The sequence below is a fragment of the Catharus ustulatus genome, chromosome 2 (genome assembly GCF_009819885.2).
Source record: "Catharus ustulatus isolate bCatUst1 chromosome 2, bCatUst1.pri.v2, whole genome shotgun sequence".
Taxonomy (NCBI): domain Eukaryota; kingdom Metazoa; phylum Chordata; class Aves; order Passeriformes; family Turdidae; genus Catharus; species Catharus ustulatus.
In genome coordinates, this window is record NC_046222.1 from 12,120,192 (window position 1) to 12,192,280 (window position 72,089).

A 72,089-nucleotide genomic window follows, 5' to 3' on the forward strand; every position below is an offset into this window, starting at 1 on the left:
GGTCTATGATCAGCAAATGAAACTGAAATGCTCTCAAAGCCCTATAGAAAATAGCACTCTGCTGAAGAATTGATGCAATGGAGTAGAAGGTTAATATAAATAATATAAATGATGACTAAGGCATGTGCTTTCAGCAGGGTGAAAAGCTGCATTTCACAGTTAGCTATGCAACTGGATCTGTCTCTCTGATAACAACATGAAGAATATCACAGCTAAATTGGCAAAGCCTGAGCTGACCTTTACCATGAAGTAATTCCCCCATGATGACTTTTTTGGCAGGGCCTGCTCAGGTCTTGTTGAGGGTGACAAACCTTGGGGACAAACCTTTCAGCTGTGCTTGTTTTGACAGGACACGGAGTAATGGTTTTAAACTACACCAGGCTCTAGTTAGATTAGACATCAGAAAGAAATCTTTTACAATGATAGTGATGAGGCACTGGAATAGATTGCCCAGGAAGAGAGTAGGTGCACCATCCCTGGAAACATTCAGTACCAGGTTGGATGGGGCCCTGAGCAGCCTGGTCAAGTCAAGGTGTCCCTGCCCATGGCAGGAGGCTGGAATGAGATGAGCTTTAATGTCCCTTCTAACCCAAACCACTCTGTTATTCCATGACACTGAACCAGGTGCCTCACTGTCACTGCTGGATCCTTTAAAGCTCTTTGGCCAGATGGAACAATCAATATACTTGTGACTGATATTTGCAGACAATCAGATATGTGGAAATTATCTGCTTTTAGAAGAATATTTTTGCAATCTGACTTTTCCTCTGTGGGAAACCCCAGTTGCTAAACAACGTGCAGTACAAAACCAGAGCTAGTAAAGAGATCATATTGATCATGATGTGGAACCAAACACTAAAACGTTGAATTTAAACATTAAGCACTTAATTTTGATCAATGTAGTTAATTAACATATTTGTTGTGATTGTTGAATAGGATAGCACAGAAATAAGGGAATGGGTGAAAGCATCTGGCTGCTAGTTTTTTATTTGTGGCAGTGAAAGACACCATTACATTACTGGGAGCAGTAACTGCTCTGTTTTTCCTGCTGGATCAATGTCTTTCTTTGACCCACACACCAAAGCTGGAAGGCTGTGTTATTTTAACACATACAAAAACAAGCACAAGCCAAGGACCTTGGCCATTGTCACACTGAAGGAAAACAATGGCAATTGTTCACAAGGAACAGGCTGGGCTTGTCTCTGTGGCTGAGCCCAAAGCCCTGTGGCTGCTCTGCTGTGGGTCACTGTCACCCTGCAGAAAAACACGTCCTTGGGACAGGCTGTTCTTCACCCCCAGCCCCTCCCTGGAAGCCCAGGGCCAGGTGGTGGGAGGCAGCACAAGGACAAGGCCAGCTCAGCCCTGCTCCTCTGGGAGCACAGGCTGCAGGGAGGCAGTCCTGTGCCTGCTGGCAGAGACCCAGCTATTGGGGATACCTCAAACACAGAGATGCAGCTTCCTTTGGGAGGAATGGGAATGATGCTGTTTCCTCCCACTCATCCTGGTCCCCACATCTCTGGTGAAATCTCAGCACTGTCAGCTGCAGAAGGAGCTGATGCTGACAGAGACTCAGTGAAAGCCTTGATGCTGACTGCCCCCTCCAAGGGCAGGATCCTGTTAGTTACTACTGTGACAAATCTCATCATCTTTTTTTAAAAAGCTTCCTGTTCCTTTGCCTCTAGGTATAAAGCACTATCACCTTTCTTTCAAAAACCAACCTCCTTTCCTTCTCAGGAGCTGATTATGAAGAGAAAATACAATTTCTGAGAATTGACCAGTTTGGATGAAACCGCTGTAAGGCAAACCTTTAGAAGTACACGCAGTAATAAAAAAATAAGTGCTCATTTGTAGCTGGGAAAAGCATTTACAAGAGGATTTCAGGCTAATGAAGATGAGTTTGGTCTGCCTGCTGGTTACTGGTGTAGGTGAGTGCATCTTTCCCATGACTGTATTAAGCACGTTTTAAAGGCTTTGCCTCACCTTGCTTTCCTTACCCTCAGGCACTGGAAGGCCACAATTGAAGGACCAGCTATCCTTAAATACAGTCACCCGTACAAAGGCCTTGTTGATTTTTAATTACACAAAGAACTTAAAGTAATGGCACTTCAAACAAACCTCTAGTCAGAAAGGAGCACAAGTGATTTTCAAAAGGGTACCCTACATAAACATCTATTCAGGATCTCCTTTTAAAGCCAACGTTCTCCAAGATGTTATTGTAGTTAGCAGCACTTTAAAGCCATCTGGGGAGAGAAGTCCATAATTGTTTGTTTCAATTCACAGTTCTAAACAGAATAATTTGCAGTCTATGATCTTTTCACTTTGAAGGCTGGCTGCCTTGGATTATGAATTCTAATTACTTTACCTACTGGAAGCCACAAAACCACTTCTTCTCCTGCCCCAATCCCTTAAACTGACTTCCAACAGCATATTTTTTTTAGAAGATTAGCAAAAGTCATTGAAAATATGAAAATCCTGACACTATGTTTTGATAATTTCATCTTGCTTTAGGGGGATTAAAGAAGTCCTGTCATTTAAAGATGATATTTGGCTTCACAGAATATTTATTTTTTTCTTCTTTATCAGGAAGAAAAAATATTTTAAAGATGAACTAATGGATGTGTTCTTCTGAGGACCTTGGAGCAAACTGGCATTATTAAATAAGAAGTTAGGCTACTCTTGGCTAAAAACTCATGTCTTTAGCCATGCTGCTTCACTTATGTGATATAGCAATCCATGCTACCATGTCAGTAACATATACACATATATATGCATATGTTATATACAGAGATATTTTTAATCCCTAACAGAAATCTATGTGCTTGAGTGACCACAGAACCAACACACTGGATTGAAAGTATCCAGAATACACAGAAAGGCACAGTAAATTTTCAGATAAGAGGCAGCAAAACCCAAGTTCTCATTATAGACAGATGTGAATGAATCTCATCAGTTTTGTATGGCCACAGACACCTCATGTGACCTAGACTGCAAAGGCCACTTCTATCCCATAGCCCATTTCTGCTTCATCTCAGCATTGCACACTTGTGAAATAAGGATGGATATGATGAAGAACATCCTAAAGTTGTTGTTCACATATGAGTTGCTCCAGGACCAGTCCCTGTAGCCTTTTGTTACTGCAGAAGGTTTTGCTCAGAGCATCTTGATGTAGAGTCAGTATAGCATCTCAGTGAATAAGGTATTTGCATTCACTTCTTTGTTGTTGTGAATAAAACTAAATGCTGCAATGAGGGGTTTTTTAAATGCTAGCCTAACGCCCAGACTACATCTTAAAGACCTGAAAAAGGCACTGTTTGATTCCTGAGTTACTGAGGTAGATGGAGAGGACAGGACAGAACTATATAAGCCTTCCCTTGTTAGCCATTAGGTGATTATTAATAATCATGCAAATTATCATAATTGCTAAGTCATATCTTCCTAAAAATAACATAATTTTAACATTTTCTCAGTATGCAGTAGGGACTTTTTCAGCCAGCTCTGGGCTTGACATCTGACTTCTTCCCAATTTTCTACCTTTTCATGTCCATGCTTTACTCTTGTATCCTTGAGCTACCAAAAAATTGCTCTGTGAACAATTTATTCAGCCTGCAATTTTTCCTCCCTTTGTCACAGTGCTTTCTCTCACGGCAGCATCTTTTCTGAGCTGGGGTCAGACATCTGTGCCTGGCACTGAGGAAGGTGAGGGGGTGAGTGAGGGAGGAGCTGGGGGGTTACCAAGGGTGTTGGAGGGGAAGAAAGTAAATTCTCTGTACTGAGAAGTGAACCTTGATTTCACTGTTGTTCATGCCAACAGAAGAACAAGGGCATTTGTCAGGTTTTTCATGGTGACTCAGGACTGCAGAGGACAGCAAACAGGGAAAAATGCTCCTGCAGGCAGGAGGGAGGTGTCTGATGTGGCTACCTTAGGAAAGGCCTTTGGAGAAGAATCAACTGCGTAACTGCAACCAGCAAATTAATTTGTTCTCTGTAATTGAGAAAAAAGTTCTTTAAATAAACATTCAAGCAGATGGTAGATAAACAAGTGATTGAAAGACATTGCTGCATGTTAAGGACTTTATGGCAAGGGGAACCCCATGGGATACAAATAAAATGGAGGTGAAAAACCCAGTAAAGCTCTGCCTTTCATTTCACCACAGGACCTGCCATTGACTTGTGATATTACTATACTATAGTAATTCAGCAATAGTAATTCAGCAGCATCTTTGGTTTTTTTGACCACTCTACTGCAGAATTTAATCTACTTTGGGAGCTATGGCCACTGGCATTCCTACTTCCCTTTATTCCAACACACTGTCTTAACATACCATCCTTATGAAATCATTTTTTTAGAACTTGAAGCCAAGCAATGCTAACACATTTAATATTGCAAAACAAAAGTGAACAGAAGGCTGTTCCACACAATACAATAAAAAAGGACTTTTTTAAAAAAGCAGGCTTCCTTGCAGGCTTTATGAATTTAAACCCTGGCTTTCTTTAGCCAGAAGCATTGTGATTTTGAGATGTTTTAGAACCACAGCTATTGTGTGGAAGTTTCCTTAAGATAAAACCCAACCAACATTAATAGCCTCAATGCTATTTCTACAGATACAGCTTCCCTAGTGTAGTTGCAGTTACACTTCATCAATTTTATATGCAGTAAAAACCAGAAACAACATTTTATTCTTTCTTAGAACCAAAAATCCTGGGGAAAAAAAGCATAAAATAAGCAATCTGCTAATCTGAAAAAAAGAAAGTACTTTTAGATTACTTTTTCCTCAAAATTAACTCCAGTATTTAAATATGTATATCTAGATCTTGGTGCTGCAAAACAAATGTAAATGCCCCTGTAATCCATTACATGTCTGCCACATGGAATTAGCATTTTCCATTTTGACAGAAACAGTTGCATTACCTAGACAGTGTTATCATAGAATCCTAGAAAGATTTGGGTTGGAGGGGACCTCAAAGATCATCTTGTTCCAACCCCCTGCCATGGCCAGGAACAACTTCACTATCCCAGGGTGCTCCCAATCCTATCCAGCCTGGCCTTGAACACTCCCAGGGATGGGACAACCTGTGCCAGTGCCTCACCACACTCACAGTAAAGAATTTTTTCCTAACATCTAATCTAAACCTACTCTCTTATGTAGCAGAAATATAAATTCCCTACCAACCAACCAAAAAAATCTATTTTTTTCCAAGGGTTTGAATAATCAAAAAACAGCAATAAACCCCAAGTTCCCTCCCCACTTTCTGGACATGGCTTGCTGGCATGGAAACCTGCCAGCAGAATAGACCTGCCCAACATGAATTCCCAAATTTTTTTTCTAATGGAGTTACAAAGTTGCTCCTAAAAACAAAGATTCTGCATGAAAATAATAGATTAAGGTCTTAAATGGATCGAACTGTGGTGTGCTCTATCACATGTGTCTCATTTTGATCAAGATGCCTCCCTGTGAATTTAATTATTACTTAACCCAGCCCACATGCAGCTGTGTTCTCACTGCTGGGGTCTTCAGGCACTGCAATATAGATAAAGTCACAAAAGGTTTTTAAAATCCATTTCAGCGAATGTTTTATTTGTAATATATTCCTTTGTTAAAAGAATTAAGTTTTTACTCTTTATCACTAGCAATTGCAAAGAAACCTAAAACAGACAACTCCCAAACTGTAGGAATTCTACCTGTTTTCAGAGAGTATTATTTAATAGCCTTCTGTTAAGTGCCAGTCCTTACTATCATTTTAAGAAGCAGTATCTTGTAATGCAAATGAAAACTAGCAAACTTTTATCTATTAGAGTCTGAGATTGGATTTTATTTGACCATTAGAATCACAGTCACATAATGGACTCAGTTGGAAGGGACCTTAGAGATCATCTTGTTCCAGCTCCCTGCTGTGGGCAGGGACACCTTACACTGGACCAGGTTGCTCAGAGCCCCATCCAACCTGGCCTTGAACAATTCCAGGGATGGGGCTGCTACAGCTTCTCTGGGAAACCTGTGCCAGGGCCTCACCACTTTGACGAGGAAGAATTTCCTCCTCATACGCAATCTACTTTCTACCAGTGTGAAGCCATTCCCCCTTGTCCTGTCACTCCATGTCTGTAAATAGTCACTCTCCACCTTCCCTGCAGGCTCCCTTCAGGTGCTGGAAGGTTACAATTAGGTCACCCCAGAGTCTCCTGTTTTCCAGGATGAACAACCCCAATTCTCCCAGCCCTTCTTCACAGAAGTGCTCCATCCCTCTGATCATCTTGTTCTCCTCTCTCCAACAGGTCGGTTTGATAGGTGCTCATAGCCTCAAATACTACTTTTGCACATCCAAGCCTTCTCCCCTTGGCCTTTTTAGAGACTGTTCACTACTTACTCTCAAAATACATCCATCTCTGAACTGAATACCCTAAGATTCAACGTTTCATCTACAGAAGCAACTCAAATTTAATGCGAGATCTACATAAACAGCTCACATTTAACTCAATATTTGCTTCCACTTTCCAGTGGAAGTCAGGAACGTGATGAGGTAAGAAATCCTCCATGTATGTATGCACGGTTTATCGCCATGTCTGTCCTCTTGAACTCCTCTGGGCTGCAGAGATGTGCTGCAGCAAATGCAGTTCAGAGCTGACAGATGTTGGGGTACATGTTGACCTCCTCTGGAACTTGGACCTGAGAAGAAAAGCTATGTAGTTAATTTTTCAGCACATGTGCCAGGTGTACACTTTCCTTTCCCCTGTCACAACCTGAGGCAGCACAAAAATATTGCTTCTCCATGGCTTATGTGTCCCCCAAGTCAGCACTCCTAAGTATAATTCCCCTCAAAAACAAAAAACAAACAAACCCAAACCTTGCCTGGATCAATAACCAATCTAATGTAACAAAAATAAAATGCTTCCAATCATACTAAGGACTTCAAAGTGTAGATGTTCTGCAATTCCCACAAAAGCAAACAGTAGAAGTGTTAAGTATAACTTAATCCCCCTCACTAGCCAGTTGAACTGAAAATGACCCTCATCAGTCTGCTCAGACACCTGGGGAATGCTGAATGCTGCCTCCCTGAGACTGCACGATGGGCACCTTCACAGGCAGAAGTGACAGAATCCCACAGTGGCTCAGGTGGGTCATCCAACCTCCCTGCTCGAGCAGGGTCATCCCAGAGCACATGGCACAGGATTATGCCCAGATGGTTCTGGAATATCCCAGTGAGGGAGACCCCACACCCTCTCTGGGTGATCTGTTCCAGTGCTGGTCACTGCACAGTGAAGAAGTTCTTCCTCATGTTCAGGTGGAACTTCCTGTGCATCAGTTCCTGCCCTTTGCCTCTTGTCCCATTGCTGGGCCCCCCTGAGCAGAGCCTGGGCCGTGCTCTGACCCCTCCCTGCAGGCACTGACAGACACTGATGAGGTTCCCTCTCAGGCATCTCCTCTTGAGGCTGAACAGCCCCAGCTCCCTCAGCCTTTCCTCATAAGAGAGATGCTCCATCCCTTCATCATCCCTGTCACCCTCCACTGGACTCACTCCAGGTCCCTCCTGTCCTGAGGATCCCAGGACTGGACACTCCAGATGTGCCTCACAGGGCTGAGCAGAGGGCAGGATCCCTGACCTGCTGGCAATGCTATTCCCAATGCACCCCTGGATCCCTGGATCTGGCCTCCCTGGCCAGAAGGGCACTGCTGGCTCAGGGATAGTCTGTTCTCCAGCAGACTCTCAGGTCCTTCTCAGGGACACTTCTCTCACCTGACCCTTACCTTGGTACTCAATCAACAAGGTTTACCAACAGACTTGCACATGGAGATTAATCCATCTTCTGACAACTAGAATCAGAGATTTTCTAGTGTCCACTTACTTATAGGCCCACTTGCATACACAAGCAATGATGGTAGACTTTTTCCCCGCCTGAATCACAAAATACTCAGACAAAGTCAAGTCCTTACTCCTGCATTTGTGGAGGGGCTTTGGAACAGCTGGAGGATATGGAAGAAAACAACAAAAATAATAAAACCACAAATAAAACCAACATGTCCTATGACACTCAGTTATCACTATACATAGGTCAATCAATAAACCTACTCTGAACTTTGGCTTATTTCTCACCATGAGTTTAAAATCAAACCTAAACCTTCATGCCTTCAGCTCAGCTATAGAAGTCACTCCATTTTCACTTAAAGTGCTAAAAGCACAAAGACTTTAAACTTTTTTTTAATGTGTGTGTCTGTATCTTCCACTCATCCCATCCTTCCCCAGATTTTTTCAGTGCAACTCAGCAACTTTCAGCTACTCAAACGCAGCCCTGCAGCATTTTTGGCAGACAATTAAGATTTCTTGTCATGGTAGACTGATATAAGTTTAAAAAATGCAAAGGCTGTTCTGATTTATAATGTATCATTACTATTTGCATTTCAGAATTCAAATACTTTATCAGTCTGATCCAGCTTTATAAAGAAATCATAACAAGGCACTGTAGTATTACAAATTTATTGAGTTTCGTCAAAGTAATTTTTCAGCATTGAAAATTTCACACATATAAAACAACTTCAACTTCTATGCATTAAAACCAAAGTATGGGTTCTTTTCTTAATTTAAAGCAAATGCTGTGCTTTTTTAAAACATCTCATGAACCAAATTCGTCAGTTATAAAGCTGATAAAAATAAGTGATACACCACTAGAGTTTTTTCTTTGACATGTGAAATTCATCTCTTTGGGAAACAATGCTTTTAAAAATTGTATCATGAAAGATACAGACCTGAAAAAGGATAAACAATCATACACAAGGCATAAACATTACACAGAGTAATTCAGACATTTTATAAAGAGATCTGGAAAAGTACCTAAAATAGTGATATTTATTTAGTATAAAACTTCAATAATAAAATATTGCTCATAATAAATAAGAAAACATGAGTTTCATTAATACTGTTCTCCCCTTAAAGCTCTCTTGGATGTAACAGGATCCGATCTGATCAAAAGTCAAATGTTTATTTTGTCCTCTGTATGAAGAAGGCAGGTTTACAGGCTTCAGGTCATTCTTTGCTAGAAACAATTTCATTATAAACAAAACACAGAATTGATTTCAAGGCTCATGCGTAGTTATGGGAAAAAAATAATAATCCCCAAATGTGAATAAACCTTATTACAGTAGATTTTAATACCCAAAATATTTGCCCTTTTTGTTAAGCCCAAAGTGGAATAATGAATACAAAGAGAAAGCTGCCCAAGTTTTCTCAAAAGTTTCTAAATATGGGTGCAGCTGTAATTGACGGTTATCAACGCTGTTAGGGACAGTTCTGGGGGGATGGAAGTTGTCTCCCTCTATATGGGGACGTTGGATTTCATCCCTGCTCTTCCCATCTGCAGACAGGGCAGTTTGGAGCAGTTCTTCAGCAGCTGCTCGATGGCGATGTGGCGCACGTTGAGCTCCGAGGCCAGGGAGTCCTTCTCCTGCACCTGCTGTGTCAGCTCCTCAAACACATCTGCAACAACAGCAGGGGAAGGGAAGCAGTGACAAACAGCACTGGGGAAAAGGCAGGGATCTTTAAATGGGACCGTGCAGAGGAACACTGCTTTTCCTGCTTCCAGCACAGCTTTGTATGCAGTGCAAACTGAGCAGCATCACTTTGTTTCCAATTATAGACAACCTGAGCCAAGGTGGATCAGTTCAGACCTCAAAACAAAGCTGACTCTGGCCTGTACCAGCAATGGCGTGGCAGCAGGACAGGGCAGAGATCATCCCCCTGTGCTGGGCACTGGTGAGGCCACAACTCAAATCCTGTGTTCAGTTTTGGGCCCCTCACAGCAAGGACATTGAGGGGCTGGATCATGTCCAGAGAAGGGCAGAGCTGGGGAAGGGTCTGGAGCACAAGTCAGAGAGCTCAGCCTGGAGAAAAGGAGGCTCAGGGGGGACCTTATAATTCTCTACCATTGCCTGACAGGAGGGTGGAGCCAGGTGGGGTCTAGCTCTTCTCTCAGGTAACAAGGATGAGAGGAAATGGCCTCAGATTGCACCAAGCAAAGTTAGATTGATACTAGGAAACACTTCTTCATGGAAAGGGTTGTCATGCACTGAAACAGGCTGCCCAGGCAAGTGGTGGAGTCACCATCCCTGGAGGGATTTAGCAGACATGGAGATGTGACATTTAGGAAGCACTTGGTTTTGTGAAGGACTCAGCAGTGCTGGGTTAATGGTTGCACTTGATGATCTTAAGGGTCATTTTCAGCCTTAACAATTCCATGGTTCTAGTCAAATTCTTAAATAGACTATTGTGCCAATTTGCAGCACCAAAGCAGATTACATAATGATAGCACCTAGAAATCTCTTTATATCACACATTTCCATGCAAAACAAGACTTCAGCTAGAAACTTAAGTGACAGATAGGCAATAAAAATTTCTTTTTGAAAACCAGACCTGTTTTTATGACAAGCACCACAAACCCAAAACAAAGAGTATTGAAAAATTCTCACCCTGGATTTGCTTGAGTAGTTTTTCATTAAGCTGCTTTAGCTCTCCTAGAGTCATTGTAGCCACTGCAACAATAAAATTTGTTATTACGACTACCAAAGTCACATAAGCATCCCTAAGCAGACCCCTATTTTCTCAAGATTTCTCCTGTTTGCATCCTACTAATCAACAGATCCATGGCAGTAAATCAGAGACAATAGTATTTATCATTCATTTGAGGAAAGCTTGAAAATTCTCTTTTTAATGTTGACACAGACAAGGATTTACTCTATTAGAAAACCCTCTCTTCAGTGTTAAAAAGGTGGAAAAATCAAGCTCTGAAAACAGTAGCATCCACAATCAGAACTGCTTGGCACATTTAAATACTATACCTCCTCTGACTGCAAAACATAATCTCCCCAGTGTAACCCATTAAAGCACATCTGCTTAATTGTGGGCAATTAAAAGGAGACAATTCTGAGGTGAGTCCTGCTATGTTTCCCAGCCTGCAAGAAGCAGCTTCCTGATAGAGTTTCCAGCATGTGGCTCCCTGTTTTGGTTATCAAGGTTTGTGCTTTATGCATACAGGAAAAACAAACAGTTTCCAGTGAGTGACAAATGTTTCAGTGACAGATGAGGAAGGGCAATCCTGGCTTGATATGAAGACCAGCATATAAAAACAGGTTTCCTTCTGTGCTCCTGGTGAGAGCTACAAGATCCTCTATCATCAAAAGCCCTTCTGTATCTCAGGTTGTGTGCATTGATCATCCTCACAGAAAATACACACTAATCCTCAGAGGGGGAAACTGTGACAGCATTCTTCACTGCCCTTGACCAACAGCAGGGCAGCACTGCTTCCCAGGATTCCCTCAACCCTGCAGTGGACACACAAGGTGCCATGCCTGCTGCTGAGATGCCCTTGTCACCACGGTGAAAAGAGACAATCTGAACACCACAGGGGGTACTAGGCACTGGTACAAGCTTAAAGACCTTGCAATTCCAAAATACTGTCTTTAAACTTCAGCAAAGCTGTTTCTGCTGCAGCTTAGTAATGCTCTCATTGCCTACTTGAGAGAAAAAATGATGCTGCAGCTTTTTTTCCCAGAGATTTCTCTGTGCAAAAGGTTTCTACATGGCAAATTTAAAGTCCAGAGTTCTGAAAAAGATGGGTTTTAGCTACCCACTGGATTATTTGATTATCCTAAGCCTTCCCTTTCAAAATTTCTCACAGCTGGCAGTTGTGGGATGTTAAATTGCTGACAGTACTGCCAAACCAAAGAAGCTGGCAATAGCTAAGACTTGGTACTCAAGACATAATCCCAGTTAAGAATAAAATAGATTCATCTTTCTCCTCCATCAGCCAGGTAAAATGGTGCTGCTTCCTACCCTCAGCTATCAATAAACCTGAAAAGTCCCTTCTCACACCTTACCATCCTTTAAGCACCATGAAAACCCTGACCAAATTGAATATAGTAATTAATAGCTAAAAATGTCAAGATTTTCCCCCCTTTTATACTCAGTGTTAGGATGTTACTCCCCCATTCTTCAGTATTTTCATTAACATTCTGTCATCTGGCAGACAGGCTGGTTCACACATTTCATGTGAGTGTTTTGGGACAGAACTGTTTCATGGCCCATTATTCTGATACAGAAGCGAAAGGGAGCACTGAATTTAAATGGTAAAATAATATTCTATCCACATCTGAGGTAAATTCTGAAGAAATACTGGTCAAGCTACTTACAGTTCCATTAATACTTTTTCTCAGTAGACAGCTATGCTATTAAGAGTGAAAGTATTGCAGTAAGAAGGTATCTAATTCTGGCAGTCTAAGTTTTCATCTAACATACGAACTGTGTAATCATAGAACCTCCAAATGAATGCCTTTTAAAGATAAATATTGCAAAACACAAGCAAAAACGCCTCAAAGTTGCATTATGTAGGCATAACAGAAAAAAAAGCTGTTATTGTGCTCAATACAGATTAATGTTTCCATCCCAAAATCAAAGATTTGAGATAAATTCCAAGTCAGTAACTTTGGTTAGACAACCCCATAAACCAGGTCAAGCTTCCCTAATTCTTCTGTTATATGCTGTCCTGATTTATGTAATCCCTGTTTATGACTCCAGCAGACAGGTGGTCAAACAGTCTAGTATATCAGTTTTGATTTATGGCTTTAAGGCTACTAATTCACTACAAATGCAACATGACACATCATGCAGCAGTTAAGTAAAATCCCTTCATAAAGAATGAGAAATGACTCAGCTTCGCAAGGACAGAGTTGTCAGTTTGTTAAAAAAAAATGGGAAGCTAAAGAAGCCAATTCCAACTTTTTACAGTACCTCTTACTCTTCTGATATTCTGATTCCATTATTACCTTGTTTTTCATCAGCTGTTTTTCCCTGGAATACTTTATCAGTACTTATGTTTTCTTTCTCAGGTATTTTGAAGTTCAGAAACTCTCTCTAATTACTTTCCTCATCTACAAAAGTAAAAGTGGACATAGACCAATTCAGGACCAAGTACTGCCTAAAAAGGAGGATGGTAACAGCACATACCTCTAGGAATCTATCCATAACACATTTTATGCAGCCTGATTCCAGAGACACTAGAATATCCTAGATTTTTCTAAGGATTTCTTCTAGTGATCTTCTTAAACAACAAGAAAAGTAATTTTCTGTTATTTTCACTACCACCACACTTATCAGAAGACAGATCAGGCCTTCTGCTACAGCCTTTAAGAGGACATGGAGGCTGAAGGGTCTTCCTATTTTCTTATGCTCAACAAACACAGAGAAAAAACAAATCCAGTAAAATGCACAAGGAAAGTCTGCTGCTATTAAGATTACTTCACAAGTTTGCTCTGCTGCATGACCTCTGATTTCCCCAGCTGCTTAGTGCAGGTCTCTGTAAAATGTAACTCAGGGCACTGTGCAAGTTCAATAAGGGAGAGATTGGCAGGAGCTGAGTAACCTCCACCTCCACAGGCAGAGCTGTGCAACTCCCAGGAATGACATATTGAAATTACTTTTTTTGCATAAATTAGACATGTCCTGTGTCACACTGGGCTATAGCTAAGAGTAAAATTAAAAAAAAAAACCAAAACCCGAAACCCAAAAAAGCCCAGCCAAACCACCCCATTTGTTCAGCCAGGTAGCTCTTTTTTCCCCACAGATTTTACATGCTGGACTTCAGGATGAGAACTAATGCCCTGTAGAGACATGAAGTGGTCAACAGGTATTTGAAAGAATGCCTTTGCTTGCTAGGCTGAGTGTAAATGGATGCATACTCACGTTCCTCCCTGCTGTGCTGAGGATGTCTCCTATGAACACTGGCAAGTGAATCACCTTCAGCTTTTTCAGCTTTCGGGACTTGGCTGCGGTTGGACCACAAAACGCTGCTGCAGCAGAAGGTAGCACCGAGTCTGAAATCAGGGGATTCTCTTGGTTCCAGCAGAGCCTGTGAGCAGCTTGAGATGCCTCCAGATTTCCCATCTATCCATTTTTCAGAGTATCTAGGTACTGGGGAGTCAAATTGTGGGAGTAATTTTCTGTCAGTCTGATGTCTGAAGCTAAAAAGCTGGTGTTGGGTTGGTTTTGAGCTTTCAGAATCAGAGTCTAAATCCTTGTTTTGTGCATATTGTATGATCCAGTTAATTTTTTTGCTCAAGATATTTTTTACTTCTGCATAAGTACTTTTAGAGAGCTTTGATCGTGGACAGTCCTGATTTGCTATTAAGTGGAATTTTTCAAAGCAGTCTCTGTGCCCCCTTAAGGATCTCGTATGTAGAAGATCTGACTTTGGTACTCCTGTAAAGACACAACAGAAAGAAGTTCACTTACTGCTAATTTTTTAAAATCTTTACTCACAAACAATCAAGAAAACAAAAACTTTAGTGATGCCTTCCTACTAATAGTTATCACTGAAGCAAACCAGGGTACCTCACAGTCCAAAATTTGTGAAGTTTCCCTCAGGCTTGAGTCCTTTGCACACCATAACCTCCAGAGCAGGATTTCAGTGTGTGCCTCTTGCATGGTGACAGAGAAGAAGTAAACTGACAACTCCACACATGCTGCATCACCCCTACACACAAGTGAATAAGCTGCAGAATTAAAATAAACCCAACTGTGTATCAGCAAGTTCTATAGAATGATCCTGAAGAGCATTTTGACAGCACTCATACAAGCTCCCATCTTCTATGCATAAAGTTATGAGCCATCTGCTCAAATACTGCAGGGTGCAGGTTTGTCTCATTCAAGTGGTCAAACAGAACTCAGATTTCAGTCACAGTTTATTATTTTGCACTGGTTCAAGCCTGCAGCCTAGCTAGGGAAGCAAGCTCTAATACTGTCAATGTTTGCCAACATTAAATGTCCTGAAATTCATGGAAGGTGTGCTGGTTTTGGCTGGATAGAGTTCATTTTTATCACAGGGTAATTTGGAGCTGGTGTTTTAGATTTGTGCTGCAATGTTCTCTTTATCACTGAGCAGGGCTTACTCACAGTCAAGGTCCTTTCTGCAGCCCAACAGTGAGTGGGCTGGGGGCGTGCAAGGAGTTGGAAAGGACCTGGAACAGCTGATCCCAACTGACCCAAGGGATATTCCACACCATATGGCATCATGCTCAGTGCATAAAGCTGGGAAAAGAAGGTGGAAGGGAGGAATGTTTGGAGTGATGGTGTTTGTCATCCCAAGTCACATGTTATGCATGACAGAGCCCTGCTCCCCTGGGAATGGCTGAACACCTGCCCAGCCATGGGAAGCAGAGAATGAATTCCTTATTTTGCTTTGCTTGTATGGGCAGCCTTTGCTCTCCCTTTGAAACTGTCTTTGTATCAACCCACAAGCTGAAATTCTCTCCCCATCCCACTGGGGTTAAACCATGACATCACACAAGATGGATGTTTATTCTCCTCTTTGCTCATCCTTCCCAAATACTGTTCAAATAGCTACAGCAGGTAACTTAAACAACTAAGTAACTGCTAGTGATTGACAGGTTAAAAAAGAACACAATCTGTGAAGATCTGCAGTTGGTGAGTGAACACAGATGGTATGAGAAATGACTATTCCAGAAAGTTAATAGTGCCCCAGTATAAAATTACTCTCTGCAAATTCAGTGGATATTTATTTTTCTTCAGATTCACCTACACAGTAGATTCAGAATCCAAGTCCAGAGTAATGAACAGTTTATCATTTATCTCAGTACCCCATATACTACTTGGGAGGTTCCCAATACAATGAAAACCAATTCTGTCTAACAAGTTTGTCACTGCAAATAACAATAATACACCTGGGAACTTGAAAGTGCTTAATGTCAAAGTATCAACACCAACAAACAATGTAACTGGATCTCTGAATCTAGGCAACATGAACCAACTTGCAGCCACGGTATCTTTTTGCCATTTAAAAGAAAAACCATGAAATGCGATATCTGGTAACAGAGACATTTACAGATGGTTACAAGAAGCTACATGTTATAACAAGTCTCAGTTCTATCTGATTTACTCCTTTAATTCTTGTGGTAAAGTGCAATCTCCCCACCCCAACGATTAACAAATGATACAATGTTTTTTTTTTAAGTTACTGAATGCCACAAAATGCCACTCTTCTCTCAAAACTAATCTGAAAAGGTAAAACTTTTAACATGAAACTGTGAGAACAAATCCAAGCATTTAATTTTGATTATCTAACTTGCTGGTAACTGCTGTTTGAAGTTGGGCAGTTCAAACAGCAAGAGTAACCATTATAAATTGTTGATCTTCCACTCTTTGGGCAGCACTGAAACTTAAGCGCATTATTTTCTGGCTATGTTTCTGAGAGTGCACACAATTTATGGGGCAAAATGTCTAAAACACTGGAAAATAAAAGAAAACAGCAGTGGAATTAATTTTATTCTTAGCAGCAGGGGAAAAAAAGGTAAAGTCATGAAAACAAATGTTCCTTCTGTTTATGAGGTAACTATTAGAAGAAACAAAACTCACATACTAACCAGGGGCACCTTTTAAGAAGGAAATTCTGGAGTAAAGTACACTCTGTGCCCCCTTTCAGTGGGCAGTCAAGATTCTCACTCCACACCTCAAAACACTTTTCAACCTCTTCAGCAAACAGATATTCACCAACTTTTCTTAAGATCTGCATAATCTGTTGCCTGCTTGCAATGCTATTTTACCTCTCCATCTTTACAACTTAAAAAACCCCAACAAACATTTCTATTGAAAACAAGAAAGACAAGTCATTTGTTTTCATGACTTATCAGCACCATTTAATAGAGCTGCTTAACTCAAGCAGCATGATGGAAACCTTAAATCTTCGAGCTATCAAGGGAAAGCAAATTGTCCAGTGAAATTATAAGGTAAATATATTCATAACTACAAACCCTAGAAAACCAAAGTGATTTGTTCAATGCTATTTGCTTTACCCAAGTGATTCTTCAACATTCTACTTTGCTGCTGCTCATAGTGCTTTCTTCTACTTACAGAAAACAATCAATGGGCTGAAAAACACACTTTGTACAATCCTCCATACAATAATGCTCAGGAACCCACCTAACAAACACACCCACACAACAAATGACAGAATACTGATGGTCTCATTTAAAAAAAGAAATTCCTTTGAGGCTGCTTCATTATTTCAATGAGTAAATGTTACTTGTCCAGTAGGAGAGGAGCATGAGACCACACAAAATAGCCAACAACACAAATTTTTACACATAAAAAGAAAAAGTGTAGCATGACTTCATGAAGCCCCCAACTGAATTATGTCCTGAATTAGTCTTAAGCTCAAGGTTATTCAAGTCTTTCCTTCTGATGAATTTATCTTTTAAGAGTTTTGAACATTGCCAACTCCCCTGTTCTAGGGGCATGCTGCTCAAAGGGATCTGTTTTATCTGAACTCAGTAACAGTGCCCGAAATGAGCAATTATTACTGAAGAAAAAAACATGCTACTTCAAGAGTTTAAGCTTTGCTATTTATATGCCACACACTGGCCACAATGACACTATTTCTAAGCCCAGGGCAGGTTATTGCGAAACATTTCCAGTATACAAGATCAGAAATTCCATCCTACCCCTTCTCTTACTCTACTGAAAAACCTCAAAAGGGGTCCTATCTAAAGAACCTAGAATAAAGTAAGGAACTGAAAATGTGCAAACAAAACCACTTTCATAGAGAACTGCTAACAGACCTGCTTCAGCTTAACTGGCTTGGATTTTCACAGTAACAATCACACAAAACTGAAACAACCATCAATCTCTCTTTTGTCCTAAGGTGACAATTAGTCTTTTCCTATGCAGAGAACATTAGCCATAACCTTCTGGAAGAGCTGAGCAGGGACAGCAGCTGCTGTGCCAGCACAAACTAGCAATCACACACCAGAATTACAGCAAGTAAGGGTATGGCTCTTTGGAACAATTTCCTCTGTTGTGGGCAATACCGTCAGCTTTATGAGGCAGAAAAGATGTCCATTTCTTTTTGGGAAGACTTCATACTACACTCAGATTACTTCATGTTTTCCCCTTCATCACAACTGCAGAAAAAGCTACAATCTGGTGAGCTGGCATGGACCAAGTGATATATAAAGATGATGCAGTTTTATTGCTTTATTCAACAGGAGATGAATAAAGCATGGCAAGATTTCTGTACAAAACCAGAAGCAATACTGCAGTTTTGATAAACAGCTATTGTAAGTTCTGGGGTCTTTCACAGGGTTTCAGTTCCATCTCCACATTTCTGTCTGCCAATATCAATCTGAATCTTTCTACTTTTTGTCTGGTTCTTCAAGTCTGCAATCATAAAACCAACAACTTCTTTTCCCTCTCACATTTGCAGGTGTGTGTGCACTTGCCTCTCGTCTTACTTTCCAAGAACAGGATTGCAGACTATATCCAAGAATGTCCTAGGCTTTATATTTATTTTTTCAGAGAAGGGAAAAAAAACCTTCAAAAAGGAAAAAAAAAATCCTACAAAATTCACTAATATCTGGATCACAGCTCACAAACTTAAGACAGCACCGAGGCTATTAGGAAATTAGCTCATGCCAGAGATCATTCTTCAAGTGCACATGATCCACGGGCTGATGCCAAACCTCCAGACAAATCATGAAACAAAGCAAGTGCTTACATTCCATTATTTGTTTCTGATTCTAGTAACTCATTTTTCCTAGATGAAATAGGAATGTATCACTTCACTCAACAATATTGTCTTATATTGACTTGAGGAACCAGACTTCCTACCTAAGTGCCTAATGTTAAGGCAAAAAAAACCTCAACCCAAACCCTGACTATTTCAATTTCTAAGCTATGCAAGGCAGGCAGACAACATGACTCCTAATCCACTCCTACAAAGTAATTTTCTAAATGCATGACTAGCTACACATTTTTGTAACTTCTATTTATTCATAACTGTAAAGTAGCTGAGAGCAGAGAGAATATTCACCAGATAACCAGGTGAACAATCACATCTCAACACATTTTGAGGTATTTGTACTTTAAAATAAATGAGTTTCCAACATATTAAAGTTTTTGGCTTTCTGCTTTTTGGGTGGGTTTTTTTTTTGAGGGTAATAAACCTACAAAGATTTTATTTCTGCCTTTGCAACTGATTCCCTGAGAACTATGTACAACTCTTTTTCATTATAAAGACATAGAACTAAATTGAAATGTTTGCTCATGTTTATATAAAGCTGGCTAGAATGGTTGTCTTATTTGGAGATTATAATAGTGATCAACAAGTCCAATGCAAAAGGAATGTTCTTGAATACCAAGATTATTCCACATCCCTTCACAAATGTTTCCATAGAAAAAAAAAAAAAAATCAGTGATCATCAGCCTGCTTGTTTATCTTCAACAGTAGGTTTTTGTTCATTTGTTTGCTATTCTCTTAAAAACAACCAACCAACCAAACTTCTTATTTGGTCTTTCAGACCCATCATTGAAATAACATTAAAGAAAGTCTGCATTCCCTTCCTGGCAATTTCTAACGTAATGCTGTAAACTAATTGGTTTTTTGCAATGGTGAAGAGCAGCTGAAGTGGAAAATCCTCCCTGAATCTAAGATGAACTAAAATTAACAGGAATACTTGTAGACACTTGAATAGTCAATGATAAGTTTGTGCTATGCCATTAGTTACTCAAAGCCCCTTTAAAGAATTTACAAATACTTATGGGTAAAATTCACACCCGACTCCAGTTTGAGTTAGCTGTGGAGAGTTAGCCAGTGAAGAAATGCTTCTCAGGCACAATTCACCTCATCTGAATCAGTGAGCTCCAGAGAGATTTGTGACAGACACCTCTGCTTTTCTCCTTTAATGCTAGAGTGAGCAAGAGCCCTTGCCCATGGCTGCCCACTTTCAGAGTCCTGGTTTTCATCGTGTGTTCTGAGATGTTCCAGCTGCTGCTCCCCTCAGCTGTGCACCTCAGGAGCACTCCGTAAACAGGGATGTTCAGCCAGCTCCTGGAGCAGCTCCCAGACATCTGTGAGTGTCCACTAGGAACACTGAGATCAGATGAGCTCCATGTGCTTTACCTTGTGTGCAGGGCCAAGACCTGCAGCAGACAGAAAGGCTTCACAAGACATTAAATCTTCATGTCTATCTATTTTAAGACACTGCTGCATAGACTGTTTACCAAGAGTGCTGAAAGAGGTGGGGGTTCCCAGAAAAGCAGATCCCAAGACCTGTTCAAAATGCTTGAAACAAAAGCAGCCCATGATAACCTAGGATAAAAAGTTATCCACACGTCTAAGTGACAAAAACCTGATATTCCTCAGCCGTACAATTCTACCAACACTGAAAAGCAGGATCATTAGAGATGTGTATCTCCAGTCCATCTGCCTGACAAGATGTAAAGCCAACTGCTATTTTTAAGCATTTACATGCAATTTCAGTTGAGTGTTAAATTTTATGATTTATTAGACTGGCTAGAAGGAAAATGCCAGCGCCATTCATTAACTTCTAAAACCAGACACTTTGTAAAGACTAGACATTATCTTGTTCATAAATTAAAGTTCTCTCCTTGCTTTCATATGATAATGCCAGTACTTTCCATACATCAAGTGTGCACACAAATCACCTCCCACTTCATTTCTATCAGCTCATTTGTATTTTAGCACAGAGCAAAGATATCAGACAGAACAGAGATCCAGCTGGCCCCTTACATATATTTTCAAAAATCACATTCCTTATAAACTATTTTACTAAGAAGACTTTGCTACTGTATAAACAAAGCAATGCATTCTGATGAAAATTTCACTACAGAAAATATTATGCCACATACTTTGTAAGAAAAATCAGTTAAATAGACCTAGCAGAGAATGGAAGTCATAAACTGGTATCTCTGTAGTCTTGATGATGTCAGGTAATAGAAATACTCAATTATCTTGTTTGCATGGACAAATTTCCCAAATTTACACATTAAGAATGCAAAAATGTACTTATTGAACCAGCTCCACAGCTTAACAGTACCCAGTGGTACTCGTACATAGCATCTCCAATCATGTTCACACTTGAATTTGTAGTTAAGAGCTTTAGTGGAAGCAGCAACTAATTCCACATGTCCATTCAAGTTTGCAGAAATGAGTCATACCCCTGGTCTGCAAATGCTACCTTGAAACAAGTTCTCATCTGCCTAGTCTAAAGGGCAACGATGGAAATTTTTAGCTTTTATTGCCAGAATAATCTATTTTATTGCTTATCATTTCATTAACACTGGAAAAATAAAGATGTGAAGTATTTTGGATCAGAATTAAATCAAGCAGAGATTGACTTATTTCAACTATACCTTACAACACATTTTATTTCAGTGAGATATTCTAGATATTCTTCTGTAGGGTGTAAAAAGGAAAAAAAAAAACTGAAATTTGAGTGCTTACAGTTTGCAACAACTAAACCCACCCCCTCTTTTTTTTTTTTTTTTTTTTAAATGAACACAGAATGAGGATATTATAGAAGATTTTATAGACCTTAACAGGAAAAAAGCTATGTGGTAAGACAGACTTATTTATAACATCCTTGTCTCAGCCTGGAGACTGAGATGCACTAACCTGATGCAGAAATTGCCTCAAAAGCTGAGTCTATCAGCACTTTAAAGGACCATGGAAACCTAACTACTTCAAAATAAATCAGGGGAATGGATGCCCAGGACTTACACTGTCTCTTACATTACAGGACCTGGGATGGAAACTGTCACTTGCTATTCAGCTCTAAACAGAAATGGAAGTGAGCCAGTTTGTTTGTCAGCCAACATTCTCCAAGATGTTATTGTAGTTAGCAGCACTGGACAAGCAAAAGAGTTAAAAAATCATCTCAAACAATCACATTTTCCACTTCTATTACCGTTTGTCTCCTTCACAACCCTTGAATGTGAGGAAACACAGGTTTTTAAATAATTCTGCATTAAAAATACCAGTATAAGCCCAGTTAAAGACAGATACACTATGTAAAGTAATGTAAAGGTAAGTAATAATTATTATAGACTTCCAAGCTTGATGTTAAACAAAAACATTCAAGTATTAAGATCTTGAAGTTGGGATTTCCATAGGTATCCAGAGGATCCCAGGACACAGTTGCTGTCTGTAATGCCCTCCCCATGGGAAGAAACCTGAACCTCTAAGTAGCACCACAGGCAGGACCCTCTGGCTGCTGCTGTGTGAGAGGTGAGACAGTCACACAGAGCCACAGACTGGTTTGGGTTGGAAGGGACCTTAAAGATCATCTCATTCCAACCCCCCACCACGGATAGGGACACCTTCCACTACACCAGGTTGTTCAGAGCCCCACCTCTCCTGTCCTTAAAACACTTCAAGGGATGGAGCATCCACAACTTGGAAATGCTACAATTGGAGCTTCAAAACACCATGTTCAGGCAGAGGATTTTGTTGTGTGGATACATACATTTACAGACAGTTTTTATACATACACAAGCTTGTATTTTTGAGTTTTCATGCATTTCTCCCCACCCTTGAGGTATCACTGGAGATTTGTAATTAGTACTGCATCTCTGCTAGCAGAGTTCAGTTCATCATTCTCTCATATTCTAATGAAATTAAAAAGAAGAACTTTGCTTCAACTAAAACACAACACGTCATTTCCTGGCTTATGTAAACCAGTCACATATGAATTTAAAACATTTCCTGTTTCAATCCACTGATTACTACTGTGACACCTACTCAGGAAAGCAAACAATGCACCATCTCTGATGTTTGCTTCATCTGCATAAGACAAACAAAAGTCAACATCAAACTCCAGCAAATCCTCCCCACCAGGATATTCTAAACCCCATGTAGAACTTGAAAAACACTTTCCACAATCAGCTGAATTTTCAAAATGTTTAGTATTTCACATGTAAGTACTTTGCATATTTTAAACTTTGAGAAACACATTAATATTCTGTTGTGTTGTATCATCTGACTATGAACCTTCAGATATAAAAGCTAGTTTGGCAACAGAAGTATTTATGTGTAGCTCAGTCCACTCAGCTTCTCCGAGTGTGAATCCTCAAACTAAGTGAGCCGGATGAGCCAGTGAAACAAGAAAAAGACACTGCCCTTCCCAGAGACAAGACTGCTCCCACCACTTTTAGACTAAGGACCAGACTACTAAATTCTCCTGAGCACGTTGCTCTTTCCTTTTTCAAGAAAGACTGTTGACATTTAACAGGGTTAAGTTTAAACCTGCATATTGGCTTTAGCTATTCCAACACCCACATCCTCTTTCCTTCTTGCCTTGCTACCACTCTTTCAGCCAGCTTCAGAGAAATAGATCCTATAATCCATATGTATCGCTCCTGAATGAATTCTGGGACAGACACCACAGTTGATCTCCCAGTTACACTCAAACCAGCAGTTTCTGAGAATTAACTGGATTTAATGAGAAGTATAGTCACAGTCTAGGCAAAGATATAATTTTATTTCACTAAAATACTAAAAATCTACTTTAAAAAAAATCAGGATGGAGACCTGATATCTGATAAAAACCAAAGGTTTTATGACACAGTAAGTGACCTCTGTATTCAGAAATTCAACAGTTATTTAATCAAGACAGATCACAGATTAAGCTTTCTGTGAAGCAATATTCTCTATTAAGGACTATAAGGGAAACTCAATTTTCTCCCCCAGTTATGTAATGTTACCAAGACACTGTCCAAACATAACAAAGGTTACAAATAAACACTCCAGTGTCAGGAAAGCAAGGGCTGAGCCATGTCACAACACTAATCCAGAACTGAGTCATTATCAGAGATGGGGACGGTCTCCAAGTCCCCTATTTCTAATTCCTCCTCTTATTGACCCAAGCCAATCAACAACATCACCATTGAGACACAGGCAAACCTGTACAGCTGCCAGGAGATGCAAAGATTCACCATCACTAGATCACACTGTCATTAAGTGCAGCTAAGTAAATTATATTTCTGTAGTATTTTGTCCATAGATACTTGAGAAAGTGTGCTTGAAGTACGCATCAGTTCCCAGAACATGGATTTGCCATGACCAGGTTTAAGCAGTCAGATGCTGCTGGCATGAGGGGAAACAGAATTATCCTCATCAGTTTTATTAAAGCATTGTAATATGACACCCTGCTAAAAAAAGAAACCTGGGAAGCCTACTGTTAGAATTTCATACCTAGACTCACAAATCAAAATTATTTAGGTCAGAAAAGACCTTTAAGCCCAACTGCAAACCTGCAATTGCCAAGCCCACTGCTTGCCCTTGCACATCCATCTGTAATGTTCCTTTCCATCCTGACCCAGCTCCTGGTGCAGACTGCACGGTCAGGAAAGATGGAAGAGGTGCCATACATTCCAATTAAGTCAGACAGCACTTAACACATGGAAGTTAACAGGGTGCTGCAAACAGTGGGAGTACTCAAGCATCCTGCAAGATGCTGAGCTGTGACTAATAGCCTGCCTGCTCTCCAACAGCAGCTATTTCCTGCTCCTCCGAGGGAGCAGTTCCACATGCACATCAACACCAAAAATGAGCAAGCCTGTCTTAGCTGTTGCATGAATATCTTTTTAGAATTGCCTAGTTCACATCCTGAAATAAGATATGTATGGGTTTTAATTGCTGACAGTTTTAAATATGATGCTAAATAAAAAGACAAACTATCAGCGAGATCGACACTCATTTGTAAGTGTGGGATAACACATCTACAAGAGTTGATGCAACTTGCAGCTGATTCTGTTCAACAAGTTTTAATGCATCTGAACTCCATTAAAACATAACCAGGAGGTCTGTACAGAACATCCAGTATAACACTGTGCTTTAGTGAATTACCCAATTCATGCTGTACCCAGGGCTGCCAAAAGACTTATTTTAGATGCATAAAAATCAGTCTTTGTCACAAAAAAATGTGACAAGAATGTAGAGCTATGTCAAAAGTAGGAACAGGGTGACCATAGGTATGGTAAAGAGCTGACTCATGCTAAAAAAGCCTTCAGCTAAAAGCCTGATTATGACTCTACATTAAAAGTCACTGGCACAGCCTCTGGCACCTTTAAGCCTTCCCTCCCTATGGGGGGATAACAGTACCTCTTTTCAAAGTGGCACACAAAAGACAGACTATCAGAAATTGAGGCATTTTGATGCTAACATGATCAAAGATATGTATACTTTTATTATGCAAAATAAAAGAATTGCAATGGCCCCTGTAACTTCAGGGGAGCTTTTATCACTGTGCTATTCCAAGCAGCCTCCTTCTAAAATTAACTGGAAATGCAGAAGATTATGCAAAGCTTTGCACAGATTAAGTCTTTCCTACTATCAAGGCTATTTAGAGCAAAAATTCCCAAACCTATTCCACTTAAAACATACCATCACTTTGTAAAGTCACAGCCATAACAAGCAGCTTTGACAAATCCACAGCTTATCTCAAACAACAGAGCACAGGAACCATCCAACAATTTTTAATGTGTTCTATCACTTTCAACACTTCCAAAACAAAACTAGATTAGTAATGTAATGGAAGTACTTAATTCTCATTGTGTCGGAATGTTTTTAAAGTCTAGAGAGAGAAACATCCTCTCTCCATATTGGGAAGTCTAAACCTAACATCCTAAAGCAATAAGGAAACTCCAACAGACTGACACATTGTCTTAGGTTAGACAATTGCTCTTGAGCTTTAACAAAAAGTGCAAGTACACAGGCATGTGTCTTCTAAACAAAAGCAAAAAACATGGCAATTACTACTGAAGTATCAAAGTATTGTTCAGATTAAAATACACTGCCTCGACTAGCAACAAAAGTCTACTACCTGTTATCAAGAAACGACAACAGAAATGATGGGACATAACACAGTTGAGATCTTCACATTCAATTGCCTCACAGCAACACTAATTACTCTGGGTAGTCGTATCTACATAAAATTGGCGAAGACCGCTCTGTGTAAGTGGAAGAAGTTACTTTGTTGTTCCAGAGCCAAGCAATTTGACTTAAAAAAAACCTGACAAAGATAATCTACTCCTCATTCATGAATGAAGAAAAGCAACAAGATGGGGAAATGCTTTACTAAAACAGGTTTAAAAATTTAAAAATACTATTCTGAAGGCCAAAATGGTTTTACAAGATTAGTCTTTTAAAAGATGGCCAAAATTCCTACTTTGCAATTTGCAGACTTTAGGAAGCTTTGATAATGAACCCTGTTTTATCGTATTACACATACCAACATTTGATGACAACAAAAAGAAATAACCCCCTGAGCAAATCTAGTGAAAACAAAGTGATCTGCTTCCAAAAACCCCGAATATCATGCTATAAAATTTGCAATTTAAGCTCGCTTTATACATAGGTGCCCTCTAATTATTGAGCAAACCCTCTGAATAAAGGCAGAATGCGATTCAGATCCCGAGCTCAACATCAGCGATCCAGTGCCAGGAGATGGAATAAACACCAGAGCATTTCAGAGGCTCTGGAAAGGGGGGGATCACCTTCATGTCTAGAGGAGCAGCACCCACCTTTGCGGGAAACGAGCTAGAAAACAAACTGGTTTAAAACTTTCTACACAGGCGTTTCCAGAGCCGCGAGCGGATGGAATCTGTCGGAGGAGCCGGCTGTGCTTGCAGCTCCTGCCCCCAGCCTTACCTTCGATGTTCAGTTCGAAACAGACGTGGCAGAAGGAGAGCGTTTCCTTCTCGGTGCCCAGCTTGCAGACGCTGCAGATGTTGTCATCGTCCAGGTCGATGCTGACGAACTGCTCCTCGTTCATCGTGCCCTGCGAGGGGACGAGGCCGGCGGGCTCGGAGCGGGAGCGCCGGGCCGCAGCTCCGCGCCCGCCGCGGGGAGGGCGGGGGCGGAACGGGGGCGGGAGCGTCCCGCCAAAGTTTTCCCTTCACAGAAACTGAGGCCAGGCCGCACAGCGGGGCCGGCACCGACCGAGACTCCCCTTTCCCCCGCCCCAAGGCTGCCCCGTCCCGTCCCGTCCCGCTGCCCAGCAACTCCATCACCAGCTCCATCATCGCTGCCCCCTCCGCCAAACCCTCCCCAGCGCGCACGCCCCACCACCGCCCGCACCGCGATATGCCCGGCTCTGCCCTATCCCCTACCGCCAATCCTGCCCCGATCCCGGCCCCAGCCCCGCTCACCGTCCCCCGCCCCGGCCGCGCTCCGCTTTGTCCGCCCGCCCGCGCCGCCACCGCCGGAGCTCTCGGCGCCGGGCACCGCCCTCCGCTTCCGGCCGCCACCACGGCCCGGCGGCACGGGGGGCACCGCGGCGCTCGGGCCGCGCCCCGCCGCGCCGGGGAACCCGAGATCGCCTCGGAGATGGGCAGCGGAGCGGGAGGAGCGAGGAGCTCCGCTTTTCCCGGCCCTCCGAGCGGACAGGGCGGCGGAGAGCGGCCGCGCTTCCCCCCCGCGGCACTTGGTCTGCGCCGTGTGGGGAGGGCGGGCGCGCGCGGGCGGTGTCGCGGCGCTGCCCCTGTCGCGGCTGGGCTCCTGTCGGGAATGGGCTCCTGTGGCGGCTGGGCTCCTGTCGGGGCCCCTGTCGGGGCTGGGCTCCTGTCGCGGCTGGGCTCCTGTCGCGGCTGGGCTCCTGTCGGGAATGGGCCCCTGTCGCGGCTGGGCCCCTGTCGCGGCTGGGCCCCTGTCACGGCTGGGCTCCTGTCACGGCTGGGCTCCTGTCGGGGCTCCTGTCGGGGTTGGGCTCCTGTCGCGGCTGGGCCCCTGTCACGGCTGGGCTCCCGTCGGGGCCCCTCTTGCGGTTGGGCCCCTGTCGCGGCTCCTGTCGCGGCTCCTGTCGCGACTGGCGCTGCCCGGCGTGGTTCACCCCGAGCGCGTTAACACCTGGTGATGCTGAGCGCGCCCGGCATCCGGGGCGATTAGGTTTTGTTAGAGGTCGTGGCTAAAAAAAAAAAAAAATACACAGTGATGGGATATCGATTCCCCTCAGGAGCCGATATTAAAACCCGAAGATGAAGCCACAGCGGTCACAGAACCACAGGTTGTGGGTCGGGTTGGACGTGGATCGTCTTGGTGGCAGCTCCCTGCCCTAGCAGGCTCATCCCAGGGCACACAACACAGGATTGCATCCAGACCGCTCTGGAATACCCCAGTCAGGGACACTCCATACCCGCTCTGGTTCCAGCATGTGTTCACTTGCACACTAAAGTTCTTCCGCAAGTTTAGGTGGAACTTCCTGAGCACCAGTTTTTGCCCGTTGTCTCTTTTTCTGTGGGTTGGCGACACCGGGATTGATCGTGTTGTCTGGGGAATTTCCACAATTGGCGGAAATTATGTACAGCACATTCCTACATGTCAAAGTGGGATTATTTATGGGAAAGCTAAGTAATCTTCCAGAGGCTCCTGTGTTGAAACACATCTCTAAAGTTCTGATTGTTTCTTTCACTGGGTTTTCTTTTTCTTTGATTTTATAAAAAAAACCCAAGTGCATGTCATGCCTTCCGGAGGGATCTGGACAAGCTCAAGAAGTGGCCCATGGGAGTCTTATGATGTCCAAGCTGCTGTACCTGAGTTAGAGCAACTCCTGGTACCAGTCCAGGCTCGGCATGAGCAGAGCCAGAGCAGCCCTGGAGAGGGAGCTGGGGGTGCTGGTGGCTGAGAGGCTGGACATGCCCCGGCCGTGTGCTGGGAGCCCAGAGCCCCCCGTGTGCTGGGCTGCACCCAGAGCCCCGTGGGCAGCAGGGCAGGGAGGGGATTCTGCCCCTCTGCCCCCTCTGCTCAGACCCCACCTGCAGGGCTGCATCCAGCTCTGGGCTCCAGCACAGCAAGGACAGGGAGCTGCTGGAGCCAGCCCAGAGGAGGCACCAAGGGATCAGAGGGATGGAGCAGCTCTGCTGGGAGGAAAGGCTGGGAGAGCTGGGATTGTTCAGCCTGGAGAAGAGAAGGCTCTGGGGTGACCTGATTGCTGCCTTCCAGTGGGTAGCTTACAGGAAAGATGGAGAGAGACTATTTACAAGTGCCTGGAGTGACAGGACAAGGGGGAATGGATTCACACTGACCGAGAGTAGGTTAGATTAGATAGGAAAAAATTGTTTACTGTGAGAGTGGTGAGGCACTGGAACAGGTTGCCTGTAGAAGTTGTGGATGCTCCATCCCTGGAAGCGTTTAAGGCCAATATGGATTAGAGTTTGAGCAACCTGGTCTAGTGTAAGGTGTCCCTGCCATGGCTGGAACTAGAATATATTTAAGGTCCCTTCCAAACCAGGCCATTCTCTGCTTCTATGATTTTATGAAAAAAAAAAGAAGAAAAAAAAGTCCTTCATTGTGCTGGAGCTCCATCCTTTACCGCACTTAGGCAGCAAGTTGACTTTAGAATAGCTTATATTGGAGGATGATGGAGTGTGTTTCATCACAGAGCTCTTTGGAATTTTCTTCAAATTGTTTCTGCCACAAGCTGAGAACTGGATCTGGCAAAGGGGGATGCATTTCCTTTTCTCTCCTCATCTGCTTTTTTGATGAAGGGTAGCTAAGACGTGGCACTTTGGCTTCATTGCAGAAGAAATATTAAGACAGAAAAAGGCACATCAGCCTGGAGTGGAGGATTTAGAAACAGAAAGGGGAGACTGGACAAATGATGGTAGAGCTTTATAAAATCTATAATTATTGAAGTATTTTCCCCTCCAGAATCTGATGTCTATTGAGTCTCAACAGCTCATCGCCACAGTGCAGCAGCAGCTGCTGTGAAATCCAAGGGCAAAAAAGTCATGAATCTTGTTAATAAATGACATGTGGGAGACAGTATGGCTCTCAGTAACTGCGCTGCTTTTCTTGTCAAATATTGCTCTAAAATATAGAGGTCATTGCAGTAAAAATAGTGAAGGAGAACTAATGTTTCTGAAAAAAGCTCGCAAATACCAAGTTGAAGATTGTGAAATCGTAGCTGCTGCCTGTGGTGTGGTTTATATGCATTCATACACATTTGTATTTCCTCCCTTGGTTTATCAGTGCATGTAATTCTAGCTAACAGTTTACTTACACTGGAAAATTAATTTAGTAGGAAACCAATCTGTTCTGCCTTTCTATGTTTCTTTTTCCCTACTGAATTTGCATTTTCGTTACAGGGAGGCTTTGGCAGTGATCATGTTCCAGTAATTCCCACTGCTTCACCTTCTCCCAGCTGCTTGGTCATGTTCCCACACTGTTTTTACTCTGTGTTTCTGTGTTTGTGAGGTGACACAAGGGACTGAATGGCTGGCTTAAAGGAAGAGAGTTAATTCTACCTCAGGCTGGCAGCCCTACAAGCACTGGGGGAAGGCAGCTGAAAGGGTAATGTATAGGTGACAGTGAGTATTCTGGACCCTGTATCATAAAATCATGACTTGAGCTTCATCAGGGTCTTCCCTCCAAATACCAAAATATTGGAAATGGAAGTTTGTGTCAGCATTTTATATACATACTGAGTGCCAATTTTGTGAGTCAAGCTTTAGGAGTTCTAAAGCTAAAAGGCATTTTTACTGAAAAATACAGTATTAAACAGGAATCCAGGGGGAGGTAGGGCAAAATTCTGCAGTGGAGATCCCCAGTGGAGACCATGAATAATATTGACACTGCCCAAATGAAAGTACCTTTGTAGGTTTTTATCTTAAAAGAGACTCGAGAAATGAGAAAAGTTTGTCAAAATTTTGAAGGTTAAACTCAGACTAGGTGAAGTAGGTCTACCTCCCTGGAAATGAAGAAGTAACATATCAGCCTGACTTCTTTGTCTGCCCTCTGCTCTCTCCCTTCTGCTCTCCCCTGGGCTTGGGGATGTTTTTCCCCACGGTAGGTCAGGCGACTGTGTCTTTTCTAGGCACTCTGGCAGATCTTCACGTTCCTCAGGCATTTCTGTCCACAGTTAATAAACACATGCATTTTCTCCAACTCATCTGTTTTGATTTTTTTTTTTTTTGTATTCTGGTGGATTTTTTCCTAGTTTATTTTACTTATTGCTGCTTTTTTTTTTTTTTTTACAGATCTTTTGGTTTTGTGTTCTCTGACCTTTCCTAGTTTATTTTATCTTTCACCCCTGGAAGACAAGTATGGATAGGAATGATATGCTGTATCCACCATCCTGTTCCTGCTTGTCTATTTTGTGACCTGTTATCTCTTCTTATTCTTCCAGTCCTCTTTCAGCTTCATTCAGTGTGCAACCTTTACTGTAATGTCCTATTTAAAATCTTTATTGACTGGTCTTTGCCACCTTAGTGTGTGGCATAAAACCTAATTGAAAAGGGGTAGTTCCACATTTCCTATCCCTGCTGCTTCCTTTGTGCTGCATCTGGTGATCCCGTGGCTGCTGCAAGGTCAAATGAGTCTCTGAGGTGATACAAATGAGAAGAAAACAAAATTAAAAAGAAAAATCAAAGTCTTTCTTCACTAGCTCATTGAAATGTCTCTATATTCAGCTATATCACTGCTAGATGTGGTGTAAGGGTTTTTGGGGTGGGAAAGCAACTGACCTTTCAGCAGCTTGAAATTTCATCAGGCTTGATGTAACCACTAGTTTTATCTCTTGCTCCTAGTCCTGTTCCTTCATCCAGCCCTTTGCTTCATCTTCCCTTCAGGCCATGATCTCATGATCCTCTTTTTTGCCAGCAGTGCTGGCTGAAGTATTCACTGCCATTTTCCATCCTGCTTTTTTTAGGGTTTTTTAGGGATATGTGCTGAAAAGTAACCAGCATGTGTCTGATTCCTGTCCAGTTTCCTTCATGACTGCCCAGACCCTCAAGAGTGTGGCAGTAGAGTCAATTTAAGCCAACTACCTGAATACCTGGGTAAAGAAAGCCTAAGTCTTTCTTCTGCCTTTTTCTGGTTTTCTCTTCTTCCCCTTGTGACTGTTTTTCTCCTGTCCCTTTCTTCCATGTCCCGCCTGCTCTGCCATATGAAACCACACAATTTCTTCACTCTTTCTGTAGCACACCACCAGACTTATTTCTTCTTTTTATTCCTGAGCTCACTGAAATGCATGCCTTCATTAAGATCTCCCCCTGTGGAAGTTTGGTTCTGTTCATTAATCAGTGGCAGAAGATATTGGGCTGTTCAGAACGCTCAGTAAACTCGCATAAAGCACCAGGCTTGAAGAGACATTGCAAAGGAGAATTTCAAAAGCTTGCCATAATACCACTGATTCACAGATGTCATCTCAGTAAAGCAGCAAGAAAAGGATGGGTTACTCATTGGGTTTTGGTTTCATGATTGGCTTCTGAAATGAAATACCAAGCCAGTTTGGAAAAGTATTCCTTGGAAATTCATGTCCTGTATTTTTTGAGGTTAGTAAAACAAATCTGCCACTCATCTAATAGGTCACAAAATGAAGGAAGCTGAGCCAACCTAAAATTACAAGAAAGTCACAGCAAACAAGGGTGGAGCAACAATTTGTGTCTTATAAACAAAGGCTTGTAGTAGGTTGATGGCTACTGTAGATCAGAGACGTGCTGGATGAGTATGTGTGTATTCAAATAGGTAATGAATGAAAGGAGGGGAGTGACTTCTATGCCTTCACACTCTGGTAAAAGGTTTTCTAGTAACTAGTAACTAGTTTATCCTGATTTTCTATTCAGAAGAACACACACAAGATTTCCTCATCCTAACCAAATCTCATTGATTAATTGTAATGATGAAATAGGACTTAATTTCTAAGTGGTGTTTATACATTCCTTTTTCATCCATAGATTCAGATATCCTTTACAATGCCTCTTGCCCCTGTAATGATCAACAGTGCTCTTTAAAGCTCTTCAGACTTCTTTTTCCAAGGTTAATGGAATGTGTTATCCACTGCCACAGCCTTGTTTCTGGCACAGCCTCATTTTCTTTCTTGATCGTCACAACAATCCACAAAGTTGTCAATGTTTGCAAGTCACAGAAAGTGCTGTCCCAAGCTGAGCATGCCTTCCTCCTGCCCAGATGTCAGCCCTCCAATTCCACCTTGAATCTTCCTTGACCTCTCAGTATCATCTGACAATGCAAGTCATTCCATCATTTCCAAAATCAAGATTTCATATTGGCTTTTGTGTTTTGTCCAGAGTGCCTTCTAATTCCTGGCTATTTCTCTTAAAGCAGCTGAATCTTGTTAATCAGCTTTTACGCAGGATCTGTAATACATCCCCTGAAGTCCTCATGGCTGTGAGCCTGTCTCTAGGTCTCTTACCCATGAATTTGGCATTCACTCATGTCTTACTGTGGTGATACACAGACCTTCCCCTCTGTTGTCGGCATGTGTTTTCACACCCAGTTAAAATCTGTACCTTTTACCATCTCCCTGAGGGCAGCTACCACAGCTTACACTTACCACAGTACATTCAGGTCCCATTTTTTTGCTGTCACAAACCTCTCTTTCTCCCTCTGTACTGGAAATGCCTCACTGCCCTTCCAGCCATTTAGGTCTTTAAATTGAATAGAATGATGCCTTAAGTTTTAACTTTCATATTTTCCAGATTCTGTACTGCATTAGTATAGAACTCTGAACTTCATATGAAGTGTTAGCAATTTCTCCTCATAGTTTAGTTGGACAAAACAATCCTTTTCCAGCCTGAGAACCAGGGACACTGCTGCAGCTTCAGGCCCAAAAAGTGTAAACAGCAGGGAATTGAGGAGAGCAATCTGGGAGGATGGGACTGCATAACCTGGAGCTGTAACTGGACAATTGACCCCAATATGTGAACCAAAACTTATACAAGTGTGAGAACTCGTGATTTGGAGTCCGTGTAGCCACAGCTGGGCTCTTGTACTGCCCAAGGTGTATCCTTTGAAAGTCTTTCAATAAATACCTACTTTATTCCTTTACCTCTGTCTAGCCTCTGTGCTAGGTAGCCTCTCAAGGCATCAGATCTTGCAGTCTCTGTGGAGCTATGCATGAACAATGTGCCTATAGGATCTTGTTTCTTCCTACATGTTAATTAAGAGATTCAGCCTTGCTGACTGTCCCAGTGTCCCTGTCACTTCACACCTCAGCTATTACCAGCTTCTCTGTGCGTCTCCTGCGACTTCCACTGCGTTCTCTGAAAGCCCATTCAGCATTGCACTGTGAGGATTACCTTCCTTGCTGACATAATGTCTATGTCTCTCTTCTGGCTTTCTGGTTCATCGGCATGAAAGGCAAACTCATTGTGCTCTTCAAAGTTTCTGATCAATGGGCTCTGCAATGACTCAGTGTTACTGAGCACAGCCCTCACTGCTCCCTGCCACTAACACTTGCCTTCACTGTCTCATTAGTTGTTTCTCACACAACCACCTCTGGCCTTTGTACAAAGTGCCTCCTCCTTTGCTGGAAGTTCCTAAAAAACTTCAAAGGAATTAGTTCCTGCTGTTATCTCACCCAAGACTGACTTCTGCGTCCATTGCCCAGAGCTAAGCATGTAAAATGGATTCATTGTGCTCTGTACCCTCCATTCTCTTCACCAGTTTTACTCCTCCTATTATTGCAACCTACAAATTCTAGTCTTCTTTTTATTACAGATACTTCAATTACAAAAGACTAATAAGTGCTGTTCTTAGCAAGCCTTGCAGCCACCAATTTGTGGCCAAAATCTTCTGAAAATCATCTAAGGCAGTCTACTAGTCTCATTTTGCTTGAGTAAAAGTTTTGTGAAAGTTTGGGCTAATTGTTAAATAATATTATGTGAGAAATTTTGAGAGAGCCAAAGTGCCACTGGCTCCTAAAATGTGAGATAAACTGATTAGCACAGAAAGCCCTGATTTTTGATAAGGAGAATCTTTGCAATATGTTGTAAAAACGTCAATACAGCATTATGAAACCTCCATATACACCTACAGCATTATGAAAGTTCTGTGGTCTTGAATGGCTCTCCACATGTTGAAATACCAACATGAAAAGGACATAATAAGGTGGTTACCTGTCTGAGAGAGCAGAGAGATGTGTATCACTACCTAATACACAGATTAAGGAGTGGCTTCTGAGCATGTTGGAGTTTCAGTGTCTTGGCAAATGCTCTATACTTTCCTAGAGAACTGGCAGCATCAGTTGTGCTGTCCTCATACTAGAGTATTCAGTAGCAGCAAATGCAAGGAAAACAGCATCCTCATACTACTGTCCTCACAATTTCCTTTTAATCCTAAACTGTTCTTTAATAGATATCAGAAAGGGCTGATCCATTACATAGTTCCTTCCCCTTTTCATTTCCCAGAGTAAAAATTAATTAGGTTAAAAAAAAAAAAAAGGAAAAATCAGATGCCTGTGTAAAATTGTATGACAAACTAAAAACCTTTAGTGAAGGTTGTAAAAAATGAATACCACCTTCTCTTTCAATAATGTTTGAATTATTCCTTCTCTATCCTCTGTGTTTTGGTGATAATAATCCTCCAAGTGGTAGCATTCCTCTGTGATGGTAAAGCTTGCCCCAAGAAACACATACCCACTTGAATTTTTCACTACAACACCAACTCCAGTTACTGCTGTAGCACAATCATCCTCTTTGGAAAGTCATTTAACCAGTGACACCGCTGCTACATATGCCTCTTGTTGCTGTCACTGTTCATGTGTTCATGCACACACACACACACACATTTAGAAGTTACTGCTTCAACAAAAATAGTTGATAGGGCATCAGAGTCGAGGTACTTGCAGAAGCAAGCAGCAATGTGCATTTGCACTTGTGTGGTTGGTGAACCCACCATAATGCTCTGGCCACTGAGGTTCCCTGCTGCAAATGCTTTCCCTGTGTGTTTATGTGGAGGCAGTTTCACTGTTGTCATCCCTGTGTGCAGGTTATGGGTTTAGCCCTGCCTTCCAGCTCCAGTGGTGTGTTTGGGTGTATTTGCACCAACTGTGCACCCAGAAACTGCCTACATCAGCAGGAGGAAGAGTCAGTGCCATACCAGGATGTTAAAAGAGACCATTACTAATCCAGCCTGGATGCCTAAACACCGGAGAAAATGGAAAACGAGGGAGAATGTGGGCTGTCAATTTTAGAATCGTCTGGGCATGACACACTGCAATATTTGTAATCACACCCTCAGCTGGGGCTGGCTGAGGCAGGAAAGGACCTCAGGAGATCGCCTGGTCCAGCCCCTGCTCAGAGCAGGTCAGCCAGAGCAGGTTGCTCAGTCTGCCTGGATTTTCAATACCTTCAAGGCTGCAGACTGCTTGGCCTCTGGGCTTCCTGTGCCAGTGTCTAACCACCTTCATAGTAAAAAGGTTTTTCTTATGTTTCAGTGAAATTTCCCATATTCCACTTAGTACCCACTGCCTCTTGTTTTGTTGCTGGATACCACTATGAGCAGCCTGGCTCCCTCCTCCTCAGTCCCTTCTTCAGGTCTTTTTACACACTGAAGGGATCCCTCTGAGCCTGCTCTGCTGCAGGCTGGACACTCTCAGCTCTCTGTGTGTCCCTGTAGGACAAATGCCTTCAATCACTGAGGCACTCACAGGCTGTCTCCAGTGACACTACACCTCTGCTGCAGTGGGGAGCCCAGTACCAGACCCTCCAGGGTGTCGATATTCTCACCAGAGGAAAGAGGAAGGATTGCTTTCCTTGACCTGCTGGCAACACTCTGCTTAATCCAGCTCAGGAGGATGTTTGCCTTCTGTACAGCAAGGGCACTTTGCTGGATTATGCCCCACTTGCCCACCAGACACCTCAGCTCCTTTTCTACAAAGCTGTTTTCCTGTCAGATGGTTCAAGCTTGTCCTGGTGCATGGGGTTATTCCTCCTGGGGTTCAGGACTTTGCCTGTCTGTGTCAAACTTTGACCACCATCTCATTTCTCCAACCTGTCAAGGACAACCTGAAGGGCAGCACACCCCTCCCAGTTCCTTGCCAGCAGCAAACACACTGTCCCATCATCCAGGTGGCTGTGGAAGGTGTTACACAGTCTTGGCTCTGGGCTGCACCTTTAGGGATTGGTTTCCAGCTGAACTAATTGCTGATGATCACAACTTTTGGAGCTCAGTTCCATCAGTTTTCACTCCACCTCATATGCTTTCATCTAGTCCATATACCACCAGTTTCTCTGCAAGGATATTATCAGAGATGGTGCTGAAAGCCTTGTTAAAGTCAAGATAAAGAACACCACTGCTTGCACCTCATCCTCTCAACTAGTTATTTATGGAAGGAGGCTTTCAGGTCATGAGGCATGATTTTCCTTTCACAAATCCTTGCTGGTCCTAGTCACTTTCTTGTCCTTCATGTGTTTGGAAAAGATTTCTAGGATTATAGGTTCCATCCTCTTCCCAAAGATCAAGGGGAGGCTGATCACCTCATAGCTCTACTTCATGCACCTTAAGGCCCTTCTTGAAGATAGGGGGGATGTTTGCTTTGTCCAGTCCTCAGAAGCCCCTCCTGATTGCCATAGCCTTTCAAAGATTTTGGAGAGTGGCCTCACAGTGACATTGTCCAGCTCCATCACCACTCATGGGTGGGTCCCATCAGGTATCAGGGCTTTGGGTATGTCCAGGTTGTTTATATGCTCCCTAACTGATTCTCCTCCAGTGAAGGTCAAGCCCTCATTGCTCCAGACTTTTCCACTGCTTGCCAGGTCTTACAGGCCTGTGATTTCTGCAGGCTGATTTTTACTGATAGTCAAAGGCATTCCATACCATGGCCTTTTCCATGTCCTGTGTCACCAGATACCTTGCCCTGTTAACTAGTGAGCTCACATTTTTTCCTGTAGGAGCTCTTGTTGCCCTTCACATCCCTCACCAGACTCAACCCTATCCCTGGGCGTACCAGATTCCTGACTGTCTTATTGATTCCATATCTCAGCCTCTGGGAAATGCAGGTGGTGCTCCATGCAGCTGCCCAACACACGTTGTCTCTAATAAACTTAATGAGAAGCAGAGGGTGGGTTGGTTGTGTCTTTTTACTTAATTAAAATTAAAATGACACATCACTCTGCGTGCTGGATGAGCTTTAATCTCCAAAGAGTGCCAGTTAGTATTATGCTCATTATTGACAGTGGCATAGTTTCCATTGATGGAGTCATTAAAAGTTTTAGTCTGCAAAGTCAGGAAAAAGTGGTGGCTGATAGTCCTGATATGAAATAAGGGGAAAAGAAAAAAAGCTCAAACCCAACCTGTTTTGTTAATCCATCAATGTACATGAAAACAGCACAGCAGGATTGGGGAACTAATCCCATTTCAAATCAGATGCCTGCTGGTTCTATTTAATGAGCATTATGTCTGTTTCTTTTTTAACCCTAAAATATCTTAATTTGTATAGGAACATCCTGATTTTTAAAAATTATTATAGTTTTATCAATTCCGTTAAGGCATTTGCTTCTATAGCTGGACCAAAGATGGATTGCTAACTACCATCTTTACTGCCAAACCACATGCTGAACTTCATTCATATGGAAATACCCAGAAAACTGAATTAGCACAGGGTCCTGTGAGCATTGGTGCTAATGAAATTTCCTACAGATTTGTACCTTGTGATTAAACTCTGGTGTGTAGGAAGAAATGAAGTTATGGGAAATTGTCTTTGAGCTGAGACATTAAAAATATCTTTCTCTTCACACATCATTAGTGCTCAATAAATATTTTATATCCTCACACCGTACTCTTTTCCCATGTAGATGCTCTGTCAAGTTCTCTCCACCCTACGTGCCCACTTTCATTAAATTTAAAAAAAAATATTGGGACTTTTGTCTCACTGCCAAATAAGCCTAAAATTGGAGAAAGATTTGAAACCTATTAGCAGAGGTTAAGGAGGGCATTTTTCATTCCCTCTGCCAAAGGCCATGTCAGCAGAATGAGTAAGTGTGTCGTGTACGTTTTAATTCAGCAATGTTTATATGCCTTGGTACTAATGCTTGCACAGAGTCCAGATAATCAACCAATTACAGAAATAAGAGATAATCATCCAATTATATTGATTATCAATACTAGCTTGATGTTATTCTGATAGCTATATAGTAATATTAGGAGAAATAAAAGTATATTTATGTAAATTTTATTATTTAGTGTAGACATCAGCTATTATCCTAGAACTGGCTATTCTCTCAGCATCCACTATATTAAATTTTTGTCTGCTTCATAATTCCTGGGGTGAAAAAAAATCCTCATTCCCCAAAATGTCTTTATCTTGGGTGATATCTAGAAATTTGTTAAAATCATATAGAACTTGTTAAAATGGGTAGAGACTTAATTAAAAATAGATATAGATATAATGATATAGATATAGATGATATAGATAGATATAGATATAGATATAGATATAGATATAGATATAGATATAGATATAGATATAGATATAGATATAGATATAGATATACATATACATATACATATACATATACATATACATATACAGGTGTCTATGTAAGGGAATGCCTGAAGTAATAATTTGTTCAATTCTCCTCAGCCTAGACATCCTCTGCTGATTTATTGGTTTAGTTTTCAGGCCAGGGCAGCCTATTCATGTATACAAGCAGCCTAAAGAGTTCCCTCAATAGGAAAATACTTGCAGTAGCATGTTTGCAAAATATCTGATGTCATGAATGGGAAATTTGTGACATTAAAGATCAGATAAATCAGGCCAGTGCATTCAGTCACTTTACCACACAATTTTCAGCTGACCAATTTTTATATTTTTCATGCATTTCAGACTTTGCATCTGGGGGTCAGTGACTTGGATGAAGGTATTTATCATCATCCCAAATCTTTGCTAGTTTTCCATGTAGTTTGAATGGTTCTTCCTTCTTCTGTGCAACAGCTTAAAAGGCAAAGTGTTTTTTAATGGATGAAACAAAAATTTAGCAATTCTCCCTTTTACTATGATATGAGTCATTATATTGAGAAAAGAACACAAGTTGGCAAATGATGGGCTGTCCTGATTATCAGGAGACTTAGAAGTGGCTGGAACTACAGGAGATTTCCACCTGTAAATCCATGTCAGGTGTGAAGTCATGTTTCAGTAGGCAAAAGCTGCGCTCCATGGAGCAGAGCAGCCAGGGGACAGACACACCACAGTGGCAGCACGGCAGTGCTGACCTACTTGAGCAGGCTCTGCAGTAACCAGCGTGCAGCTCTGGCTCTATTTCAGCAAAACTGTGTGTGACCTCCCAAATTGGAATGTAATTTGAAACATTAAATGACTAGACATATCTTTTGGCAATGCAGTTATTAACTTTTGACTTTATCTCCGGCCCACAAGGCCACCTCTTACATCACAGTGATGCAATGCCTACTAATTGAAAGTCGATTTTCTGCCAGCCAAGGACACTGGCTGCAAAAAGCAGACACAAATATGTGCAGAGGGAAGATATTATTTCTTCCTCTGACTCCCTCACTCTACCTGCCCTCTCTTTTTACTACTCTTTCTCTCTCCTATCTGCCCACACATAAAAAAACCCTTAAAGCACAGTTTCATTGGGAAGGAAAAAAGTGGAATGATTTATTTTGGTCATAAGGAATGGTCTTGATATGAGAAACTGTTATAAATTTATTCCTTAGGATCTTTCTTGGCAAGGTGAACTAGTAAACAGGTGTGTTAAATGACACTGCTACTCATTTTTTTGAAGGAAAAGGTAACAACTGTCTTGATGAAATTTTGAGCAAAGTCTGAATGAAACTTCTCTTGCTTTTCAGTGCAGGTTTGCTTAGATCCTGTTTATATTCAGAAGACATACAGGATTTAGAAATAACATTTCACAAGTCTGCCAAATGCTCTGTCAGCTTTTAATATTTCTGGTTAGTGTTTTTTATAAAACTGGTTCACTCATTCTCCATCCTTCCTGACATATTTATCAAAGGCAGTTTTGTACCAGCTATAAAAATCCTAGCAGAGAAAGATTGTTGACCTAGAGGTTTACTGGATCTTAAGCGTTTAGTAATCTCTTTCATAAGTAGAATTAAATTATTGCTGAGTGTAGGAGAGGCCAAAGTAGCAGGTTTCTCTTTTGAATTGCAGCAGGTTTTTCACATAGCATGATCCTGAATGCAGCAGTTTCTGGCTGCTCACATTGGGAAAAGCACCAAAGAGACATGATGCCAAAATCTGGAGGCAACTGCCTGGCTGAATAGAGACAGAAGCAATCAAAATTACTAGAACATATCTGGAAGGACTAGAAAAATACAGCCGGAAGAAAGTTCCCACACAGTCTGCTATTAGGAAGTGGCTTCTCTCATGAGTATCCCAAATTTTGGTGCTGCCATGCAGTTATACAGCTCACTCACATAAAACTTCATTAATTCAGCTAAAGGATTCCTGGTCATTGCAGTGGGTTTTGGCCCAAAGGGTAGTTGTCCATTCAGTTGTTGTCCTCAGTTTTCCATAAGCTGTCTCGCTTGGATGTGTGGAAACTTCCTGTTTCTTGCTGCAAATCAGTTGGATACTCAACCAAAGTGAAATGTAGGAAACCTGGCCAAATCCAGAAAACTAAAAATTGTACAAAATACAATGAATAGTGATATCCAAAGCTGCTTTATAGCTTTAGCAGACACAAACCTGATTGATATATTTTCTAAGTTGTGGAGAGCTCCAGAGCCTCTTCCACACCTCAGTAGTGTCATTCTGGCTTATCTTTACATTTAAGAGCATGATTGAGGCTTGAGGGTATTTTGTGTTCCATCACTTTCTCAGCTCATAACTGTGTTTTACTCTTTATGTTCTTTAAGCTTGTTGCACATCACCTGATGTTGAAGATTAGCAAGTGAAGTGTTAACATCCAAGGGAGCCTGCCTGACTTGCATGCTGATGTTAATGGAGCTGTGAATTGTGTCATATTAGCCTCATTTGTTTCCCATATGCTTATTCTCATTTCCCCCTCAGAAGCTGCAACTTCACTTTTTGCCTTCATTTGTATGCCCAAAATGCAGCAAGCTTAATTACCAATTATAACCTTGCTCATTTAAAGGCTAAATCAACTGGAAACAATGCTAAAAAGTGTTTCCCTTGAGGAGAACTGAAGGCTTTGTGTTAATTTTCTTCACATATTTTGATTTGTATAAAGCACTGTTAACTTACAAGTTAATCTCCCCGAATGATGTTAATTTTAAATTGAGATGACACGTGCCCACTCATGGGATGACAGCCTGAGAAACCTGCCTTGTCTTTCTCTTTCAACTCTGACCTGCCCTGCAAAATTATCTCTCCCTGAGAAGCTCTCAGTGGAGCACCAGAGCAACCAGGTCTGCCAGCAGCTTTTTATTTATCGCCACCTTTTCCTGCCTTTTTTTTTTTAACTGTCTGACTTGTGCTATTTTCTTGACATTGGAAGTCCCTTGAGAGTTTCGTCTAAATGCAATTTCTTCCACCTTAGGAAATGAGAACTCCATAAACTTCCAGGTAGGTTTCATGGGACCCATGGAAGGTGTAATTGCTGTTTGGGTTGATGTACTAGTGATTGCCACATAACATCCTTCCAATCAATACTGCAAAACTCTCAGACACTTTAGCTCCTGAGTGAATTTACGATTCCTAGTGACAGTCTCCCTTACTGCAATAAAGACCAGCTGAACTGAAAGAAAACTAGATTTGGAAAGTTGCCATTATTTATTTATGGAATATTTGCATGCTACAATTCATCAACTATTTGGAACGTGCCACCCTCTGTTTATGGCAGATGTAAGATGTTTTTCAGCTGTTGTTTTATTTATTTTTTTTTGTAAAGCAAAAACTATAGGCTATAGAAAATTGTGTGGTTTTAAAATAAAAATAACAGAAAATAAAGAAAATATTTGAAACTGGTGATGAGCTCAGTGCATTTACATTGCCTGTAGCTCAAATTTCAGCAGAACCTAAGACTGTAATGGTTGTTGTGTGCCCTACACTTGTAGCAACCCACGTTTTCCATACAGAATCACCTGTACCCATCCCTTACCTTCTTTTGAAAATAAGAAGTCACAACCTTGGGGAAAAAAGTACACGAAGCATTCACAGCCTCCCTCATCTTGTGTGGTTCAAACAGGTTTTAGCTTCTGACTTAGTGGAAAGGACTCCTGTCATGTACCTAGAGATGACTAAACACAGCCTCACATTAAGACTAAGAATGTTAGGCTGTGTTTAACATTTGCTTTGGTTTGTCCCTCTTTGGTTATATGACCTGGAGGTGTTTTATGGACCACTGGTCTGCCTATGATGGATAAATAAACAATTATTTTGTCATTTTTCCAGGCTGAACAGGGATTTTTCTCTATGAGTCTCTTTTCCTATTAATTATACCATCCTTTCTCTAAGAGTATGAAGGTAAGCTTTTGTTCACTTCAGCTTGCAGCAGGAAGGCCTGAGGGGATTTGATTGCTCTTTTTGAGTACACTGAGCAAATGAACGGGTTGGAAAAAGCTCAAGCACTAAAGAATGGTGGGATATAGAAACAGATATGTATAATCTGCACAGCTAATCTTGAAGCCTAGCAAAATGATCTAGTAATCAGGGAAAATAAGGTTCTTGAAGCAGTGTGATGGCAAATCTGGACAGCTTTCATATGGGGGTGTCTAAAATTTAATAGTTTAACTAATATCTCTGAGAGTGTTATGTTGGACTAAGTGACTGAAATTTTCCATTCTTGTCTTAATTCTGAGGCCCTTTGTCCCTAATATCACCATGGAAGGACAGGGACCTGCTGGAGCCAGCCCAGAGGAGGCACCAAGGGATCAGAGGGATGGAGCAGCTCTGCTGGGAGGAAAGGCTGGGAGAGCTGGGATTGTTCAGCCTGGAACAGAGAAGGCTCCTGGGTGACCTAATTGTGGCCTTCCAGTACCTGAAGGGAGCCCATAGGAAAGATGGAGAGAGAACATTTACACGGGTCTGGAGTGACAGGACAAGGGGGAATGGCTAAAAACTGATAGAGAGTAGGGTTAGATTAGAGATTAGGAAGAAATTCTTCCCTGTGGGGATGATGAGGCCCTGGCACTGATTTCCCAGAGAAGCTGTGGCTGTCCCATCCCTGGCAGTGTTCAAGGCCAGGTTGGATGGGGCTCTGAGCAGCCTGGTCTAGTGAAAGTTGTCTCTGGCTCATGGCAGGAGTCTGGAATACGATGATCTTTAATTTCCCTTCCAGCCCAGGCCATTCTGTGATTCTATGATTATGGTGTACACATATAAAACACTCAAATGGAGATGAAGCTACACTGCAGGCAATATATGTTTCCCTTTCACCAGTTTTTTACATTTTAGCTTCCCTTTTTTCACACCACTTGACATTTTTATTTAATTCCCAGTTGCTGGGATGTATATGACATTGTTTTTTCTTTTAGCTAAGGGGCAGTCTTACAAATCCCTGTTAAGGGCAGCAGTGCACTGCACTGGTTGAAAAACTAGCAGGGAAGAAAAAAAAGATTTAGAACTGTTGAAGGTGCCTAGATGGGGATTTCCCCCCAAAGATCTAAATAGTGGCTTTAAATGTTGGTTTTGAGGGAATTTCCTCTATGGCACTTACCAAGGGAGCTTACTCTTGGGAAGAGCTGGTGCTTTTGGAAGCAGTTTGATAGAAATTCCCATTTATGCACCTCTTACATTACACTGGAGATGATGGTGTGGCTCAGTAGTCATCTTCTGGTCTTATATTTTTTAGCATGTGTCCATGCCATGAAAGTTCTGCGTGCAGTATTTCAATGTGCTTTGAAATAACACATTACAGGGGTTTTGCAGCAGCACTGGCATTTCTGTCACCCACTCTGCAGTGGATGGATCATCTTAATGCCTAGTGATTCCTATAAGCCTTTTGCTTCGTGGTACTCAGCACCTTGTGTGAGGATTAAATTCTGAGAGCACAGCAGGTGTGTCCCTAAGTTTAGCTGCTCTATTTATAGTGTTTTCCTGTAAGCATTATGCTGCAATTGTCACTCACACTGTCTTCCTCCAATTCTGCATGGCACCAGGCTGGGGATGTAATAAACATCCTTTTATGAATATGGCCTTCTTCAAGAAATGAAAATTAATTGCCTAAATGGCATCACATGTAATTAAACAGAAAAAGCTTATTATGGAAGGGAATTGAAAGTAAATGGTCATCAGGAAATTCTGAGCTGAATTTTAATATAGCAATACATTTTATTTGTTAATTTCTGCTTTATAGTGATAAATTTACTTCAAATTGCCCGTGAAAATGATGTAGAAATCCATATAGATATATTTTATGCACAATATAGTGAACAAAAATAAGAGCATAGGAGTAGTGATTATTGCATTTCATAATCACTCATTAACTTCCCCTGAACTGCCCTGTAATTGGTAGCATTAGTTACTCTGGTACACAGACCAGTGCAATCATTTATTTTGTTCTAAAGTTGGTGAAGTGCAGACTGTAGTAAATAGTTTTGGGGCAATGAACAGCAGCAAGAGACAAGAACATCCAAATCTTATTTCAATTAATGTTGTATGTATGGGAAATGCTGTCAGGGGTGTGGTTAAGGATACCTATTTGCTAAAGAAATTCTTGTGGACCCCTGGCAGCAGCTTTGTTGTTGTGCACCGTGCTTTAGTTCTGCAGCAGACACAGGTGACAGAGGGAAAGTCAGCAGAAAACAGCAGAGGTCAAAACAGGAAATCATCTGAGCACAGACCATGTCCTTGCCCTTTGAGGAACCTTTATAACACCTCAGCAGTGTGAAAAAACATCAATAAACTGGAATTAGGCTTTGTTTTTCCAAATAATTTGCTGCTTAAAGAGAGTGATAGTCTGTTGGTTTAGATAAAGTGACATTTTGAAGGCTTTCTTCACAGCAGAGGTGCAGAAATGTAAGCTGCTGGTTTAGATAAAAACTTAGCTTTTGGAGCACCCACTTTATAAGAGGGAATTAAGATCGCAACTAATTTTACTGCAGCTAAATTAAAGAAAATCCAAGGCTCTGTCTTTTAGAACAGAAGCTCACTCCATTTTCTTCCCCTGGTGGTGACATAACATTTACATTTCCACAGATAATGAACTAGATCTTTCAGCAGACCAGCCCCACAGGGGACTCATTCCAAATCTAAAGTATTATTTTTCTTTCCATCTGCTCCATGGAGAGCTTGAGGTAAGCTGTTCCTAATGTCTTACGAGGATCACCGTTTCTTGAAAGCAAATGCACTTTTCATTGTCTTCTTTAAACAGAAAAGATCTCATTACTACCTGTCATGACTTCTTTGCTGCAGTTGCCATTACTGCTTTTAATTGGTAATTCACCAGTTTCAGAGATGAGGTTTTTGAGCCCATAAAACTGCAGGGAGCTCACTCTTAGTCTGAATGGGTCTTCTGAGGATACAGGAAGACTCAACAATGTTATTCACATCTCACAAAAGGCCATGGAAAGCCACATCTATTACTTTTAAACATTTTCACAGTCAACTGCTCCTTCCCATAATTGTATTTATTTCTTATTAGTCCTTAAATATGTTCCAGGTAGGAAATTAAACAAGTGCTAAGGAAACATGCAGCTTTTTTCTGCCAGGGATCTCTCACAGAGCAGTTCCCTTGTCTTCATCTTCCTAAAGTCTTTGTGCAACTGCCTTAGTCTTTGCAAAGGATTAGCACAAAAACCTGTATTAAGGACCAACAGAGCTGTCTCTCGTTTGTGGGAATGGGATCAGTAGGGTGCAGTTGCAATGCCCTCCCAGTTCAAAGGTCTCTTCAAGGGTTGAGCCTTTAGGCTGTGTTTTGCCCATGGCTTTTGCACGGTGGTGCCTCCCTGAGGAATGCCCACCTGGCAGTACCAAGGTGCTGGACCATGGCTTTGAGAGGGACGATTTACAAGGGTCTGGAGTGACAGATCAAGGGGGAATGGCTTCAAACTGTCAGACAGTAGGTTTAGACTGGATGCAAAGAAGAAATTCTTTCCTGTGAGTGTGGTGAGGCACTGGAACAGGATACCCAGAGAGGCTGTGGATGCCCCATACCTGGAAGTGTTCAAGGCCAGGTTGGATGGGGCTTGCAGCAGCCTGGTCTAGAGGAAGGTGTCCCTGCCTGTGGCAGGGGTGTAACTAGGAACCTTTGAGGTCCCCTGCAAACCAGGCCATTTGATGATTCTGTAGGTCAAAGGGAAGATGCCACTGTCTGATGGGGAGCAGAAGGCAGCCAGTCTGTGCTGTGGGTCAGCCTCAGAATGGCTAAACACAGCTCAGGCAATGGCATCTCCAGCTGGGAGTCTGGGTGGGAAAGCAAGCCAGGCTCACTGGCTGTGGAAGTTTGGGGATTGGGACGCTGGGAGAGGAAGATCAGCTGCTGTTTCTGCTGACTCCTTTGAGTGTGATCATGGGATGCACATGCTCTTACATGTGCTGGAGTGTTTTGCAGTGTTTCCAAACACCTCTAGACCCACCTGAGCCCCCACAGATTTTTCTGGGCTGCAGTAGCCTGCTCACAGTCCTAAAGCACTCCAGGGACAGCTTTTCCTGCTGCCTCTTCCCTGGCCATCCTGCAATGGCCCTCTGCAATGTGGGCCATTTTCCAGGTTCAGGCATGACCCATTTGGTCTGGGTTATAAAGGAACATGTGAAAACATGGGATCATAGAACCACAGAATATCCTGAGCTGGAAGGGACCCATCAGGATCACAAGTCCAACTCCAAGAATCCCACCATGTCCCTGAGAGCATTGTCCAAAGCTCAAGCATATTTCCACTTACAATATCAACCATATGGATTTAATTTAATGTAATTCCTTGTTGTTTTTTTCACTTAAGATCAAGGACTTTTCAATATAAGAGCCATTGACTTGTATCCTTCGATTTCAGTGACTTCATACTCATTCCATAATATTTGTTTAGGATTCATTTCTACAGAAGACTAACGATTGGGGGAGGACATTCCTTCAGTAAATCTGAAAGTACATTTCAGCAAGGATGCTCAAGAAAAGAATATCTTTTGAAGTGCAGCTGAATGCCCCAATTACTATGATTTTTGTAATTACTTTTTTCTCTTTTGAAATTGGCATATACTAATTGCAATTTCTCTTCACTGAGATAGTGGGATGAGAAAAATTTCATACTGAGGATAAACCCTCCTCATACAGACACAGTGTGACCCCACAGCCTGAAATTCTGAGGGCAGGATTTTTCTCTGGTATTGGAAATACCACTAGAAGTGTTTGCAACCTTATGCCTGTGCAGGAATGAAAGTCACTTAGTGGGACATTTAGGTCTTAGTGCTGATTAGATGCCTTCTGCAGGACTGCAGAAGTGGTCCTTAATCTCCTACAAGGATAATGAGCCCCATCTCTCTGATGAGTTCAACAGCAGCAGGCTTATGCCCAAAGTCCCTTGGCAGAGAGACATACTAAATTGATTTCTGTACTTATGTCAAATAGCCTTGTTTAATTCCAGTGGGGATAATTTTTCATTCAAGCAAAGATCTTGGCTCGAATGTGAATGCTCCTTCATAGGCATTTGATGAATGAAAGCACAATGATCATAAACAGCTTAGTTTGTTTATTGCTAATCATCTCACAGAAGATACGTAAATCTGATCTGACATGTTCAAATGCAAGGATGTCACCACTGCAAAAATGATGCAAATGCAAGCAGAGCTTGATCCAAACTATACACAGAATTACTATGTACAGTAATTTCACGATTATAAGCCGCACCATTTTGACCAAAATTTTGGTCCAAACCCAAAGTGCGGCTTATAATCAGGTGCAGCTTATATATGGACAAAGAACAAAAAGTTGCTGTTTTAGTTTGGAGGACAGGTGTCTGCTGAGAAAGGCAGGAGCTTCTCTTGAAATGGAGAATGCAAACCCCCTCCCTCCAAATTATTATAATTTTGAAATCAAGGGGCTTTCAGGCAAAGATATGGGAATTAGGAATGACAATTCTTTACTAGGGAAATTAAAATAGAAATACAGAACTACAAAGAAACAAACTCCAAACCCTGACACAGTCAGAGTACAACCTGACACCCTGTCAGGCAGGGTGTTGGTAGCAGTCCCATTCCATGGTGGCTGCATCCTCCTGCAGTGACAGATGTGGCTCAGTTGGAGCAGTGCTCCTGCAGAAGGTGCAGTTTCCCTCTGGAGGTCCAGTGGTGATGTGGAGAAATCCGGTTTTCCTCTGAAGTCCAGTGGAGAAAGGGGCTCCCTTAGTGTCCCAAAACCTCTGTTTTTATCTTGGTAAGAAATGTTGGGCTCTTCCCCCTGGCTGGGACAACTCCCAATGGGATGCAGTAATTTTATCAGACACACAGTGGGACTCAATGGCCATTAGCAGAAAATGACTTGCTGGAGGAAGGATGGGTTGTGAAAAGATAAAGAACAATGCCCTGCCTGGTTTCAATGGATGGCCCATTAGCAGAATATCTGCCATTGAGATAAGGATCACTGCCCCCACCCTCACCAGATGGTGATAGAACAGATACCTTTTATCACACTCTGTATTGCGGCTTATAATCAGGTGCGGCTTATTATCGTGAAATTACTGTACTGTGTAGTACTTTTGGAGCATGCCACTCTCGGGGTTGAGCATTGCTCACTTGCTGTAGACATAACTAAATTACATCCTGACCATTCAGGTACATTATTTCTGCACTGTGAGTTACATTGCAGCACATTTCAGCTAATGGTAGTTAGTCTGGAGAGAAATGCTCTGTAGAAAGGATTAACTATTGTATACCTGACAGCAAAAGCAAAGTACTTTTTCTCCAGTGTCAGGTCTCATAAGAGAGGATATGTTACAGCATACAGGAGTGTGATAAAGCTACATTCTAGGGGAGAACCTGTCTGTGCCCAGCTTGCTTAAAAAAGAATGATAAATGTCATTTTCTTAGATCCATTCCAAGTCTCCTGGTAAAAATGCACCATTGCTAAGAATATATTCATCAATATTTAAAATGAGCAGAAATGTGTTAGACTGGGAGAACTTGTGTGTCTGGATTTTTTGCCTTTTCTTCCCTAGCCATATATGTTCATCTAATAAAAACTGGTTTCTTCTCTGTGTCATTATTATTATTATTATTAATGATTATTGCTATTATGACTTCAAGCAAGTTAAAAGCTAGAAACATAAAAGTGCATCTGACTGTACAGTACTTAGCTGAGCTGCATATAACCTTGAGGGCACATGGTCACCCCCAGAAAAATCACAGTCCAGAGCTAGGATTTTAGGATTCTTCTGTGGAATGAGAAGAATTAGACACCCAAGGTGATACCACTATATGCAGAGCAGGAAAGAGACACAGAAAACACTGAAAAAAGAGCAGGTCTGCACTTATCTTGGCCTTAAACAATTTATTCTGTGTTTCATGGGTCTATTTTTTTCTGTTCCAGCTCTCTCCAAGGTCTCTGCTTTATGAAGAAGAGACTATTATATAAAGTGCATGTAAGGAGGCAGATACAGTTAAATTTCTTTTGTCTAGTAGCCCAATAACATGTCACTAGCTCACATTTAGTCTGGGATGCTTATTTCTACAATTCTGCCAAACCTTAGGCAGTTGCAGGCCCAGGTGTGGCTTAGGTGCCCATGGAAATAGGTACTTCAAAAGGCTATTGACAGGAGAGGAGAATGCAAATTTTATTTATAAGTAATATTTCCTTTAGGTGTCAACACATCTGCTTGCATCATCTCTTGAATCACAGTCAATGTTTTTTCAGAATCCTCATCCAAAGTGTCAAATCCTTGCTCTGCTGAATTACAAAATCCCTTTGGTTTCAATAGGGCTGAGAATTTATCTCTGAAGCAGGAAGAATGAGGACTAGAGAGTGAGAAAGAATGGCCATCAATTTGAGGAACAAGAATAAGAGCAGTAGTGAAGAGACTCTAGGCCTTTTATTCTCTCAGAGCAGCTAAATTATAAAATTTATCTCCAACTGTATGGTAGCTCTATATATAGATCCACAGTCTTCATCATTTCTGCTTAAGCCATCCCAAGTTTTCTTCTGACTTCTAGTTGCATTGTCAAAATCCAAACAAAAATAGCAAATGAAATATTCAAAATAAAAATATGAGGAATCAGAGAGAACTTCATCAAGATGCTTAATTATTTAATGACAATTTTTTCAGGGTGGGAAAGAATGGGTCAGATGTTTCATACCACACAGAAATGGGAGGAGGTTCGACAAAGGCATAATGGAATAATAAAAAATGGCATATTGGATATACAAAGCCTATAGAAACTTCCTATCCCCTAAAATACATCATGGTAGTTTAAAATTAACAAGATGATCACACACACAGAATGTTATGCCAAAAGACACAGTGGTGTGCAGACATTTATGCAACTTATTTAAAAACAAGAGGACAGAATGAACCCCAAGTTACATTAAAGGAGATTAAGAGAACCAGCAAACCCCAAACTGTGTCTGGGGCATATGGACTCATGCACAGTCATCCCTTGTGCACAAGTGGTCACTGGATGCCTGGAGGTTTTCATACTTCCCACTGACAATGCAGCCTCAAATGCTGCTGTCAAAACCAAGAAATATCAATCCAAGCCTAGCAAATATCTGCTCTCTTGTTGCTTGGCAGTGATTCAGGGATCCAGGCTAAGTCATTACCAATGGGAAAAAAAACCCACATGTCCTGCTGTTTTCCTTCCAGTGTACAAACAAACTTGTTAAAAACTATGTTTTGTATTTGTTTGGGCACTGAACAATAGAAAAAAGAAACCTGTCACTACATGGTGATAGAACCCAGAGGTGAAAAGGAAGATGTTCAGGTGTAAAAAGTCCAACCATGTTTGTCAAAGTAAAATTTCTGTGTCAACTGCTGCAAAATCAATTATAAGTGATTTGTGTGCTTCTAAGAAATAAATTGTGCCCGTTAGGTGCCTCTATGTCAATTTAGTATAAATAACAAGGTGAACTGAGGTGATAGCAGAACCACAGAATCACTGAGGTTGGAAAAGACATCTCAGATCACTGAGTCCGACATTTGTGTGGTCACCCTTTTGTCAACTAGACCATGGCAAAAGTGCCACATCCAGTTGTTTCTTGAACACTTCCAGGGCTGGTGACTCCAACTCCTCCCAGGACAGCCCATTCCAAAGCCTGACAGCCCTTCCAGTGAATAAATTCTTCCTGATGTCCAACCTGAACCACCCCTGGTGCAACCTAAGGCCACATCCTCTTGTCCTGGTCACCTGGGAGAAGAGCCTGAGCCCGCCTGGCTACACCCTCCTTCCAGGGAGTTGTAAAGAATGAAAAGGTCCCTCCAAGCCTCCTTTTCTCCAGGCTGGGACCCACAGGACCTGTGCTCCAGACCCTTCCCAAGCTTGATTGCCCTTCTCTGGACCCACTCCATGCCCCTCAATGCCCTTCTTGTACTGATGCATTTTTTTTCTGATGGGTTTCCAAAGCCAAATCTAATCACTGGATTATTTAACAAAATTGATCCCAGCTACTAGGAGGACAAGAAGATGTGTTGCCACCGAAGGGAGATGCGCAGTGAGGAACTGCAGCGTTACTCCAATGAAAACAAAGCACAACAGCCGCTGTATTGTCCTGTAGGACAGCTCAGGCACCACACTGAGCCATGCACAATGAGAAACTAACTACTAAACAATGCCCTTTTGTTTCAGAGCCCTTCCACCAAGTCTGTGCTGTCAGCCCAAGCTGAAGGCCAAACCTCAGCTTTCTACAGTGAACAGAGAAGCTCGTGAATAGATGGAAATGTTTTGAACATCTCTGAGTGTGGGTGCTGAGGAGGCAGTTCAAAGTGGAGCTGAAACAAAGGAGTAGACTCATGTGGACACACTTGGACACAAAATATTTTGGAATATATGTTGAGGTCTCTGCTGTGCTGACCACACCCCAGAACAGAATCGTGAGGGCTTTCAAATACATTATATGAAAGGAAGACCTGTGGAAAACAGAAAGAGTCTCTCCTGTTCAGGCAGATGAATCAAAATAGCTTGTGCATTTTATAAAGTTCAGCAGCCAAACACAAAAACAGATTTTAAAGAGATACAGGAATTGCACCTCAGTTTCTACCATCCTTATTTGATGAGTAATCTAATTTCCATTGCAATTCACTGAATATTTGTTTGGATAATATGGAAGACTAATCTATAGCCCTTTCTATCTTGTGCACTTATTGACTGAATAAGTGATTTGACAGCACTCTGAAATATTTATGAAGTGGATTTCGATTCTGAAAAGCCACCAGTGTTCCTTCAAGTTTACCATAAGTCACTTTGCCTCAACTTGCTGACAAAAATAAGAGGCACCAGTGCAAAGAAGCTGAGCTAGACTGAGCTATGCCTCGACTGAGCTATAGCACAATCTATAATTTCTGATTTACCAGAAGCAGTAAAGCAAATATTCTTTCAATAAAAAATACCACATAACCCCAAAGTAATTAGATGCAAATATAAATTGTAGTCTAAGTCATTTGCACAATCCCCTGTCAGTTTAGTTTTCCTTAAAAAGCATGTGTGTATAACTGAGGATGCTTTATAATCCCAAGTGGATTAAACCTTTTATCTCAGCATGCCATAATGTCTCAATTTCTTTCTTTGCATTAGTATGGCAGTATGAATAGGAATTATAAATGTACATTCATTAAAATAAACCTGTACATCAATGATCACAGCCTTTGCAAAGCACAGTTAGCTTAATATGGATGAAAGCCATCTTCTATAATAAATACCTTTAGGGATTTCATATAATTGTATTTTTCAATGGCCAGGATACTTTTCACTGATTGAAGCTTTCTTTAAGGAACACTTTAGTTTTTCTTCCATTTTTAAATTACTCCTCAAGAAAATATTTGATAATGTATTGGATCAGACTAAACTAAGACATTTTTGATTCTCAGATATTTTTTAATGATACATTTTGTGCTACCTGATGAAATTCATTGAGAAAGGCAGGCCTGTGTTCCTGTGCTTCTCTTGGTCTTTATGGTCTAGCTGTGAGATGTTCATACCTGCATTGGTTGCATCTCTTTTGCTATTAAAACACCATGGAACTAAAACTCAGTATATCTATTCCAAATGGAAGACTGACTCCAAGCACTCAGACTGTGACGTGCTCAGGGAGAAACTCTGGCACCAAGGCAGAATAAAATATTTCCACATTTTAAACTCAGTTTTCTCAAGGAAAAAAATAATTTCAGGAAGAAAGATTCTTTGATTCCTCATAATGTTTTGGGAATAAAAGAAAATTTTTGAATGGAATTTTCCTTACAGTGTAACTTGGAAATTTGACTAGCTCCCTGCAATAACACAAGTAGCACATGAGATTTTTAAACTTCTTGCTGCCCTCCGGTGGATGAAAGGAATCATTTCTTCAGCAACAACATGTGGAAAAAATATAACAGGGAAATAACTTAGTAGAAAGTAAATTCCACATAAATTAATAGGATTGTCTTTCTTCTGACAAAAATGTGAATTCCACTCCTCAAGAAAGCTGTTGGAATGAGGCAAACCAGATTTAATCTCAGTCACACTTTTCTGTTAAACGTAAGATAAAATTAATATTAAAATCCTTAGAATAAAGCCAGACAGAAATGCAAAATAAATAAAAATTATGGAGCACCCCAATGCTTGTGGTCAATCAACATGTGCCAGGATGACAGAAAACATGGGACTGAAACTAAACAGTCCCTAAATCTCCTCTCATTCAGAGTTGGGCCACCACCCAGGATGACAAATAATTTTCAGTTCTCCTTTCCTTTCACCGTAGGGGAGGATGGATGGGTAGATTACAAATCTGCCATGAACGTTTTGATCTGAGGAATTCCTGGATTTAGAGCTCTTGACAAATAGTTTTGTGGCAAGAAGATGAAGAGAAATGATATAGGAAGTTATACATAAAATTAACAACACAGGAAAAAAAAAAGAGAGAAGCAAAACCAGAAAGTCTTTGCTACAGGCAAGTAAGCTGTCTGTGAAAAATAGCATCTCCTTGCTCTCTTTATTTGTTAACAACTTAAGCCCCCTTTCCTCAGTGAACTTCAGTTCTACATTTGCTTTTTCCAGTCCAAAAAGTCTTGAGAGGCAGTGTCACTCATAGCACCAGTGGGCAAAAGGACAGCACTTTTTCACCATGGCATTTTCTGCCAGAGTATCTCATGTCATAATTCCAAACAGCACCTATAAAACCGAGTAAAGGTCTTCATGTAACTTTTTTTCCAAAATGTTTTTTTTTTTTTTTAAGCAGATTGTGGGGACAAGCCACTAGGTCTTATGTTTCCAACCTCTTTGACACTGGTCACCACGTGAGCTGTGTCCTCTTTGATCAGCTCAAAGGCTCAAGGCCTCACTCAAAATCATTCTGCTTCCAGAGATCTTGATCAAAAGGGTGCACAAGGCAGCTGTAAGGTGGAATATGCTGGAATTCCATAAGGCCTAGGAAAGCTTGTATTTCTGTCTTGTTTACATGTGAGCTCACAGTTAATGCACATCCATGGGGAGATGGCAATGCACATCCTGCCATTTTTTCCCCAAGAACTGAATCTGTTGTGCAGGTCACTTGATTTTGCTTCTTTTTATGGTGTTGGGTGTTGAATCCACTCAATCCAGGACACCCAGCATCCCTTTCCTCCTCCTGGCCAAATGTGGGAACCTTCAGTACCTGTTCCTGGCTGCAGCATTCACTGTCTGAGCCTTGCAGTGCTGGACCAGATCCTCTCTGACACCCAAAGTAGGATACTGAGAACACTGAAAAGAAATAAAAATCTCAAAAACCCTTCCCCACATCCCTCCCTTCTTCCTAGGCTTAACTTCACCCCAGATTTCCCCACCTCCTCTGCCTGAGTGGTGCAGGGGGATGGGGAATGGGGGTTGTGGTCCCCTAACTACGTCTCTGCTCTCCTCATACTCTTCCCCTGCTCCAGTGCTGGTTTGCTCCCATGGGAAGCAATCCTCCACAAACTTCTCCAACATGAGGTCTTCCCAGGGGCTCCACTTCTTCACCAGCTGCTCCAGTGTGGTCCCTTCCATGGGGTGCAGTCCTTCAGGCACAGCCTGTTCCGGGGTGGGTCCCCCATGGACCTACCAGAAAACCTTCTCCAATGTGAGCTGGCTCCTCTCTCCAGGGCTCTGTCTGGATCCTGCTCCAGCATGGGCTTCCCATGGGGTCACAACCTCCTTTGGGCATCCACCTGCTCCATTGTGGTCACCTCCATGGGTTGCAGGTGGAACTCTGCTTTCCCATGAGCTGTGGATGGATCTCTGCATCCCCCATGGATCCCATGGGCTGTGGGTGGATCTCTGCATCTCCATGGATCCCATGGGCTGTGGGTGGGGATCTCTGCATCCCCCATGGATCCCATGGGTTGCAGGGCACAGCTGCCTCTCCATGGGCTGCACCCTGGGCTGTAGAGGAATCTCAGTTCTGGAGCAATCCAGCCCCTTCTTCTGCACTAATCTTGGTGTCTGCAGGGCTGTTCCTCTCACTCATTCTCACTCTTCTCTCCAGCTCCAGGTGCCAGGGTTTTATCCCCCTCTTTTAAAATTTTCTTTCTCAGAAGTTCCCCCACTGTCCCAGATGGGCTCAGCCTTGGCCAGGGCAGGTCCAGGAGCCAGTGGAGTTGACTCTGCTGGACATGGAGAAATATTCTGGAAGCTTCTCACATCAGCCACCCCAGCAGCCCCCCTGCTACCAGAATCTGGCCACACAAATCCAACATAGGCAGTCTGTTAGTCTGAAATAATTGTTTCAATTTTCCTATAGCTTTTGGGAAAATAATTCCTTTTAAGTTATATATTGGTTTGTTTTTCTTTAAAAGTTTTAGTTGCATGCATTTCTGTTTACATTTCTTCTGCATACTATAATTCAACCCAACCATAAATTAGTTCCAGTTGATCAGGAAAAAAAACATAATCAAAATTAACTCAGTAATTAAATAGTCACTTTAGCTTAATTAATGCACTGTTCATAGAATCTGATCAATACTTCAACCAAATCATTGGTACTATCAATGGTAACTTTCCTCCTTCATTTAATGAATTTCAAACCTTTAAAATATGCAGGGAGTGTTCATTCAGTATTGAATCATAATAAGATTGTGATTTTATTGATAAAAAAACAATGTTGAAAGTCAAATAAAAAAAAAGAAAGTAAAACTTAAATCCCCAATAATAACAAATCCTGAATGCTGCAATATTCAAGCAATTTTGTTGAGTCTTGCTTCTCTTCAGTGCTTTGCAAGACATGCTCTGCCCTCTGCTGATTAAAAGGATAAGAAATCTAGTTACTTATTTCATTCCAGTAAAAGAATAAATTGCATTTAAGTAGTTCTTTGGCACTATAACAACCCACTTCTGCTAATTTAAGTTAATGTAAAGGATCCACTCAGTTTACTCAGTGAACAAAGTCATCTGAGAAATATTTGTCATTATATATTAATGATGGATGAAATTTAACACTACTCAGTATTTCTTCCTCAGTAGTACCCAGGAGCATGATGTGCCAAGCAGCACATATTCTTGCTCCCAGTTATAGCAGAAATTAATTTCTTGCAAATTCACACCATTGGTACCTATCTAAGTGAACTTAATAATGCCGAGAATTTCATGCTTTTCAGTATCATATATTGAAACATCCCTGTGAACTAAGGAAATCCCATTGTTTCACACCCAGAAAGAGAGACATGGAATGGATCAATTTAGTCAGACATGTATCTAATAAGGACAAGGCACAAAGCAGGCTCTTAGTCCAGGATAGACTGTTTAAATCTAGAAACAGCTCAAACCTAAGATTTTCTTGCTATGTTTTCAGTGAAACTCTGTGTCAGCCAGGCCAGGGAAATCTTTCCATCCTATTTCAGATCTGCTATTTCTCCTGAACAAGAAATGCAAGCATATAGGAAAATGAAAACCAAACTAAATTATTTTCAGTTTCCACATATGCTCTGATATGATTCTTACCTCTGCTGAAGCAGTTCAAATGTTAGAGGTACAAAGGCATAGAAGTTCCCAGAGTTAAAATCAGATTAAATGTTTTGGGATGAGATGTCTGTGCTACAATGACTTTGTACTGATTGTTCCTCTTTACAGGGGGTTAAATGTTTTGGGATGAGATGCTTGTACTACAATCACTTTGTACTGATTGTTCCCCTTTACTGGGTGCTGGTGAGGCCACACCTCAATCCTCTGTTCAGTTTTGGGCTCCTCTCTGCCAGAAGGACATTGAGGGGCTGGATCATGTCCAGAGAAGGGAACAGAGCTGGGGAAGGGTCTGAGGCACAATTCTGGTGAGGAGCAGCTGAGGGAAAGGCTGAAGCTCCTTGTGGTTTGAAGAAGTTCACACTCATGTAGGGACATGCTTTAGTGCTGGCTTTGGTGGTGTTATCATTTAACTAAATGATCTTAAGGGTCTTTTCCATCCTCAAGGACTCTACAACACCAGGATTTTGTCATTTAGAAGATGCTGCTCCGTTAATATGTGTGAAAACAAAAAGCATAACTTTTCCTTATCAATGACACAAAAGATCTTGAACCTTTCTGAGACAGGAGCTCAGCTAAAACAAATCTTTTGTTTGGTTGGGAGTTTGGGGGGTTGTTCTATTTGTTTTCTGTTTGATTTCTGTGTGTTTTCTGTTTGTTTTCTGTTTGATTTCTGTGTGTTTTCTGTTTGATTTCTGTGTGTTTTCTGTGTGTTTTCTGTTTGTTTTCTGTTTGATTTCTGTGTGTTTTCTGTTTGATTTGTGTGTGTTTTCTCTTTGTTTTCTGTGTGTTTTCTGTTTGTTTTCTGCTTGTTTTCCATAACCCACTTTTTGTGTGTGGCTGATACCATGCGCAGGAAAGCAGAGAACACTCCCCAGGGCTGGATATGTTCTGCCTGTCAGGTTTCCCTATGGAAATGTGCCTTCCTGGTGTTTTTTCCCCGGGTTGGTCCCGGTGCAGCTGGGCCCGCAGGAGGGCAGCAGGACACCGCGCTCCGAGGCGCTCCCGCCGGGAACAGCTGGAAAATCCCCGCGTTTCCCTTCTGAGCATCCTTGCCGGGCTTGGGATACTCCTGGCTAGTGATGGGCTTGGTGCATGTGGCTTGATTTAGGCCAATTTGGACATGGTCTCTTTTACATATAAAGCCAACATATTTCTGCAGAATCTGCTGTTTAAAAGGACTTCGGGGGAAAGCTCTTCCCGTGTATCCCTAATGTTGTTGCAATTTTAAAAATTCACAAATTCAAAAGGATGTTAAAGCTCACGCTTCAACAATCAGGCTAATATTGGATGAGCAGAAACTGTGATGATGGACATAGGAAGTGATGATGTAAGGTCACAAGAACTGACCTGCAGGTGATCCTTCCTCTTCTCCAATGCCTGATTCCATGACTGTCAGATCTGGTAGATGTGGGAGCTGATTTGCTGGGGCAAAGTCAACGTTCCTGTTGCCAGGCCCATTTTATAATCTGATATTTTTACAGATGTTGCTGTAGTTTACAGAAGTGAAACAGTCCATAGCAATCAGGCTGAGTCATCCTGAAGTTTCTAGACAGTGTTGTGCCTGTGCCAGTTAAAGCAAGGAATTCCCCAAAATTTGGGGTGTGTTCCAGGGTGCTGAGGCTGTTTCTGCCTGGACAGGAGTGACCATAAAGAGGGTGGCTCTGGGGTTTTTCTTTCCTCTGTTCACATTCACTTCCTCCATTTTGAGCTACCAGATCATCCTTGCTGGAACTGTGGTTCATTTTCCAGCAGTAGAATGCTTTAAGACAAAAAATCATATTTGAAAAATGGCACACAAGTCCATCCTCCTCCTCCTTTTTTTTCCTTCTTTTTTTAATTTTTTTTTTTTTTAAGTGCAAATATATTGGACAATATTTAATCTTATTACCACATTTAATATGTTTACCAGGAAGAAATTCGGAGCTTTTCCAGCAAGTACAGTGACCATGGTGTTCCTGGCTCCTCCCCACCCCTTCACTGTCTGATGCTGGAAATCAGCTACAGACCCTGACTGTAGCCCTTCAGGTGAACTTCTTAGCAGTATTAACATACCAAACTAAAAGGAAAACAAAAAAAAAGAAAAAAAAAAAAAGAAAAAAGAGATGCTTTACTTGCACAATATTTCCAAATAGGAATTAAGTCCCTAAATGCCTTTCAGGATGTAGCTTTTAAGGTGTACCTGTGCAGAATTTCAGAGCTGTGCACAGATCATCAAACTGGTAATGATCGAGCTAATCCTGAAACAGGAAACAGTCTAACTGAGTTCATTAGACTAAATACTTGCCCTAATGGATGCAATTAAAGAGCTTACAAGCCAGGCTAATACATCTGGCACTGTGTGGGGCACAGCCTGTGGAAGTGCCTTTGCAGGCAGAGGCCATCTCAGAGTTCTGAGACACCTCGTGTCTGTGCTCCATGGCACCATGTAGATGGACACTTGATTCCAAGTTTGAGGATCCTGATTTTAGCATTGTCAACTCCCATGTGTGATAAAACCCTTCAGCCATTATGGCACTGCTGTCTTCCTTTCATTATAAAACAGCCTTTCTGGGTAGGTAGCTGGAAATCACCTAAAAACTGAACTTTTAAAATTAGTATTTTTTGTGCTTTGGTGAGCAGACAACATGAACAAGAATGAAAACAGGAGGAAACATTTGTAAGGAAGAGACATTTCATAGATGGCGCTGGGGCAAAGTTAACATTACAATGAGTTGTGATTAAGAGTCTTGTTATGTGCAACAGTATTTGAGAGAGACAATCAGAGAAAATAAATGTTGCTGAGCTGCCATGCAGTCTTCAGTTTTTTAACCTATTCTCTGTTTTATTTTTAATACCAAAACACAACTGATGCCGAATTTTTATTCTCTTAATCATCAGAAAAGTAAGATCATAAAAGACAATTAAAGAATGAGATAATGAAAGTTTAAGAAACTGCATGTAGAGCTATATAAACCTTTTTGTGCTTTTATATAAAAGGATAGCACTCCTAAAGTGAATAGTAGGTCGGTCCTTGAAAATCACAGGCTGTCAATTAGCGCTGTAAACGATTCTGGGGAAGGAAATGCCAAAACCGGTTCCAGTAGCCCCTGTGTGTCAGGTTCTGAAGGGTAACTCAGCAGCAAGAGGGAAGGAACTGCAAATGAAGCCTGGAGCCCCTCCCTGCCCACCCAGCTGTCAGGCTGGGGCTGTGCTGAGGTGCTAATTGAGTGTCAGCCTCCTGCCTGACTGCTGGCACCAGGAAGGGGCACATACACTGCACAGATGTATTTTGGGTTTCATTCAGCCATCCTATTATTTCATGAGTTATGAGGGAGCATCGTCATTTTTAATCTAAGGGAAAAATCCTCTCACATCTGCTAGGCATTTGTCATACGGACGAGAAAAGACAAATCTTTTCTTAGCAAGAGCATGAAATTGCTTCTCCAGATTCCCTCCAGCTTTAAAAATAGCTTTGTGCTACAAACACCGTCACATCAGACTTGGCATCAGCAAAATTCTATAAGAAAGGAAGGAAGATTTGGTCAAAAAAGGGTCACTTTTACCCCAAAGCACAGTTTCCTTCATGTTCTTTCTACTTTTAGCTAGCAGAAAATAGGGAGAGGATAATCTTTTTTCTATGAGATAAAGATAAATAAAGAGACTTCAGCCTACTCAGAACTGTAAAAAGAACAGCAGGATATTTTAAAAATTAAAATCCTTTTAATAGTCAATATTCATCAAGTGAGCACATATGATACCTTTAAATATGCTCATATTGCTCATGCTAGATTATAGAAACAGTTACACTTCAGAAAAGTGCACAGATATTTCAAAAGGTTCTGTTGTCAACCATTTGAATAATTCTCCAAAAACATAAACCCCAGAAAAAAACTGCCACTGAGACACAATGAGTAACCTTCTACAGGTTAGTTTTTGTTCAGGACCAGTGTGCCTATAAAAAATTCACATTTTCATCTCAAATTTGATAAATATTTTTTGGCAAATTTTTGTGAGTATACTGTGCTCTTACTGCAGCGGGACTATTTCTATCATTGCTTTGCAGCATGATTTTCACAGTGTAATTCAGATATATCTGGTGACATTTTGGGATTTTCGGTAAGGCTTCCAGATAATAGAATTGTTGAATTATGGAACTGCCCAGGTTGGAAGGAACCCTGAAATTTCCTCTGGTCCAAGCTTTCCTGGGAGAGGGATCTTCAATGAGAGTATCAAGCACTGTGTCCAGTCACATTTTGGGAACCTGCAGTGGTAGAGCAGCAGGGACTCTACTTGGGGAGGTAATCCCAGTGACCGACTGTTCTCACTGCATAAAACATTCTGGTATCACCTTCACTCCTTTGAACCCTCTCCAGCCTGTCCCTGTCCTTCTTAAATTGTGGGGACATGGTGAACACAGAGCTCCAGGTGTGACCTGGCAAGGGCTGAGTGGAGTGGGGTGATCCCCACTCTATTTCTGCTGGTCGTGTCCCTGTGGATGCAGCACAGGAATCATTCAGCCAGCCCTTGCCAACTAATGCTGATTCCATTTATGGTTATGTATCATTAACTATTCTTTTATTTTAATTATAACTTTAATGGAAAAGTTGTACTGGTGATTTTATTGCTTTTATTATTTACTTTAAGTCACTCACTTTGATATACATTGCTGCTGTCCCATTTATTAATTTCCCTATGCTTGTTTCTTCTATGCTTTTTTTTTTTTCAGTTTGGTTATCAGCTTTAATTGCTCTTTGTTATAATGAAAAGCAGTAAGTACCACAAAAAAAAGTTTTGGAGTGTGTTTCTTGCTGTTGCAACATTTGACTGTTCTGATGTCCTCAAAAAAATTAATGGCTGTGAGACAAAATTTGATTGACTTTTAAAAGACCCGTGAGGATTAACCTGCCCTGGGTGGGATGCTCACATAAGTGAGCCTTTCTTTCCTCCTCAACCTAGCTGTGCAACTCTGGATGAACAGACATGGCTCCAGTTGCAATTTTCTTCCTTTGGAATGTACTCTGAAATTTTTAGTCATTTGATGCCAACCTTCCTTTGAAAGGAATAAAATTTTGGAGGTATATAATATTTACTTTAAAATTTTGAGCTCATCTTGAGACATGACTTTGTTTTACTTTGGTTTTTTCATTAGCTAAAAAGTAGAAAAGGAATAATAAAGATAACTAAACCAAAATTTCTCAATATATACTATTAATTTTAAATTGCAAGTGAATTGACTGAAGCAGGTTTATGAGTCATAAATTATCTGACTCTCAAGAGTGCAAAAGTGTAATTATGGATTGTAGAGAAGTACAATCCATAATGATCCAAATATTCTGCAAGAAAAATGCTAATCTTTTATTTACAATCACAATACCAAAAACAGTTTTTCAGCTTATTGCAGCAATTTTATACATATATATATATATATACACTTTAGCCTAAAAATACTATTTCTGGAGTCAGTTTTGTGTTGAAAAATAAGAATCATCTAACAGTGTCATTTCATCACTTGTGCCTGGAGATATACACATTATTTTCATGTTCTTTTAATGATTATGAATAGATAAAAATTATAACCAGGTGGGAATTATTGTCTTGCTTCCATCTGGAAAGCATAAGATATGATTTAATTTAAGAAACTTACTGATTCTACTTTTATTCTTTACTTCCTTCCTATCATTATATATTGACTTTTACAATGCAACATTATATGAAGCTTGTATTTGAATTTACAGTCATAGTGTACAAATTTCCTACAATAAAAATAAACTTATGAGATTTTGGAATCTATTAAAAGCGTGCCATTTCTATGGCACAAAATGAGAAGCAATGTTCTTGGCATCCAGGTTTTCCATCAATAGTTTCATGTAAGAACATTGACAGGCAACATGATGTCTTCTGGTTTTGAGCTGAAGCATGTGCTGAATAAATCCATTTAATTGCCTTCATAGCTTTTCTTGACCAGTGAAACAAAGGGGACCTGAAAAGATATTTACATGTCCTACAAATAGTGTGGTGGGCTGGAAAGGTGACTCTACTGAGCTGCAGGGAGAGCATCACTGGGACCCTGCTCCAGAGGTGGCAGAGAGACAGAGTATTCACTCCTGGACACATGACATTAAAAGTGTCAGAGACTGCTGGATCTTTTTTCTGTAGGAAGACTCTTTCATTGCTAGTGTAAATATTAAGTGAGCACTGCAATAATTTTTTGGATCTCACATTCTTCAATTAGGTTAGCAATGAGAGAGCAAATAATCATATACATACTGGAGATGGGAATGTCAGCTTGGTATTGACATAAATTTAAAATGAAATTAAGAGTATTCAACTCAGGTGTATTACAATGAAGTAATTGTATAATTATTAAATTAATGAGCTTGACAAGGTAAGAGTTATGCTAAAGCAGACCCCTTAAGCACAGTATAAGGCTGTTTTCTCATCCTGAAGTGTCTGGAATAACGTAGGGCTGTGTTTTTTTCATGATTCTAATAAAATTTGTTTGCCATGGGATCAAACCAAAGGGCAAGTAACAGGTGCAAAGCCTAATGGGATAATGTAGGAGGGTTGTGGTGGATGGAGGGACCCAAATCATGTATACCTGGTGCTTTGTATTGGAAATAGCCCTTGGGGTGTGTATTTCCCAAATATCCCCCCACTGTCTGGGAGAGTGTCAGCTGGCAAAGGCTGGGCTGGGGAGCACAGACAGGGAGCAGTCTGGATAATCTGGATAATCACAGGCCAGAGCTTCAACCTGGGCCTGTACTAGTACAGACATAGCCTAAGGGCCTGATTAGCTCAAAATAAATCTCTCTGATGTGTTGAATTTGCTAGGTGAAGTAGGCCAGATGACTTTTAGAAATGCTGTGATATCACAGAAATGTCAGCCATGATTCGGGCATCTTCAGATCTCTTTCTGTGTATTCAGTTGTTCATTGATTTTTCTGCATTGTACTAGGAAGTTTTAGTTTGCATCCTCAGGGATGCTGCAAAATATGCATGCAGTAGGTGCTCTTGTGGCTTAACTGTGTGTTGTGTTGTGGTGAAAAGGGGTTTGATAATGCAAATGGATTTCCCAGTCTTGAGCCTCTGAACACATTGTCTGATCCAGAGCAGGCCCTTGAACCCACATCCTAATTTACTTTTCTTGCCATTTGGCTATTGTGTATGTGCATGACAGAGCTTCACTTCTGTATTGAGTCTGATCTGTGACAATTTCTTAGAAATCTGGGAACTCTGATGCTGCTGCTTTTATTGGGAGATGGTGTGAGGGAACAATTTGAGAAAGCGTCATAAAAGAGGTATATTTGAAACAAACCAATTCTGGGTAAAAGAAAGGATTAGAGAAAATGATCTGAATGATTTTCAGGCTGATGATTACATGAAACTACCCTGTTCTGTCTCAGCCATCCTGCTTCCATTTTTATGGGAATAGAGGCAACAATAGAAAGAGTGCAAATTGCAAGAACCAATTTTTCCAAATACTTTTAGAGCAAAGAGAAATGTCTGCTGTAATGCTTATTGCAGAGAGGAAGACAAAAGAAAACTAAAAAGCATGTCTATAAAAGCATGGAAGAATGGCCCACATTTAGTGGTGAATGTATTGAATTGGTATCACAGCCTAATTTTCACTCCCTTGAAAATAATTAACCTATAAACTCATTGTGGTTATAGAGACAAAAAGAGTTAAAACTTTTAAATGCATCCCATTCTTAGAGCCTTTTACTTCATTATCATCCCCACCTTTTGATTTTATCTACAAAGCACTTAAAAGCTTATCTGCAAAGCATTTAAGAGCCTCTCTTCTGAGAGCTTAAGTAGCCTTTCATTGGCTCTGTGCAAATTCATTTGCTATTGGTACCAGGCCCAGAGATGTGAAGAAGTTCTTGAAGCTTAGGGAACCTGCTGCTTGCAAGAAAAATCAAATAGAAAACCCTTCCATGCTCAGCTTCCATGGTAAGAGATGCCCTTGGCTGCAAGAAAACCCATCCCCTTGCTATCTAAACATCATTCATCATTTTTAGTGGGTCTGCCTCTGTGATAATTTGAGTCACATTCTTTCTTCTGCGTGTCCTTTGGTACAACTCATGAAATCCAGAAGCGTTTGGAACTTGCAGGTGATGGATCTGGGAGGCACTGAGTGGTGCCCAGGCCTCTGCAAGCAGTGAGTGGATGAAAGGATCATGAACAACACTGCTTTTGCTCAGACAGTAATGCTGAAAAGGACAAATCCTATTTGCTTTGACTTAGCATTAGAGTCAGTGTCTCTGACTCTATTAATTTTATTCAAAAAGTAAAAATCGATTTAGTAGGACAATCATATTGATTATAGACAAGAAGGTTTTATTCTTCATCATTTCATGAAAAAGAAATCTCTCCAAGCGACCATCCCAACTCCTTCATTGCCAGGATTCAATTTTATGTCCTAACAGAATTTTCCTGTTCTAATGAAGGTATATTGCTTCTGTTGTCTTGCTGTAAGAGACAGGGAGCTGCAGTTTTCAAACAAATCCAGCTGGGTCTGGGTCTCACAAAGTTTTTGACTTTGCAAGAATTTAGTCATTGAACCTGACTGAGCATAAGACCACTAAATCTAAATGTATGGAATGAAATTCAGATACTGTATAAGCACTCAGTACTCTGACACCTTCCAATAATGCAGATTTTTTACTTGATTAAGTCAGAATCTTGCCATGAATCCTCTGTAATGACATTTCTTGTGTTACATAAAAATGAAAAAAATGTCTGTGCATTTTATAAATTGTGAGTTTTTGAGTTCATGTTCCTTTTTCTTGTGCATTTCTCAATAGATTCTTTCAATGAAGCCCTTGTTATTTAACATTCTTAAAGTGCTCATTTGCTCTGGCTTTTGTTTTCCCTCCACCCATGAGAAGACCAAGAAAAAAGGGAATTACTGCTAAGCAGGGTAATTAAAGTTGATTGTAAATTTTGCCCCTTGTCTTTTGGGTACAGTGGAATTCTATGTCCTTTTTTGCTGATGCTTGCTGTTATTGAACACCTCTAACACATCTACCAAAAATTATAAATTTATACATAAGAAAATTCTTTGTTCTGGCACAACAAGGCACTGGAACTGCCATCAAAGCCATGAAATATGGCAAGAGAGAACAAACCAGTTTCAAGCTAATTTGACTATCATAACAAACTTCAGCTCAATTTTTAGGATTGTATGGTGTGCAACATTCAGCTGAATGGGATAAATGCCAGAGGCAGCTTGAGGCCCTGTCTCAGAGCCCTTCCAGTGTAAAGGTACAATAAATAAGTTCCCTGGGCCTCTGTGTCATCCTCCTTGTACCAGCACCATTAATGTAGGTGGGTAAATAAATAACTGCACATCAAATGGAGTCACCAGGGACAAGACAGGGCCAGACAGGGTCTTAGCTGAATAAACTCTCCTTCCCCTCTGACTCGAAATAAAGCAAAATAAACAGCAAGGGCTACTTAGGGCTTTCAGATGGGATTCATCAGCCTTACTTAACTTGTCCAAAAGCTGAACACCTGGTTGTAGATAGTTTTTCAGCCTGTTCAGGGCTACAATGAATCACTGTCAAGAGGTGCATGCACCTCCGGCAGGTGATTCATCCCTTGCCAAGGTAAGTATGTGATACAGATGTGATGAAGTGCTGCTGAGGGGGTCCTGACTTTCCACAGGCTCTCAAGGGAACCCACAGAACTCATGTTCTCTCATTTTCAGTGCACCTTTAGATGCCTAAACTTAGTGAGATGAATCTCTGCCAAAGTGGCTTAAGAAAAGCACAGTAATGATATTAGATTGCACAGGCTAACTCTTTTCCTATGAAACCCAGAGGTAACAAGAAAATGTGACTCACCAGGATTTGTCTTTTGCAAAGACACTGGGCTCTGCAGGGAGCTGTTAAGTACCAGTCTCAGGGTTTCCAGGATCAAACCCAAATGAGCCAGAAATAAGCACAGCCTCAGAATGAAAATGATTCGTCTATGCAGAGTTCACAGCGGACAGTGGGGTTAATGTGATGAAATCTCTGTGATTGTTGCAATGAGAAATCTCTGCATTTTCAGCCCCATTTATTAATCATTCACAATCCTTTAAAGCACATCTATTGTAGTTTTTTCTGCTATTCCATGCTTAAGCAGAATGTAAAATCATGTTCCCATGAAGAAAATTTGCTGAAATTAGGCTAAGGGTGTGACTTCCTACAGATCACCAGATTCAGTAATTGTGGAGTTAAGGTTGAAGCTCCATAGCTGATGCACTGTGTTCTGCTCAAGTACTGAGGCTCTCTTGGGGGTGGCTCCCTTATTGACCACAATGGCTGTAAAGAGAGAAACAGTGAAAATGAACAACTGGTTACACGTATGTAGTCCCCATTTGACTTTCAGATACCTGTTTTCTCTCCTGTTACTATTATTCCCATTCAAAAAAATGTTACTTATTTTAACATGCTGTCAATTTTGGTACATATCCTTCAAATAAAGACAAAGAGTCACCCACATTGTCAGAAAATTCCCAAGCCCAGTCTACATGGAAGTTCAGATAAATTTGAACAAACATTATTAATGCAACAAACCAAGATTTATTGAACCCATGAAGCTGAAAAGACCTGCTGCATTCTCCTGTGGTCTGTGGTGTCAAACATGTACTCCAGCAGTATGATACAGAGGGTGATGGTTTTGTCACTGGAACAGAACCAAAATCTCTGTTTCTTCACCAGTACAGAGAGGACTGAGATTTAATTCCTGTAAAAGACAATGGTTGCTTTTTGCGACATTTGTGTGAAAAAGCTGGTTGACATTTAACAAAATATTATTTTCATTTTGTGTTTTATCTTGATTTGTTAATCATCTTTAGGAAAATGTGTCTTTTGGGGGGCACCCAGTAATTGTTTCACTCTGTATATTTTCTCTAAGTATTTTCTCTAAGTATTTTCATTTACTTTTGAATTTTTTAAATGCAACTTTAAAAATGGTCTGTCATTTGTATCTATAACAGTCCTGTCATAACAGTTGGAATGGCTGCTAACACATTATCTCCTCTTTTATCTTCACTATATGGTGTAGTTTTATTTTTCCTGTAGCTCCTGGATTTCATGGCATCCTTGCATGGACTCATCCCTTCGCCTCTGCACTTTTTGGGACAAAACAACCCATCCTTCCGGTGAGTGAGTGTTCTGAGCAGCTGACACCAGCTCACAGCCTGTCTTGTGTTTCCAGCAAACACAATCTGAGCATGCCTCTTAGAAACTGCAGCATTTTATGACCTTAATAATTTAATCACATGTTTTAAGCTCCAGTGGATCTGGAGGTGATAAATCGGAAAGAACAAATTGCTCCACTGTTTCTGAAAGGACAACAGGGCACAAGAATGAGACCAATCCAAGCAATTCAGCTGGTGTATTCACTTGCATATTGACAGGCCAAACACACTCAGGCTGTTTGCTGACACCTAGAGAGAGGGGTTGAGTGCTCTTTGCATCCTGCTCCTCAAGCTGTGTCCTCTGTGTGGTCCTCAGTGCCCTGGGAGCATCCATCACACCCCTGAGAGCTCAGCACTGCTCCCCTCTACATCAGTTTGCTGCACCCCTTGAAAGCAGAACTACTTACCATTCAAACCATAAAATAATTCAAACCATAAGCATAAGTCAGAATGTTTGCTCTTTGAGTGTAAAATCCTCATTCTTTATGTTTTAAACCAAAGGTAATAGGGAGAAATGTTCTTTACAACCATGTTTTTTAATTTGCATTTCCCTGTAGAGTACAATCCATTTACAATCTCTTCATGTTGGTTCTTGTCAACTGGCAGGTGCTTGGAAACCTCTGTGCTCTTATTTGAAATGGAAGTGACACATCCATGGAAAATCCAACTGCAGGATGCAGGCTGACAGTGCTCCTTGTTTCCATTTCACCTCTCTGTAACAGCAACCTGAATTTTGGTGGTGACACTCAGGGGTGGCACAAAGTCCTTTTCCCTAGGACCTTGGGAGAACTGCAGCCTTCATCTGCTCCTCCTCCTTCCCCCCTGGATGCACACGTGCCCATGGCCAGGGACACTGCAGGGTTTTCTCCTAAACATATCAACCTCTCTAAAAACAACAAAAAAGACCAATGTTTGCCATCTCTTGGAAATAATTACTATTTTAACTGTTGCTTCTCTAATTGTACATGAAGGGAAGCGAACTCTTGCCTTTTGGGGTCTATTATTCCTCACAGGCTCTCAATGTGTATTCATTTTCTCATTCTTTGTTGACTCACCCAGGAGCCTTTTAGACAGCAAGAGTAGGATCTATGTCAAGGAGAAAAAACACCCAGACACCACCACTGTTTTGGTGTCTGTGGTAAAAAAAAAAACGTTTTTTTGCTTTTTCATAGCTAAAAGAAATATTCTCTTGTTTCACTGGAGAGTTTTAGTTTCAGAAGACTTATCCATTTATTCAAATATTCACCATCTATAGGTACCTTTTAATGTTTTTTTTATTTTTGTATTTTATTTCCAATCTAATCTTAAGATTTGAGTCATAAAGATTATGTAATAGGTAGGAATGACAAAATTGATTAATGTCAAAGTCCACTTATAAAAGGATGTACTTCCATGAGAGGAACAAGACATCCATTATTTTGTGGATTTCTCCAGTTTATTTGATTTGGATATCTGATAGCAATAAATTCATTTTTGTTACTTTTTTTTCCCCATACAAGCAGAGAGAAATGTTACAATAGCCCTTCCTCAAGTATATCCTGGCTTCTGTTCACAAACAACACTGAAATTAGGATTTCAGAAGCCACAGCCATGGAAGATTCATTCTGTAACACCAATGTTAAAGGATTTTTCCTGAGTTGAATTGTAATCAATTAACTTCTTACAGAAGGAAGTCTGAAGTGATGTGACTTGATGTTTTCTATTTTCTTTTTTGTTATCAATTTTTTTTTTAATGTAAGCTTTTAACCTTATTTATTATTGACACCTTGACCAAAGTGAACCTCAAAAATATAAGTAACAATAACCGATCTTATGTCTTTGCAACCAGACTTCTGATTTTTGGTTGCTAAAGATGAGCAAGAAGGGAAGCTAACGGAAGGCCAACAATAATATCATCTAATCAAAACTAATCTCACAGACCTGGCACAGTCTGGATTTGGGCCAGAACACAAAATAAAAAAGCTTTACTGACAGTGATAGGTGACCTCAGCTGTCAGTGTGCAGAGGGCAGACATTTCCTCTCATCATGTTTGATTTCTTGAAACATTTCTTTCTGATGGCCATTAGATAATGCCATTTCACCTGAAAGGACTGGCAGGGCCTCTGACTACAGCAGAAAATGGAAGAAAACCAATTGAGAATGTAAAATTTAAGAGACAGTGAAAGGCAACCAAGTCCACATTATTGGTCTTTTGTTATCTAAGTTTCAGAAAGGGATCTTTTTCTTTTATTTGGATGAGGACTATCCAGGGATGAATTGAAATCCATCACCACGACTGAGGTAAATCTGAGTGACTCAAGAGAAACATTCAGAAGAGTTTTAAAAAATGCTGAAATTTGCTTTTTTATGAAAACCACTCCATATTCACAGCTGGTACTGAGGCCTCCATAGCACTGTCTATGAGTAGTGCTTTCTCTTGTCTTTAATTGTTTCAGAAATTCAGCATCATTCTGAAATGGTTTAGATTAAATTATTTATTGATTTATTTGATTAATTAATTTTGTGTGGTCTAGAGCTAGGAGAAATGTATACATGAAAAATCCCCAGTACTGCATGAAGCTTGACCAGTGTGGAATATTTTAATGTTTCTTTTCAATACCTGATGTTGTGCTGCTCCCCACAAATACAATATACAAAACCTGCCAGAATTCAATGAGCTGTCTGTGATGCGACAGGCTCCTGGCACAAGAGCACATCTTACAAAAAGTGTAAGAATTCACCTTTTCAGCATGCAAAAATCTTTTTTTGCATCAGGCCTACGGACTGAACCTCTTCAAGGCCATAGGCATCCTCATCATCTTCAGCAAAACTACTTTTTGCAACATCCTTTCTTTGGAGAATATATGAGACAAAGATGTAACAAGAAAGAATTCCAGCACTGAACATCATATTGAAAATGCAGACATAAAGAAGAATCATGTGGTTTAGATCACCAGCTTTTAACTTCCCAATGGATATTTAACCAATGTTCTAGATAGACATTTGCTTCTCTCATGGTTTTTCATTCCTTCCTTTTAAAATAAGTGCTAGAAAATGAGATGAGATTTTGATTTTTTTGACCCAGAGTTAAAATAACTGCAGTGTATTTGGACTGAAGTACAAAATTCTGGCTGAGCTGGAAAAGCTATTAATTTATTTGGCATGTTGGCTGAACAAATCCTTGATGAAGCCTATGAACTGACATCTGAGGTGAATTTGGACCATTTCCTTTTAGGAAAGCACTTTTTTTTTGGTGCAAAATAATGGGTGCTTTCAAATGTGACGAGGAGTTAATAGCAGATACTTAAGTCTTGGCAGTGGATTGGTATTGTTTTCTTACTAAGGGGTTTTGTGTAATGGTTGATCTCATTCAGGAGGGCATTTC

At 41.1% G+C, this 72,089-nt stretch overlaps 1 protein-coding gene across 2 annotated transcripts; it reads right to left on the reverse strand.

Moving 5' to 3' along the window:
* Positions 1–8,453: 8,453 nt before the first annotated feature.
* On the reverse strand, positions 8,454–27,049 carry C2H21orf91 (chromosome 2 C21orf91 homolog). Of its 2 annotated transcripts, none has more exons than XM_033052722.2 (5): positions 27,001–27,049; positions 26,501–26,630; positions 13,723–14,238; positions 10,455–10,517; positions 8,454–9,465 (listed from the first exon to the last, which is right to left on the reverse strand). In XM_033052722.2, the coding sequence occupies exons 2-5, from the start codon at positions 26,622–26,624 to the stop codon at positions 9,305–9,307; spliced, it is 864 nt and encodes a 287-aa protein (XP_032908613.1). In that variant the 5' UTR covers positions 26,625–26,630; positions 27,001–27,049; the 3' UTR covers positions 8,454–9,304. The 2 variants fall into 2 exon arrangements, with proteins under 2 accessions (XP_032908613.1, XP_032908615.1); XM_033052724.2 differs by lacking the exon at positions 27,001–27,049 and adding an exon at positions 26,962–26,985.
* Positions 27,050–72,089: the final 45,040 nt, after the last annotated feature.

Bases quoted from the DNA above. Each gene is read 5' to 3' on its own strand.
- C2H21orf91 (XM_033052722.2), bottom strand. From the start codon at position 26,624: ATGAACGAGGAGCAGTTCGTCAGCATCGACCTGGACGATGACAACATC. The intron at 10,518-13,722 runs GTGAGTATGCAT...TTATTGTTGCAG, and splicing joins TCAGCACAGCAGGGAGGAAC to TGGCTACAATGACTCTAGGA. The intron at 9,466-10,454 runs GTGAGAATTTTT...CTGTTGTTGCAG, and splicing joins ACTACTCAAGCAAATCCAGG to ATGTGTTTGAGGAGCTGACA.